Source organism: Cannabis sativa, chromosome 5 (genome assembly GCF_029168945.1).
Source record: "Cannabis sativa cultivar Pink pepper isolate KNU-18-1 chromosome 5, ASM2916894v1, whole genome shotgun sequence".
NCBI lineage: Eukaryota > Viridiplantae > Streptophyta > Magnoliopsida > Rosales > Cannabaceae > Cannabis > Cannabis sativa.
In genome coordinates, this window is record NC_083605.1 from 29,638,333 (window position 1) to 29,710,421 (window position 72,089).

The 72,089-nt window shown below is 34.7% G+C and overlaps 2 protein-coding genes across 3 annotated transcripts; one reads left to right on the plus strand and one right to left on the minus strand.

Annotated features, from left to right (window-relative positions):
* The first annotated feature begins 19,257 nt into the window (after nucleotides 1–19,257).
* On the plus strand, nucleotides 19,258–40,926 carry LOC133038257 (uncharacterized). The gene is made up of 5 exons (XM_061116349.1): nucleotides 19,258–19,349; nucleotides 20,106–20,392; nucleotides 38,363–38,625; nucleotides 38,809–40,464; nucleotides 40,873–40,926. The coding sequence occupies exons 1-5, from the start codon at nucleotides 19,258–19,260 to the stop codon at nucleotides 40,924–40,926; spliced, it is 2,352 nt and encodes a 783-aa protein (XP_060972332.1).
* Nucleotides 40,927–41,302: 376 nt separating this feature from the next.
* LOC115716211 (SCY1-like protein 2 A) lies at nucleotides 41,303–48,671 on the minus strand. Of its 2 annotated transcripts, none has more exons than XM_030644953.2 (14): nucleotides 47,850–48,671; nucleotides 47,472–47,576; nucleotides 46,770–46,880; nucleotides 46,256–46,438; nucleotides 45,595–45,721; nucleotides 45,171–45,232; nucleotides 44,972–45,058; nucleotides 44,394–44,480; nucleotides 44,178–44,291; nucleotides 43,965–44,093; nucleotides 43,795–43,857; nucleotides 42,829–42,990; nucleotides 42,635–42,753; nucleotides 41,303–42,497 (listed from the first exon to the last, which is right to left on the minus strand). In XM_030644953.2, the coding sequence occupies exons 1-14, from the start codon at nucleotides 48,342–48,344 to the stop codon at nucleotides 41,588–41,590; spliced, it is 2,754 nt and encodes a 917-aa protein (XP_030500813.2). In that variant the 5' UTR covers nucleotides 48,345–48,671; the 3' UTR covers nucleotides 41,303–41,587. The 2 variants fall into 2 exon arrangements, with proteins under 2 accessions (XP_030500813.2, XP_060971576.1); XM_061115593.1 differs by having other exon boundaries at nucleotides 47,472–47,589; nucleotides 47,850–47,988.
* Nucleotides 48,672–72,089: the final 23,418 nt, after the last annotated feature.

Here is a 72,089-nt window from a genome sequence, read left to right on the forward strand (position 1 = left end):
TTCTTGCAAGTAAATCAATTACCATGGCTCTGAGGCCAGTTGTTGGAAATTATTTTACCAGGATCTTAGATCTACTCACAAGTATGTTTATTAACATCCTAAATAAGAAATTTCTAAAACGATAAATTAAACACATATAAAGTTTAAGAAACCTTACATTGGGTGCAGCGGAATATAATGACTCCTTCCGTTCAGATATCTAGCCCTTGATTCCTTTCTGTAGCAGATCATTATCAATATCTGAACCTGGATCTCTTTCTCTGAATCTTTGATGCTGAAACCTCCTTCTTGCTAAAAGTCTTTCTTCACGATCTTCCTCACTATGATTGAGGTATCACTTGATGTGTGTGGGCACTACTCATACACTAAGGATTTCGAAATTCAAGAGGGAAGAGAAAGAAGAAGTGGCAGCTAAAGATAGGGAGAGAGAAAGGCTCAGGTTTTTCTCTGAAGGAAAAATAGAAAATTTAAGTGTAAATTTCCTGAAGCCTTCACTGTCTATTTATAGCATTCCACTAGAGTTAGGTTTGAATTATTTGGCATTAAAATAATGAAAAAATCAGTTTAAATTTCCTACAAAAGTGGCTCGCCCTATACAAGTGGATTTGGGCCTCACTTTTTGCAATTTTGCAGTTGTATCTTTTCTGCATCTGATTTTCTCAAAAACGCCAATTTTCTAATTCAACCATTTAAATGTCAATTCTAACTATTTAATAACTATAAATAATTATTAAATAATATTTTCATTTATCATATTTATTAATTGAACCATACAAAGTATCATAATTAACAAATATGCCCCTAAAACTCTTTCTTTACAATTTCGCCCTTACTTAGTGAAAAATTCACAAATAGACATAGTCTAATTTGAGAATTATAATTGATTAATCAAAACCAATTACATGAGTCTTACAAGCAATATTATCTCAACTAGTGGGGCGACCATGGGTCTATATAACCGAGCTTCCAATAAGTAGATCAAGAATTTAGCACTAAAATTCACTAACTTATTAATTCTTCGTTGAATCCACGCATAGAACTTAGAATTGCACTCTCAGTATATAGAATGCTCTATATGTTCCACCATATAGACACATCATTAGTTATCCATTGTTATAATCCTAATGTGATCAATGATCCTCTATATGAATGATCTACACTGTAAAGGGATTAAATTACCGTTACACCCTACAATGTATTTATTCCTTAAAACACTTGACCCCGTATAAATGATATTTCAACTTATGTGAAATGAGATCTCCACCATTTATTTTTGTTTGGTCAAGCTCGAAGGAGATCATCCTTTGCTTAATATTCGCCAGATAGAAGCTATAGATTCCATTTTTATGCTAGCGCTCCCACTCAATTGCACTACCGTGTTCCCAAAATGTACGTATCACCCTGACCTAAAAGTAGGCTTAACTAACAAATCAAAGAACACGAATAGCCTTTCAAGATTGAGCCTAATCATAACAGGATTAAGATCATTTGATCTAGGATCAACTAGGCGATATTGACTTGAATAGATATTACGGTAAGTTTAATAAATCTAAGTCAAAGTTCAATATCGGTCCCTTCCGATGCATACTCCATGCATCCAACCTGAGCTTTACTTTAACCAATGTTCTGGAAAGAACATAGTATTTCTCCAAATACAAGTAAACTCTTGTTGTAGATTATCATATCAGTAAAACCCTGTGTCTGATAAATATAGGAAACTTTATTCACATAGTCATGTTTACTTTCCAATGTGTTGACGACACAATAAACAGGATCAAGTATGTGAAAAGGGTTTCAGATGAATTTATACATTATATAATCATGAAATAAATCATGTGAACCATGCAACATTGAATGTTATTTCTGATCTATATTAATAAGTAAATCTGATTATATTGAAATGAGTTTTATTTAGGGCATAAAACCCAACATCACCGTAGGGGAGAGTCTAATAGAGACAAAAACTCACAAAACACTTATCAAATGAGATCTTACGGTGTTAAAAGTGTTCAACGAATAACCATCCATAGGAGGACGAAGTCTAGCGTCTCGAGGTTATATTGAAAAAATTTAACTTTTGTAAGACCAACAATGGAGACCGGATATCTTTTGATTAAAGCTCATTATTTAAAAACAAAAATATGTATTTTATTTAATCATCAGTTCCATATAATAATAATGAAAAATTACAAATTAAAGTTGGTTTAAATAAAAAAATCAACTTTAATTAAATTTCAATTATTATTTAAATTCGAAAAATAAATTCGAATAAAAATGGAACAAGTTCCATATTATAATAATGAAAAATTACAAATTAAAGTTGGTTTAAATAAAAAATCAACTTTAATTAAATTTCAATTATTATTTAAATTCGAAAAATAAATTCGAATATAATGGAACAAATTTGAAAATATCTTCTTTAAGTTATTTTAGAAGAATCTAAAACATCAACTTAAATATCTTTCAAATTAGACTTAATTAAATTAAAATTAAGTTGTAACCACTTAATTTGAAAATATTCCATTTTAAGTTAATATTTGCTTAACTTAATATTTGCTCCATTCAAAAAAAAAAAAGTTAATATTTGCAAAAATATCAACTTAAAAAATATCTAAAGAATCTTAATAACCAATGCCTAAAATTTCTCAACTTAATTTTGAAATTTTAAATTCAAAAGATATTCAGATTTAAGCTGGTTAGTTATAGATAACTAAATATCAACTTAAATAGGAATATTTAATGAAAAATTTAAATTAAGCTTCAGAAAGAATCTAGATGGTTATAATTCTATATTTAATTAAATACAAGAAAATACATATAGTTTAGCTTAGAATATAAAATTCTTTAAACTATAGTTTTTCTTAAATTAATTTCAAAATAAATGAAATTAATTATGTTGCTAATCAATTTTATTAGGTTAAACTAATTTAATTAACCTAGTACAGTTATTCAATCAGGCAAATGGGCCTTCACAATTGGGGTGGTTCATTGGAGGGGGTGCTGGGTTCAGTATGTCGTACCCACTTCTATGGCTCCCAACTCTGACACAAGGCCCAAAAGAGAGGAATTTAACCTTAAAATGAACAACTGTTATTAATTGAATAGGCCAAAAAACTAAATGGGCCTAAATAAAATCTATCAAGAACTATGATATTTTATTTAGCAACAACAACCTATATGCATCTATAATGAAATTAAACACATAGGCTCACACAGGCACACAATTTGGATGGATCCTATCATGTTGCTAGGTCATACACAGATGAAAGAAGATTGTAAATATACATGTTACAAATTATTTACTTGACCAAGGGAGCCATGAGTTAAAATCAGATCATTGGATCTGTCAACAAGTTAACCATGGCTATTTGCAATCAAGCAATAATAGGTTTTAAAAACAAACAAGCTAAAACATATACTCCTGCAACAACGTTAGCTGGATAGTTGGATGTAGGATTTATTTAATTCTAAATAAATAATTTTGAAAAATTAATTAAATAAAAAAAATTTATTTTCGAAAATTAATATAATAAAATAAAATTTAAAAATTTTGAAATTAATATTATAATATTTAAAATTAAACCTACAATTTTGAAAATTAGGTTTCAACCAACCTAAATATCATTTCAAAATTTGCGAACTACTTTTAAAAATTTAATATTATTTTATAAATAAAAATTAAAAAAAGATAAATAAATATCTTTTTTCAGATTTTATAATTTAATTTAAATAAATAAAACAAAATTTAAAAGTTAGGAAAATATCTTACATCTACTTAAAATTACATGATTATAGTTATCTTATTTTAAATTTAAATTAAGTAAAATTATTTAAAAAAAAAATCAATTTAAAAAAATTTAATATCTGACCTTAAATTTAAAAATAAGATAAGATATAATCAAATTTAAAAATAAGATAGATAATTAAGCAAAATGATAGATATTTACTATTTTTTAAATTCAAATTACACTAATATCATGAATTAAATTTAAAAAATATTAATTAATTTAATTATGATAATTAGAATTGAATTAGGAATAGTAAATGTATAAATACAGAACTACACAAAAATTCGAAAGTTAAATCCATGAAATAGCATGAAAAATCAAAGAAAAACGAAAAAATTGCGAGTTGTACGGACGGTATGCTGTGCATACATGTCCGCGCACGCAGAGGAGTGCACAGCCGAGATTTCTCGGCGCAGGGGGCTCACCAGCATGATTTCCACGCGCGGAAGCTGGTTGCCCGATTCCTGATTTTTTTCGAAACTTCAAAAAATCATAACTAATTCAAATTAAATCGAAATTGAGTTCTGTAAAAAGTAAATTGCTTAATTTTTCCCATACTGTCCAATAAAAATAATTCCAGAAACAGATATTCAATTATTTTTCACGAAAATTCACAAACATCAATCAATGATTATATAACACTCAATACAACATGATACCATCCAAAACATCAAACAATTATTTTAAAGTCCAAATTTCTTGCAAGCAAATCAATTACCATGGCTCTGATACCAGTTGTTGGAAATTATTTTACCAGGATCTTAGATCTACTCATAAGTATGTTGATTAACACCCTAAATATGAACTTTCTAAAACGAAGAAATAAACACATATAAAGTTTAAGAAACCTTACATTGGGTGCAGCGGAATAATATGACTCCTTCCGTTCAGATCTCTAACCCTTGTATCCTTTCTGTCGCAGAGTATTATCAAGATCTGAACCTGGATCTCTTTCTCTGATTCTTTAGTGCTGAAAGTCTTTCTTCACGATCTTCCTCACTATGATTGAGGTATCACTTGCTGTGTGTGGGCACTACTCTAATCACTAAGTGTTTCGAAATCTTAAGGAAGAAGAGAGAGAGAGAGAGAGTGGTCGGCCAAGGTAGAGAGGGAAGGCTCAGGTTTTTCTGAATGAAAAGTGTAATTTTCCTGAAGCCTTCACTATCTATTTATAGCCTTCCACTAGGGTTAGGTTTGAATTACTAGGCAGTAAAATAATGAAAATATCAGAGGATAAATTCTATAAAAGTGGCCGGCCATGGCAGTATGGATTTGGGCGTCACTTTTTTGCAATTTTGCAGTTTTATCACTTTGGCATCTGATTTTCTCAAAAACGCCAATTTTCTAATTCAACCATTTAAATGCCAATTCTAACTATTTAATAACTATAAATAATTATTAAATAATATTGTCATTTATCATATTTATTAATTGAACCATACAAAGTATCATAATTAACAAATATGCCCCTAAAACTCTTTCTTTACAATTTCGCCCTTACTTAGTGAAAAATTCACAAATAGACATAGTCTAATTTGAGAATTATAATTGATTAATCAAAACCAATTACATGAGTCTTACAAGCAATATTATCTCAACTAGTGGGGGGACCATGGGTCTATATAACCGAGCTTCCAATAAGCAGATCAAGAATTTATTACCTAAATTCACTGACTTATTAATTCTTCGTTGAATCCACGCATAGAACTTTGAATTGCACTCTCAGTATATAGAGTGCTCTATATGTTCCACCTTATAGACACATCATTAGTTATCCATTGTTATAATCCTAATTTGATCAATGATCCTCTATATGAATGATCTACACTGTAAAGGGATTAGATTACCGTCACACCGTACTATGTATTTTATCCTTAAAACACTTAACCCCGTATAAATGATATTTCAGCTTATGTGAAATGAGTACTCCACCATTTTATTTTCGTTTGGTCAAGCTGGAAGGAGATCATCTTTTACTTACTATTCGCCAGATAGAAGCTATAGATTCCATGTTTATGTTAGCGCTCCCACTCAATTGCACTACCGTGTTCCCAAAATGTATGTATCACCCTGACCTAAAAGTAGGCTTAACTAACAAATCAAAGAACACGAATAGCCTCCTGAGATTGAGCCTAATCATAATTGGATTAAGATCATTTGATCTAGGATCAACTAGGCGATATGGACTTGAATAGATTTTACGGTAAGTTAAATAAATCTAAGTCAAAGTTCAATATCGGTCCCTTCCGATGCGTACTCCATGCATCCAACCTGAGCTTTACTTTAACCAATGTTCTGGAAAGAACATAGCATTTCTCCAAATGCAAGTAAACTCTTGTTGTAGATTATCATATCAGTAAAATCCTGTGTCTGATAAATCTAGGAAACTTTATTCACATAGTCATGTTTACTTTCCAAAGTGTTGACAACACAATAAACAGGATCAAATATGTGAAAAGGGTTTCAGATGAATTTATAAATCAAATAGACAAGCAATTGATAAAGTGAACCAAAACATACACAAATGAATGAAAAATACTTATGTTTCTTCATTGATGTTGAATAAAATAGATTACATTGAAATGGAGTTTTATTTAGGGCATAAAACCCAACAGTCAATACCATTTCGTTTTCTTAGACATAATTCATGGTACCTTGTCGTAGTGGGAGTGTTTCAAGGAACTTCACTTCTTATGACTTGGAAGACACTAGTGATTAAAATCCAATATGAGTTTAAACAAGTAGTGGATTGTCAAAATAAGAAACTAAGAAGAAAAGTCAATAGAACTATGGTTTGATCCATTCACATGGAATAACCTAAAGTTTTCTATTACAAGGACAAGAAAGGAAATTTTCGTGTAATAAGTCTATTCAATGGACTTAACAAAACTTCTTGTTCCTAGTATTATAGGTTTGAGTTTATATAAACCTATGGCTTATGGTATACCTGGTAATTACTTACTCTAATGCAAGTAACTTACTTTAGTAAGATGCTGAAGCATTTTCTTTCTAATGGCAATCTATAGAAGCTTCTCGACTTCTAGGCATAGATTTTATTTATCTAAGGAAAAGTCTCAACTATTCCAGAAAAGATAAAGCCATGAAAGAATTACTTATATCAACAGTGAGAGGTCTCAGATATGCTTTAGTATGCCTTAGACCAGACACCTACTGTTGAGTGGGAGTAATGAGTAGGTATCAGATTAATCCAGGAGAGGAACAATTGAAGACAATCAAGTAAATCTTAAGATTAAGAAGAGGAACTATATGTTAGTCGATAAGGGTGTGTTTAAAACTCTTAGACTACACCACATCAGATTTCGAGACTTGCCTTTGTGCTAGAAAGTCTACTGATAAGATGGTGATTACTCTGGGGGTGGAGTAATGATTTTGGAGAAGTGTAAAAACCTAGCTGAAGTCTCTAGGTCTACCAGAGAAAGATTGAATGTTAAAGATGCAGGAAAGGTACTAATTCAGTCTAAGGAAAGTTCTATACATTTGTGGCACCGTTCCAACTAATCTTAACTACTAGTGTTACTTCTTGAATAACCAAAAAGTAGTTGCCAAAAGTATAGAATCCAGTATCCCAAGAGAGTAGACATATAGAGAGGAATTTCACAATATCAAGGATTTTGTTATTAAGGAAGAGTAATGGTGGAGAAAAGGTTGTGTTGAATTCAACCTGTCAAATCCTGTTACGAGGAGTATACTACTACTACACTTGATTTGTATATCAAGGTGTTGAGATTATTTGAAATGCACATTTTGTTTTATATAAGTGCAAGTTGGAGTTTGTTGGGTTTTGTGCGCTAAATAAAACTCATTTCAATATAATCAGATTTACTTATTAATAAAGATCAGAAATAACATTTTATGTTGCATGGTTCACATGATTTATTTCATGATTATATACATATAATGTATGAATTCTATTTAAGTCCAGAACATATGAATTTGTTAATGATTATAGTGTTGTCAACACAGTGGAATATTATCTTAATTATATGTTCAAAAGTTTATTCCCTGATTTGTCAGAACACTGGATTTAGACTGGCCTGGTATAATCAGCGATATGTATTCTTACACCTTGGATAAATGTTATGTCCTTTCCAAGGCATTGGCAAAGTTTACCAGTATCGGATGTATGGAGTATACATCGGAAGGGACCGATATTGAACTTTGATTAGATATATTAAAATTTACCGTAATATCTATTCAATTCAATATCACCTGTTGATCCTAGATCAAATGATCTTAATCCTGATATGGTTGGGTTCGATCTCAAGAGTATTATACATGTTCTTTGATTTATTAGTTAAGCCTACTTTTGGGTCAGGGTGATACGTACATTTTGGGAACATGATAGTATAATTGAGTGGGAGCGCTAACATAAATATGGAGTCTATAACTTCTATAGGAATTTAGAAGTGAAACGATGATATCCTCCGAGCTTGGCTAAACAGATGATAAATGGTGGAGATCTCATTTCACTTCGCTGAAATATCATTTATACGGAGCTAAGTGTTTTAAGGATAAAATACATTGAAGGTGTAACAGTAATTTAGTGCCTATTCAATGTAGATCATCTATTAGAGGGTCGTTGATCAAATTAGGATTATAACAATGGATAACTAATAGCGTATCTATATCGTGGAACATATAGAGCGTTCTATATGACTGAGAGTGCAATTCCAAGTTCTAAGTGTGGATTCAATAAGGAATTAATAAGTTAGGGAATTTACTTGGTAAATTCGGTTCGACTTATTGGAAGCTCGGTTATATAGGCCCATGGTCCCCATACTAGTTGAGACCATACTGCTTGTAAGACTCAGTTAATTGATTTTGATTAATCAATTATAATTCTAAAGTTAGACTATGTCTACTTTATGAATTTTCACTAAGCAAGGGCGAAATTGTAAAGAAAAGAGATTCTAGGTTTATTTATTAATTAAGAGACTTTATATGTCTAATTAATAAATATATTAAATGACAATATTATTTAATAATTAATTTTTTAGTTATTAAATAATAGGAATTGGCATTTAAGTGGTTAAATTTAAAAATTGGCATTTTTGAGAAATTGGGATAGAAAAATGACAAAATGGCAAAATTGCAAAGTGGGCCCAATCCAACATCCTATGGTCGGCCACACAAAGCATTTACCATTTACTTTTCTATTATTTTAATGCCAAATAAATATAACCTAAACCTAGGTGGTTACCTATAAATAGGTAGTGATGGCTTCAGGAAAAGATGATGTATCTCATTCCTTCAGAGAAAATCTTCTAGCCGCCACCTTCTCTCTTCTTTTCTTCTTCAATTTCGAAATCCTTGAGTGATAGAGTAGTGCCCACACACATCAATTGGTATCTCAATCATAGTGTGTAAGACTGTAGGAGATTCCAAACAACAAGAAGGAGAATCAACATCAAAGGAAGGAGAGAAAGAGATCCAGGTTCAGATCTTGATTATGCTCTGCTACAGAAAGGAATCAAGGGCTAGAGATCTGAATGGAAGGAGTCATTATATTCCGCTGCACCCAATGTAAGGTTTCCTAAACTTTATATGTGTTTATTTCATTGTTTTAGAATTCATATTATGATGTTAATGAAACATACATGGTAGTAAATCTAGATCCTGGTAAAATATTTCCAACACTGGGAGTGCGTGGTATATCACTCAGGGGTATTCAGGGTATGAATAAACCCTACCGATACTCGTACATTGAGGTACGTAGTGTATGTGGTGTAGTGGCTATACCCTAGTATGGAACGTTCGTACTCATCTGTTAAGCCTTGTAAATAGGTGTATGGGCGCCTAAGTACAAGTCGGAAATTATATTATATGTTATATGCTTTTCTTACTGAGTCTGTTGACTCACAGTTCTACTTCCATGTGTAGGTAAAGGAAAGGCGAAGGCTGAACAAGAGTGAACCTGAGCTAGGGTGAGATTGTGCATGTCGAAGCGGCGCGACCTGGAGTATTCGGTCTCGGGACATCTTGGAGTTATATTTTGTAGTCGCTGAGCGACCTGTAAATTATGTATTTTGGGATATTAAGTTTAAAAAGTTAGGAAACGGGATCCCGACACTTGTAAATATTTTATTATATTATAAAGCTTATTAATTAATACAAAAGTTTTAATTTGACATGTTTTTCAAGAAAATTCTTTGATTAGCAAAGATTGCACCGTAATTGAAAAAGCATTGTAGCGTGCCTTAGCATTACGGCGTTATAGTCCCTTTCTACTGAAATTTCCTTGGCAATTCCATTCCCCTCGTACTGTCAGTACGATTCAACGTGGTGGTCGTGCCAACACACCTCTTTTCCTCCCTTGGGCCCACCGGAGCTCCGCTTCCACCTCCTGACCTCCGTTCATGATGAATATTAAAGGATTGCATCCTACGTGCCATTATCTCCGGACACAGACCTCTTTTATTAGCCACCGTGATATTACGAGTATCAAAGCAGCTTCGCACCGGCGAATTTGCTTTCATCCATACTCCATACAGTGGCACTGCTTCTCCTACAGGCGGGAACCCATATTCTTTTTCTCTTGAACACTCCTTTCCTTCATGAAACAGATATCCACAGTTAAAGCATAACGTCGGGATTTTACAATACTTGAATTGGATCCACTCTTTTCTCCCTATATTAATGCTCAAGTGAAATCTTGCCGGAATGCGTTGAGTGAGGTCGATCTCCACCATTAACTTTAAGAAACCTCTTCTAGCAATGGTCCTCTGGTCCGCTATGTCGAACTTGACATAGGTACCCACCTTGGCCCCAATAACCGGAGCATTCTAAACTGCCAAATAAGGGGTTGGGAGTTCATGAATCTGCACCCACACCCTTGCCATCCTTATATCAACCTTGTGCCAACATCCATCCTCCGGCCATTCCCTTAGGTTATGAACTTGACCTCCTAGAACCCAAGGCCTTCCTTCGAAAACAGTTTCCAAGTCCTTTTTGATGTCGAAGAAGATTCCCCAAACCCAGGATCCAAAGTCTTCATCCACCATTTTCCTTTTAGACTCCAGATTCCTGAAAGTATTTGTTTAACTCTGTTTCTCGGAAGAGGAATTTTTCCGAAACAACAGGCCAACGCTCCTCTTCTTCCCATCTCATCGAAGATATCGAGAGAAGTTTCCAGTTCCATGGAAGACTCCTCCAAAAACTTCTATCTCAGTAGCTACATCTTATCTATCTGACCACCTGATGAGACTACACCATTCTCATTAGCCATAGGATCTAGCAAAGTCTCCAGACAACTGTTGGAAATTTATTTTACCAGGATCTTAGATCTACTCACAAGTATGTTGTTTAACACCCTAAATATGAACTTTCTAAAACGATAAATTAAACACATATAAAGTTAAGAAAACCTTACATTGATGCAGCAGAATTAATGTCTCCTTCCACTCAGATCTCTAACCCTTGTATCCTTTCTGTCGCAGAGTATTATCAAGATGTGAGCCCGAATGTCCTTCTTCTTTGAGTTTGATCCTTCACAGTCTTCCAATCTATGATTGAGTTACTGCTTGTTGTGTGTCGGCACTTACTCTTTCACTAGGGTCGAAATTTATGAAGAGAAAGAGAAGAATGGTTTCGGCTAGGTATAGAAAAGTAGGGAAGGCTCAGTTTTTCTGAAGAGAGAAATTTCTGTCAGAAGATGTTATTCAAAGTTGTGATTTTGACTGAGCCATCACTTTCTATTTATAGGCAACTACTAGGTTTAGGTTAGGAATTATTTGGCATTAAAATAATGAAAAATCAATTTGAAATTCCACAATAGGTGGCCGGCCATGGTGTGATAATGGGCCCCACTTGATTTTGCAGTTTTAACAAATTTTATTTCTATTTTCTCAAAAACGCCAATTTTCCAATTCTAACCATTTAAATGCCAAAATTAATTATTTAGTAACTAAAATAGATTATTAAATAATATTGTCATTTAATTTAATTATTAACTAGACATATAAAGTCCATTAATAAATAAATAAACCTAGAATCTCTTTTCTTTACAATTTCACCCCTGCTTAGTGAAAAATCACAAATTAGGTATAGTCTAACTTTAGAATTATAATTGATCAATCACGAATCAATTAATGAGTCTTACAAGCAGAATGTTCTCAACTAGAATGGGGACCATGGATCTATATGCTGAGCTTCCAATAAGTGAACCAAATTTACCAAGTAAATTCCTACTTATTAATTCTTCGTTGAATCCACTCTTAGAACTTAGAATTGCACTCTCAGACTTATATAGAGCATATTATATGTTCCACGATATCAATATGCTATCTCATTTAACCATTGTTATAATCTTATTGTGATTTAAAGATCCTCTATATAGATGATCTACATCGAGATGGGATTTCTTTTCCGTTCTCACCCCTCAATGTATTTTGCCCCTTAAAACACTTAGCTACCTGTAAATGGTGTTTAGTGATCTAATAATTAGTCAGATAAACAAGAGCTCATCCATTTACTTCTATTTGCTAAGCTCGAAGGGAATCATCACTTGACTTCTATACACCAGTAGAAGCTATAGATTCCATATTTATGTTCAGCACTCCCACTCAATCATACTATCATGTTCCCAAAATATACGTATCACCCTGACCTAAAAGTAGGCTTAACTAATAAATCAAAGAACATGAATAGCACTCCTGAGTTGAGCCTAAGCATATCAGGATTTAGATTCCTTTAATCTTAAGATCAACTACTGATATTGACTTGGAAAGATATATATATAACGGTAAGTTTGTAACATCTTAACTTAGTTGCAATATCGGTCCAGTCCAATGTATACTCCATACATTCAAAACTAGTATACTTTACTAATTTCCTGGAAAGAACATAACACTTAGTCCAAGTGTAAGTACGCATCATCGCTGATTATCACATTAGTGTAAATCCAATAACACTAATGAAACGGGACCAAGTCTTTTGATTCATATGAGCACAATCACATTCCACTGTGTTGACGATACTGTAATTGTGAATAAACATATGATCTGGATTTAATTGATTTTGTGTGTAAATGTAATAAACATATTAAACCATTAGCATGTAAAATTCATGCAAACATCAATCACTTCAAATTCCTTATATTGATAACTAATCAGATTGTAAAGAGTTTTATTTAGGGCATAAAACCCAACAAACTCCCACTTGCACTAACATAAAACAAACTGTGCAAATAGGTCAATCTGATGTCTTGAACTTCAGATCAAGTGTAGTATATTTGAATCCACTCAAACTTCTGGAAACTAGTTCATAAATTCACTTATGAAACATCCTTTACTATATGCTTTACTCATCAAGGGATACTGAAATCTTTACTGTTTTGAAAGTATATCTGAATTAACAGAAGACATATCTCTCACGTTTTAAAATATGTAATTGAGATAATACAGTGTAGACTTTTCTTCAGTAATATAACTTTCTGGTATTTTCGAATTTACAAAGTTATAATTCTTCTCTAGTAGACCTTGAATTATTATAGAATAACTCCTCCACCCCCAAAGTAAGCACCATCTCAAGAATTTCGAATGAGTTGGTGAGATACAAGGATAACTGATACACAGTTCCTTAATATCTAACATATAGATCACTTTCATAAATCTTTCTTGAATATCTTCTAATGTTCCTTATTTGATTACATCTCAGATAGCTCCCACTCAATAGCAGATGTCTGGTTAAATAATACTTTTAACCTCTGATTGTTTGGAGAGTTACCTAGTTGTGACTTTTGTATTAGTCTGAAACTTTAAGTCAAGACTAAGTCATCAACATATGACAGACTAGTATTTGAAGTGAAAAATACATGCCAGAGATAAAGTAATCAAAATTAGGATACCATGGAATTTCATGAGGAGTAAGAATTCTAGGTTCAAGTCATTCGAATAGACTGAACTAGAGTTCTCTATCTTATTCTCATAATTCTGATAAGTTATACCTATCCATGTGTATGGTTAGATTTGCTTTTCAGTAGTGTTCTTAAGTACCTATCACAAGTATCAACCTGATGAAGATGGGTATAGAATTGTAAAATTCTCCCACTCAATTAAGGTAGTGTGAAACTTTAACAAAGAACTTTATAGGTATCAAACTATTACTTACAACAGTAAAAACGAAATGGAACATACAATCAAGATCAAGCATTTATATTGATAATAGCTAACTCATTATATTACTTCCATGTTTAAAGAAAATATGTGTTACATAGGATATTGTGGAATATACTCCACCCCTAAGTATATACTAATAGAGTACTGTGGATAAACTCCACCCCTAAGTATATAGAGATTATGATCCACCCCTAAAGGTTGTAAAGATTATTATTCTCTAAGTGATAGAGTTTATGTGGAGTTGAATACTATCCAGAGTTCATTAGATATAAAAGATCATTGAACTGCATAGTTTTCTTAACTTTTCTCCACCCCTATCAGATCAAAAGATCCTTTTATTAAACAAATTCTTAATAATTGTATTAGAATAAACAATTATTAGTAAACATAGAAATAGTTTCTAGTGTTTATTTAATATAACTTTATGAAGAGTTGTAAATATTATAGAATTTGCATCAATAATAAAAACACTTACACATACAAACATATAAATATAATGTGGTAATAATTGATCAAGATAAATTAAATGAAGCTCAATCTCATAAATTGCAATTGTTGAATTCGAAAATTAGGAAACTTTATAATAATAATAAAAAATGTATTGCAATAATATGAGAGAAACAGGGATAAATATCCCTAACTAAAATTTGAAATCCAAATTGTCTTTAAACTAAAACAATTAATTCAAAATAAATTGAAGAGCTTCATCTTCATCTGGACGATTTCACCCTTGGTCCAGCTTTCCGATCCAACTCATCTGAGTTCAAGTAGCTTGGCCTATAAGAAGAAGAAAACAAATAAACAAAGTTAGTCCAGAATCATAAATCCAATTGGATAATAATTCACTAAAACTCTTAAAGTTTATAAATAGAAATACCTTGTTTCTTTGCAAGAAGTTTAGGACATTGGGGTTTCCAATGACCTTTCTCATTGCAGTAGAAACACTTTCCTTTAAGTGTAGCATCACCAGAAGGAACAGCCTTTTTGTGCTTCATGGCTTTTGTTCGCTTCTTGGTGTTCTTCCACTTCTTCTTCGATTTGGGTTTCGAAGCAGAGGCAACATTTGCTTCAGGTTTGTTTGTCCCATTACCATTCCCAGGATTGTGAGGTTTACTCCCTTTCTTCTTGGGTCCTCCAATCAAATTTTCATAAGTTTGAAGGTCATTGACTAACTCATGAAAGTCTATTTCCTTCTTATTCATGACATAATTTGATGTGTATGGTAGAAATGATGGAGTTAGGCTATTCAAGATAAGACTTACTTGAGTAGCACTATCTATTTCAGCACCATGATCCTGGGCTTCTTGGAAATAACTTGCCATAAGGAGAACATGGTCACGCACGTTTTGATGAGGTTCCATCCGTGCATTAATGTACTTCTTAGTCGCGTCAAAGCGTGACTGAAGTGATGCCTTACCGAATAGCTCATTTAACTTCGTCATAACTTCAGCAGCCTTCTCGGTTTTAGAAAACCGAGTTTTGAGGGTGTCAACCATGCTGGAAAGCATAAAGTATAGAGCTTTGTCATTTGCTTTCTGCCAACGCTCATACTTTTCTTTCACAGCTTTGGATGCATTGTCCCCAGGCACTTCAGGTGACGGCTCAGTTAAAACAAACAAGGCACTTTCTCCTATGAGAGCAATATTAATGTTCTCATTCCATTTAGGAAAGTTAGATCCATTCAGCTTATTTTCAGTCAACAGTGATAACATGGCATTCATTATGATAATACAGGATACTACAAAATAATAGAAATCACCAAATAGAAATTAATAATGGTTTAACACAAAATCAATTCAGAAATTATAAGCACATAGCAAGTAGGAATGATATGAGAAAATACTTAAAAAAAATTCAATCCTAAATAATTTCCAAGGTTTTTCAATAAACTGATATCAGTGTCCCGTTTAGGCGAGAGTCAAAGCTACCATCTATTGAATAGAGTTGTCAGCTCATCTAAAATGTTAAACATTCTAGCAACCTTTTATTCGATCAAGATTGGAATCCAGCGTTGTCCCGTTTAGGCGAGAGTCAAGGCTATTCTATCTTATGAGCTACTACCATTGTTTCGCAATTTGCAAGTCAAATATGGTCGCCACCATTAGGGTGATCTATACCATATAAAACACTTACAAACTACTTATCTTTCGAGATTAAACGGTGCGAAATTGCTAATGAACGTTCCTCCATTAGGGAGGATTACTCACTAAAACAAACGCGATGTAAAACCAACAATGGAGATCGAATATCTTAATAATAATAAAGCTCATTCTTTAAAATGTATTTTCTTTATTATTCTAATAAATATACTCATTAAATTCGAATTTAGAATTAAAAATTCAAAATTAAGAATTTAATATAATATTTATAAAATTATACTTAGATGGTGATTTGAAATAAAGTTAATTATTTCCATCTTAGTAATAATCTTAAATATAAATATTAAGGAAATTAATTTAAGTTGTATTAATTTAAATTAATAAGCAACTTAAAAATTTCCTTGAGAATATATTTATTGTATTCGAAAAATAAACTATAATAACTATACAAATTTCGAAAAATAATAAAACTTAGAAAAGAAATACTTCAAGCAAAAAAATCACCTATCTAGATTTTCTTTTGACTAGTTAATTTAATTTCTAATAATATATTTTAATTAATTTATTTTAAATTAATCAATAGGTGAAAAAATCATTGATTTAAGTTGGCCCAAGAATTAATTAAAATAAATAATTAATTTACAACTCAATCTATTTTTCAAGATAAATTCAAAAATATTGTATAATTAAAATGCAATTTTTGAAATTGATTAATAAAATAAAAAAATATATATATTGAAAATTATTTAAATTTAAGTTGAAAAATTAAATTTCAACCTAAAAATAATTTTCTATTTAATTAAGTGTCATGAAAAATAAATATTTAAGTATCATGATGAAAATCAACTTAGATATTTAAATTTTTCAATTTAATTAAATGTATTAAATTCAAGAAATAAATAATTAAGTGTAGAGAAGGCTTAATTATTAATTTCTAGTTTAATACTAGGAAAAATATACTTAAATAAAATTGTACCAAAATTAATTATTTAAATAATTAATTTCACAATGTATGATATTTTCCTATTTAAATATTAGAAATAATAAGTAGTCTAGAAATAACTATCTATAAAATATCTCATTTAACTAAGTATCTTTTCAACAAAAATTTGAAAAATATCTAATTTAAGTTGTTTAGAAAAACAATCTAAAACTTAAATAATTTCAAATTTAGATTTAATTAAATATCAAAAATTTAGTTGTAACCACTTAATTTGAAAAATATTCCATTTTAAGTTTAAAACTAACTTAAAAAATATCTTAAGAATCTTAATAACTAATGCCTAGAATTCCTCAACTTGATTTAAAATTTAAATAAAACATTCAAATTTAAGTTAGATATGAAAAATCAGTTAAAATAACTAATTTATAACTTAAATAGGAATATTTAATTAAATAAGCTCCAGAAAGAATCTAGTTAGTTAATGTTGACCGAGGTTTTCGGCAACTAATAAAATATTATAAAGTTAGAGAGCTGTAAGAAATTTAGAGAAGGATTTTTTACGTGGTTGGGGCGTTAATGAGCCTTAGTCCACGAGTCTCTGTTATTTATGGATGTCTTTTATACAGAGAATGTATTTGGGGAGTGTTTTACTCTTATAAATACAGAGAATGTTCTTGGTGAGTATTTACTCTACTTGCTCATATGCAGCCCAAGATTCTCGATCCCATTTAATGAGCTTTGAGGGGGTATTTATAGTGTTTTTGGTGGGGTGATCCCCAGAATTATCCTTACAAGTGTATCTGTAAGTATCCATAAAGTTGGGCATTCCCAATGAATATACCATGGGTAATGCATGGTCAAATCCCTAGGTGCTGTAGGGTTTTTATGCGGAATGTCCTTATTGTCTTTTGACTGATGTGACTCTTCACAGAGTAGCCGTCGCTAGACTTAAATGATCATTACTTTGTAGCTGCTGGTTGGAGGTTGTGCCGTCAGACTTTATTGCGTGTAGCAGTTCCAACAGGCTTCCTCACATGCGGCATTAAATGCGACTTGATTGCTCAGGAGAAACCTGACACGTCCCGGAGATGCCTTAACGTTACTTCGAGCTTCCGGGAGCATATGGGGTTCCGTATGCTTTCTCCGGGAGCTACGTCCTGGAAGCTACCTTATAGCATAAAGACTTAGCAAATATTTTGGATTGTACATTGTTTGATCCACGCGTCCTTATTCGGTTGGTCCACGTATATTGGGAAAAATCAGGGGCAACATTTACCCCCAAGCCTTGCTTGTTTGAAAAAATAAGACAAGGCTTGCTCAAGTGCTTCCGGTTAACTCCTCGGTTTCCTGACACGAACTTTGAGCGCGTGAGGGTGTATTTAATGATGGCCTTTAATGCAGCGATTCACTTTTTGCAGAGGTCGATTCGTTTCACGCCCATTGATTGATACGGCGCATTAATGGTGTCAGACGGATACTCAAACATTTCCACCGCCTTAATTGCAAATCGATCTTGTTCGTTGATTTCTGAGAATTCGAATCGTGCACTTCCCCCACCGTTCGATTGGTAGGTGATGACGCCTGTTCCGCATGCAGCTTTGCCTATAAAAGCCACCATCTTTCCTTCATTTCGGTTACTTCCCATTTCTTGCCAACTTTGCTCAAATTTCCCAGAGAAAAATTCTCAGACCCAGAAGAACACCTTTAAGCACTTTGCAGTTTTCTCCAGTTCTTCTTCGTTTGTTACTGTTAGTCCTTCTTGTCTTCATTCGATTCACAGCAGGACCCCCAGTTTCAACACTTCATTGTAAGTTCTTTGCACCCTTTGCTTCATTATTAATATGCATGGCATGCTGTTACTTATCTGTTTGTTTTTTTTTTCTGGGTTTGCATTCGAAGTTTCTGGGAATGCAAGTGTTTAAATCCTTCATATAATTGGGTGGAGTTTACTGCTCTAGTGATAGGATTACTGTTGTCACGCATTTGTTGTTATTATTATTATTTTTTTTTGTAGAAGACCATACGTTCGTCGTATAGTGGTCGCTTAGGGCATAGGATAGACTGTTTTCTTTCCATTTTCTGCCTTTTCTTTTTCTTTAGTGCGCAACGCCGTCTTCTGTGAATTTATTGCACCCAACTTTTGTCCAGGGAATCCTCCTAGGGTTTCCTGTATGACAGGTGTCCGGAGGGTTTAGGGTTTGGTATGGGGACCCCCATTCCCTTTTTCTTGGTTTAGGGTTTGGTATGGGGCCTAACTGCTGGAATCTTAACTCTTTTTACAGAATCGAAAAATGTCTGCTTCTAGCTCAAAATCATCGAAGAAGAGCGGTAAGCGCCTGGCTACCCTCGAGGAGGTCTCCCTGGGTTCTGTTGCCCAGGAGGGGTACAAGTCTTGGGCGACCGGATGGGAGGCGGCCGAGCTTCACTCCACTCTAACATGTCCCCATCAGTTGGAGAACATCGTGGAGGTAGCTGGAATCAAGCCTTCCACATCAGGGACCTACCATCGGCCACCTCGCGACGCGGAGACGCCCAATCATAACTACAGCGGCTTTGGGGCCTGGAGCCAGACGCATTTGATGGCTGGGGCCATGCTTCCTCTTCAAGATTATTTTGTTAATTTCTTAGTTTTTTTCGGCCTTGCGCCATACCAACTCATTCCTTAAGCATACCGTCGGCTTTCAGGCTTATTTATTTTTTACTCCGCCCGAGGATGGGGCTCTCCCCGCCCGGCAGAAATATTGTATTTTTATGAACTTGTTTCCGTCCCCAAGAAGGGGGACAAACTTAAGGACGGTTTTTACGGGTTCCGGGCTCACCCTGCTAATGAAGGGGTGGTCCCGTATAATAGGCAAACTCATGTTAAGGAGTATCGCCATCGTTTTTTCTTCTCCTCCGGGTTCCGGGCAGTGGACCATCCGGAGCTCCTCACTGAGTGGGTCAGGATTCCTCCTTATGAACGGACTGCACCTACTCAGGTTTTTCTTCTGAGAGCCCAGGCCTTTGCCTCTTATGACTGGGCTGATCTTGACGTCGGGGGCCTGGTTACTACGGAAAACTGCAGGAACGCAAAACTCATCCTTCCGCACCAATCTGTGGAGGACTCTAACCTTTCCCGGGTTATCTGTCCCAACGTGAGGGCGCCGGTTGCGGAGAAAACCTTCCGGGATGAGATCATCGCCATTGCCGAGAAGAAGTATCAGGAGTATCTCTACCGGAAGGCTCAGGAGAAGGCATACTCTAAGGCCCACGCGGCTTTCGGGAGGTCACTTCGCGTGGGGAGCCCGGTTGAGAGAAGGAGCCAGGCGATCGCCGGGAAGTCCCTTCACATTAGGGACTCAGCAGAGAGAAGAGCTCCCAAGCCACAGCCTTCGGCTCGAGAGCCGAACACTGGTGCTCCTGGTGCCAGTACTTTCGGCTCCGGTGGTAAGTCTCCTTTAGCAGTTCATCATGTCCCTTCTGTTGGCGAGTATGCCAGTCTTAGGCCCGTAGGGTTCGACGAGCGTCTTTATAGGTTTAGGATGCCCTCGACCCGATGGGGAGACCATTTGAAGGAGTTTTATTTTTCCAACTTAGTAAATTTCCTAGGTCGATCCAGGATGGGTTCTGGTCCTCCGGAGCCCGTTCCTTTAGGCCCTTCAGCTTATATTACATCCAGCTGGTTCCGGCCTTCGGACAGCTATCTCGGAGATGATGCTGCCAGCATCAAAATTCGGAACTTTGCTAGGGCCGAATTAGAGAGTCAGGGTAGGACTAGCTTGCTTGTCATATCTTGTGTTGGTGGTTTCCCACGGATGTTCTAACACTTGCTTTCTTTTCTTGTAGCAGGTGCTTCTATGGACGCCATTTTGGCCGAACTTGCCGGGGTTCACACTCCTGAGGCTCCTCCTCCCTTTACTTCTTCCCCGATGGCCCCTGCTTTAAAGATTTCTTCCAGTGCATCTCCAGACACTATTGATTTAGTGGATGATGAGGAGGTGCTGCCGGGAGAAGGTCAAGAAAAGCAATGGGGCTTTTCTGAGGAAGTTGAAGAAGGTGAAGGACGGCTCCGGGCTCTCCCTGAGGAAGCTGAAGAAGGTGAAGAAGAGCAAGAAATTGCTCTGATCGCAAACGTAAAGGCAAAATGATTGCCCAGGAGGAGCCCAAGCGGCCTCGGAGAGCTGATACTCCGGTCCACGGTCTCGATGGTGGGGTCTCTCCCATGGAAGAACATACTACCCCTCCCAATATTGTGCTGACTCCGGTTCCAGGAGATGAGGCAAGACAGGAGTTCCGGATAGCTAAACACAACTACGCCATGGACGAATACTCCCGGGGGTATGCTGAGGTGGAAGCCCTTAGGAGGGTCTTGCGGGTTGAGATGCAAAACACCATCAACAACCCGAAATACCAGAACCCGTGGGACCTAAATTTGGACCCCCTGTCGGACTGGTTCGGTCGCTTCCTTGGGCCCACCTTAGCTCCCTTTGCCGCGGAGATGACTGGCGAGTTTGCGTCTCAGCTTACTCGGTGTGCACCTAAGCGGTTCGCTGCTTGTGCATCCTTGAACTCCATCTACCAAGTCCAGGATCTCAGCCACTCCCTCACCGTGGTAAGTGTTTTGTAGTTTGCTTTTCCCCTTATTGTTTTCTTTTTTGGAGATTCTCACTTATACTTGCCTTATTTTTTAACTTGCTGCTGAGGCCGGCCGTCTCTCCAAGAACATAATCAATCATGGCTTCGTCCTGTCTGATTTCGGGGACATGGACGAGGTCAAGAAGATTCTTCAGGATCTTACTGCTAAGAGGCGACTTTATCAAGAGGCTGCTGAGCGCCGGGAGGCCGCTTCCAAAGCTAATGAGGAAGAGGCTAAGCGGAGGGAAGCCCAGGCGGAGGCGATGATCCGGGAGGAGGCCCTGCGGAGAGACAGGCTGGAGGCCAGGCACCAGGAGGAGCTGAGGGCGGAAGGCGAGGCCACTGCAAAGGCCAGGCGGGAGCTTCGGGAGGCCAGGGAAGCCTTGGATGAGATGGCTGCCAAGGTGAGATCCTTAGAGGAAACTCACCAGGAAAACTTAGAATCCAGGGCCACTCTGGCCGCAGAGCTGAAGGAGCTCAAGGACTTCAAGGAACAAGCCTCAAAGAAGGCAAAAAGGGCTGAGCTTCTTTCTCCCGTTTCCTGCAGCCGGTGCACCAAGCGTTTTGATGATGGCATCTTCATGGCTTGGTCTACCAATGACCAGAATATCAAGCTTACCTTCTACCCCAAACCTGAGGAGATGATCGCCAATTTCCGGGAGAAGAAGAAAAAGCTTGATGCCATGGTGGAGGCACGCATCGGACCTCGTCTCCCTCCGCACATCGATTAGGCCGCTCCGAGATTAACCCAGTACAACCAGGATTTCACCCACTTCTTTTTTTTTCTTTATATATATTTGTTTATATACAACTATTTTTCTTTTACTTAAGACAATATTTATATAGCTGTTTTTATTTAAAGGGGAGACAATTTTTAAGGCCTGTCCCCGGGCCATTTGTATATATTTTGACCTACCCTTTAGGGCTAGGATATTTATACGTGATCTTTTTTGATGCACATATTTCTCTTTTTGGATCTGTCCTTTGGATCAGGATGTTTATACTTATGCTTTTTTATTTTTGTGCATACTCTTTTTGACATGCCCTTTGGGTCAGGATATTTTACTTAGTTTGTTTTCTGTCTGTCCGTGCGGTATACCCTAGTACCCCCCTGAGTGGCATAGAAACTTTGTTTTTAAGGCACTCAGTTTTATTCAACATGTGGAGGCTGTATACATTTAGACGGTACAAACTCTTTAAACAAAGTCTAAGTTACATTCTTGGCTATTGGTAATATTTTCTGAGGTGATCGGCATTCCAGGCCCTTGGCACAATGGTTCCATCCATTCTTTTTAGCTTGTAAGTGCCTGAGCCGATTTCATCCTCGATTTCATATGGTCCTTCCCAATTTGGCCCAAGTACCCCCACTCCGGGTTCTTGGGTGGCTGGGAAGACTCTTCTTAAGACCATATCCCCAATAGCAAATTTTCTGTTTTTAACTTTAGAGTTAAAATACTTGGTCACCTTCTTTTGATAAGCTACCATCCATATTTGAGACTCCTCCCGGAGTTCTTCAACTTGATCCAAGGCTTCTTGAAGCAAAGCCTGATTCGTGGTTGGATCGTAAGTCGTTCTCCTGTGGGACAGGAATAACGTTTCTACTGGGACCATCGCTTCACAACCGTACGCCATTGAAAAAGGCGAGTGACCGGTCGTGGTTCTGGGGGTCGTCTGGTAGGCCCATAACACTCTTGGCAACTCTTCAGGCCAGTTGTTTTTGCAGGCCAGCAGCTTTTTCTTCAGGGTGACCTTTAGGATTTTGTTGACTGCTTCCACTTGACCGTTTGTTTGAGGTCTGGCCACCGCGGAGAAGCTTTTCACTACTCCGTGTTGGTTGCAGAAGTCAGTAAATTCCTCGCAATCAAATTGCTTCCCATTGTCAGAGACTATTTTGTGAGGCAAGCCATATCGACACACTATGTTTTTGATAACAAAGTCTAGTGCTTTTTTAGCAGTTATGGTCTTCATGGGCTCAGCCTCCGTCCATTTGGTGAAGTAGTCTACCGCTACTATTGCATACTTTACTCCTCCTTTTCCTGTTGGCAGGGACCCGATAAGATCTATTCCCCATACCGCGAAGGGCCAGGGACTAGTCATCAGGGTGATTTCATTTGGAGGAGCTCTCGGTATGTTTGCGAACCTTTGACACGAATCACACTTTTGGACGTAGTCTATACAATCTTTTTTCATCGTTGGCCAGAAGTATCCCTGTCTCAATATTTTCTTTGAGAGACTGGGTCCTCCCGTATGATCTCCACAGAACCCTTCGTGGACCTCTAGCATGATTTGTCTAGCTTCAGGGTCCGATACACACCTTAAATAAGGCATGCTGAGTCCTCTTTGGTAGAGAATTTGGTCTATCATTACATAACGATGAGCCTGATACTGAATCTTTCGAGACAGTGCCCTTTCTTGGGGCAACTCACCTCTGTTTATGTATTTTATGATGGGGACCATCCAGCTGGGTTCTTGCCCAACCGTTATTGTGGTCTCTTTTATATTGATGCTTGGCTCTGCCAAGCGTTCCACTGGTACTACCCCCAACTCTTCGATCTCGCTATCCGAAGCTAACTTAGCCAGACAGTCTGCGTGAGCATTCTTTTCCTGGGGGATCCTTTCTATTTTGTAGTCCGTGAACTCGTGGAGCAGCTCCCGGACTATTGTTACGTACGCGGCCATTCGCTCGCCGCGTGTTTGGTATTCTCCTGATATCTGGTTTACAACCAGTTGGGAATCACTATAGACTTTCACTCTTTTGGCTCCTACAGCATTTGCTAATTTCAGCCCTGCTATTAGGGCTTCATGTTCGGCCTCATTGTTTGAAGCTGCAAAATTGAACCGTAGGGCCGCCTGGAGTCGCAGTCCAGTTGGTGATATCATCGCCACTCCGACTCTTGAACCATTTTCATTGGAGGCTCCGTCCACAAATACTCTCCATGTGCGGATTAGCGGTACCGACATATTCGCGGTTGCCTCGACCTCGTTGCATTCAGTAATGAAGTCCGCCAAGGCTTGGCCTTTTATAGAAATTCGGGGCATGTAGTGCAAGTCAAATTGACTTAGCTCCATTGCCCACTTGAGGAGCCTTCCGGATGCTTCAGGTTTTTGGAGGACCTGACGGAGCGGGTGGTTGGTCAGTATCTTGATCGGATTGCTTGGAAGTATGGCCTCAATTTCCTTGATGCCATCAGGAGGCAAAAGACCAGCTTTTCAATGATTGGGTACCTCGCTTCGGCTCCTATCATGCGCTTACTGACATAGTACACAGGATGCTAAATTTTCTCTTCTTCTCGGACTAGGGCAGCGCTAACCGCGTGTTCGGAGACAGCCAAATATAGAAATAGGTCTACTCCGAGGACGGGTTTTGACAGGATAGGAGGTTTGACCATGTGCTCTTTTAGTTTTTTGAATGCCTCCTCGCACTCCTCCGACCATTCAAACTTTAAACACTTCTTCAATATGTTGAAGAAGGGTATGCACTTGTCCGTGGACCGTGAGATGAAGCGGCTTAGGGCAGCTACCTTTCCGGTCAAGCTCTGCACATCTTTATGCTTTTTGGGGGATGGCATGCTCAGGAGAGCCTGGATTTTTTCCGGATTTGCCTCAATTCCCCTTTGACTAACGATGAAGCCCAGAAACTTTCCTGACTTGACCCCAAAGGTGCATTTCTTTGGGTTGAGCTTCATGCCGTATCTCCAGACCACGTCGAAACATTCCTTTAAGTCGCTTGCATGGTCGTTGCATGCTTTGGACTTGACGTGCATGTCATCTACATAAACCTCCATATTTCATCCCAAGAGGCTTTTGAACATCCGGTTGACCATTCTCTGGTAGGTTGCTCCAGCGTTTTTCAGTCTGAAGGGCATGACTAGGTAACAGTATACCCCCTTATCGGTCCTGAAGCTAGTGCGCTCCTGGTCTGCCGTATGCATCTTTATTTGATTGTACCCAGCATAGGCGTCCATGAAGGACAGTAGTTTGAATCCAGAAGTGGCGTCTACCATCTGGTCGATCCTGGGTAGCGGGAAGCAGTCCTTCGGACAAGCTTTGTTTAGATCAAAGAAATCTATTCAAACTCGCCAAGTTCCGTTCGGCTTGGGCACCAGGACCGGATTGGCTAGCCACTCCGGATAGTATACGTCGCGGATCATGCCGTTACTCAAAAGTTTATCCACCTCTTTCTCCAGAGCCTCGGCTTTCACCGAGTCAAGTGGGCGTCGCTTTTGCTGGACAGGGGGTATGTCCAGATTGACGTTGAGTACGTGGGTGATGACATGAGGGCTTATGCCAGTCATGTCTTCTTGGCACCATGCAAAGATGTCGATGGCGCCCTTCAGTGTTTTTATTATTTTTTCTTTTTCCTCCGGATCTAGGTTCTTCCCCAGCTGGAGTACTTTGGTGGAAACGAGGTCGCACACTGATAATTCCTCGACATCCTCCATCGGTTCCACAATCCTTTCGGCCCCCACACGGGGGTCTAGCTCATCTTCTTCAGCCACTTCTGGCTCAACTGATTCTCGGACCATTAGTACGGGTAGGTGGGTTGCGACATTGTATCATTGTCTTGCTTCCCCCTAGTTTCCTCTCACCGTCCCGATCCCAGCTTCCTAGGTAGGGAACTTCAGGCACAGGTGCCGAATCGATGTGACTGCGCCAAAATCTACCAAGGCCGGTCGGCCGAGGATCGCGTTGTAAGCAGTCGGACAGTCCACCACCACGAAAGTGCAGTTTTTAAATGTGCTCTGGGGGGTGTCCGGGCACAAGGTGACTGGGAGCCTTACTTTTCCCATTGGGATAAGTGTCGTCCCATTAAACCCTGTGAGTTGGGACCCACTGGGCGAGAGGTCTCGGTCCGCCAAGCCGATTGCGGTGAAGGCCTCCTTGAAGAGTAGGTTTACGGAACTTCCATTGTCAATTAAGACTCTGGCCACCACTTTATTTGCGATGGGGGTCTCTATGACCAATGGGTCATGATGAGGGAAGCGCACTGTCTTGGCGTCTTCTTCCGTGAACGTGATGGGTTGGTCCATCAGCCGGGGCCTTTGAGCTGGGAGTTGAGTAACCTCCCAAACCTCATTGTGTTTCACGGCCCCTGCGTATCGTTTGGGCTCCTTGCGAGTAGTTCCTCCGATATGGGGACCTCCGGAGATCATGGCTACCCTCCCGTTAAGTTTGGGCGGCAGACCGGGGATGTGTTGGGCGTCGCCTGCGGGAGCAGTTGGAGCTAACGCTCCTGCTGTACTCCCCGGTGTTCCCTGAGGCACACCCACAGTCGCCTGGCCCGGATTAAGGTGAGGCAACCTATTTTTGATCCACTCGTAGAGGTGACCCAACCGGATTAGGTTTTCGATCTCGTCCTTGAGATTCTTGCATTCATTGGTGCTATGACCAATGTCGTTGTGGTACTCGCATCTTTTGCTCGGATCTCTCCGGGAGCTATCCTTGTACAACGGTTGTGGTCTCCGGTAGTGTGTGTATTTTGCCTAGTGGCAAAGTATACACGCTCTTGGGAGTCTGATAGCTCCGTGTATTGAGTGTACTGGGGGGTGTACCCCCTTTTCTGGCGCTTCTCCCCAATCCGGGTGCTACCCTTTGAGGACCTTTTACTCCTCGAGCCCTGGGAAGGGCCTGCCAGGCTAATAGCCGGAGCAGAGTGCGAAGGAGTTTGTCCATTCATTCTGGACGGGTTGCCGAAATGGGATGATGCTGGGCCGAGGCCTGGCCCTGACTATATCCGGGGGTAGCAGAGAATTGTATGCCACTTGTTTGCGGAGTTGCGGTCGGGGCAGTACCCGAGGGCGATACTCCGGGCATGTACCCTGCTATCCCGGTGGGATAGTATCCTCCATAAGCCACTATTTGGGCTTCTTCGAGGTTGATATATTTTTGGACTCTCTTCTGGAAATCTTGAAGGCTAGCAGCTCCTTCTTGCTGTAGTTCATTCCAGAAAGGAGTCCCCGTACGGATGCCTGCTTGGAGAAGCGCAAGCTGTTGTCCGTCGTCAACTTTCTTGGTTTTCGAGGCTTCCTCTCAGAACCTCTTTATATAATTCTTCAAGGTCTCGGTGGGCAGTTGCTTGATATTAGTTACTAACCTCCAGGTTGACCTTTCTTGCGGCGACAAACTGTCTCCGGAAGTTGGTCTGTAGCTTGTTCCAACAGCCCACGGATCCTGGTTCCAGCTTTTTGAACCATTCCTCTGCGGACCCACATAGAGTAAGTGGGAAGCATAGACATTTGGCGTCATTGCTGACTCTCATGACCGTCATGACACGGGTGAACCGTGATAAGTGGTCGCTAGGATCGGAGTTCCCGGTATAAGCTGCCATTTCGGGCATCTTGAAGTTCTTAGGGAGTTCCGCCTCTAGGATGTGCTTAGCACATGGCTCCCGGTCCTCGCTGTCTGAGTCGGAGTCGTCCCCTTTCTGTCTTCGGGTGACTCTGGCAATGTCTTTTCGAAGTATGGCGAGTTCCGCCATAATTCCTTCATTTAACGTACCCGTGGAGACCGTGGGTCCGTATCTTTTTTGGTCAAGGTGATCCCGGAGATCACCTTGGTTCCCATTGATTTGATTTGGTTCCCATCTAGGATCGGAGTTCCCGGTATAAGCTGCCATTTCGGGCATCTTGAAGTTCTTAGGGAGTTCCGCCTCTAGGATGTGCTTAGCACATGGCTCCCGGTCCTCGCTGTCTGAGTCGGAGTCGTCCCCTTTCTGTCTTCGGGAGACTCGGGCAATGTCTTTTCGAAGTATGGCGAGTTCCGCCATAATTCCTTCATTTAACGTACCCGTGGAGACCGTGGGTCCGTATCTTTTTTGGTCAAGGTGATCCCGGAGATCACCTTGGTTCCCATTGATTTGATTTCTCAGATCAACGGGAGGACACTTCTGTCCTCTTCTTCCTCTACCCCCGGGTTCTTGGTGCACGGAAACGCTTTTTCGGTCCTCTCGATCCTGAGGGCCAAAGCTCCCTTTTTGGGGCTTTCCCCTCTGCGGACCTTTCCCTTTAGGGAAATCTGAGCGGACCTTTCGCGGATCCTGCATCTTTTTCTTTCGCCCCGGGGTAGAGGTAGGGTTTTTTGTGTGGTTCCCTTCAGCAGGGTACCTTATAGGGCTAGGCTCCCTAGACTTCTGTCGTTGGGAACTAGGCGATGACATCTCTGGCTCCTCGCCAAGTCCAGCGGTCACTGCCTTGGGGTGCACGTGAATGCCAGCCGCCTCCATGGCTTTTTGCATGGCCAGCATCACTTCTTGCATTTTCTGGTTTTGTGCTTTCTGAGCTTCGATCTCGGCTTCGTGATCGATAGCTTTTTGTCTGAGAAGCACCAACTCCGAGTAACTACCTTCGTCGTAGGCATACTCATCGAGGTTTCCCTCGTAGTCATCATCTGGAATTCCTTCTTCTTCCTCGGAACCCTCAGCTGCTCTTGAGGCTACATCTTCTTCATTTGGGTCTTGAGCATCTTCTAGAGGGCGAGGCTGACGAGTATTTCTAGTCTCCACCATGTTTGTGAAGCCAAGTGTTCGTTTACAGTAGCTTTCTTCAGCTCTCAATGAAAGCACCAAAATGTTGACCGAGGTTTTTGGCAACTAATAAAATATTATAAAGTTAGAGAGCTGTAAGAAATTTAGAGAAGGATTTTTTACGTGGTTGGGGCGTTAATGAGCCTTAGTCCACGAGTCTCTGTTATTTATGGATGTCTTTAATACAGAGAATGTATTTGGAGAGTGTTTTACTCTTATAAATACAGAGAATGTTCTTGGTGAGTATTTACTCTACTTGCTCATATGCAGCCCAAGATTCTCGATCCCATTTAATGAGCTTTGAGGGGGTATTTATAGTGTTTTTGGTGGGGTGATCCCCAGAATTATCCTTACAAGTGTATCTGTAAGTATCCATAAAGTTAGGCATTCCCAATGAATATACCATGGGTAATGATGGTCAAATCCCTAGGTGTTGTAGGGTTTTTATGCGGAATGTCCTTATTGTCTTTTGACTGATGTGACTCTTCACAGAGTAGCCGTCGCTAGACTTAAATGATCATTACTTTGTAACTGCTGGTTGGAGGTTGTGCCGTCAGACTTTATTGCGTGTAGCAGTCCCAACACGCTTCCTCCCATGCGGCATTAAATGCGACTTGATTGCTCAGGAGAAACCTGACACGTCCCGGAGATGCCTTAACGTTACTTCGAGCTTCCGGGAGCATATGGGGTTCCGTATGCTTTCTCCAGGAGCTACGTCCTGGAAGCTACCTTATAGCATAAAGACTTAGCAAATATTTTGGATTGTACATTGTTTGATCCACGCGTCCTTATTCGGTTGGTCCACGTATATTGGGAAAAATCAGGGGCAACAGTTAAAATTCTTTATTTAATTAAATACAAGAAAAATACAAATAGTTTGTCTAGAAATAATATCTAAAACTAAAAGTGTTTTTCTTAAAATTAACTTTAAAATATTAAAATGAAAATAAATTTCATATATTTTAAAAGTTATTTATGTTGCTAATTCAATTTTATTAGGTCAAACTAATATAATTAACCTAGTACAGTTATTCAAATCAGGCAAATGGGCCTTCACAATTGGGGTAGTTCATGTGAGGGGGTACTGGGTTCAGTATGTCGTACCCACTTCTATGGCTGCCAACTCTCACACAAGGCCCAAAAGAGAGGAATTTAATCTAAAATAAATAACTGTTATTAATTGAATAGGTCCAATAACTAAATGGACCTAAATAAAATCTATCATGGTGTGACATTTTATTTAGCAACAACCTATATGCATCTATATAATAAAATAAACATATAGGCTCACACAGGTACACACTTGGATGGATCCTATCATGTTGCTAGGTCATACACAGATGAAAGAAGATTGTAAAATTTTACCTGTTACAAATTATTAACTTGACCAAGGGAGCCATCAGATCAATAGATCTGGCAAAAAGGTAACCATGGCTATTTGCAATCAAGTAATAATAGGTTTTGAAAACTTACACACAAGCTAAAACCACATACTCCTGCAACAAGGTTAGCTGGATAGTTGGAAGTAGGATTTATTTAATTTTAAATAAATAAATTTCGAAAATAATTAAATTAAATAAATAAATAAAATAAATATTTAACTTTTCGAAAAATAATAAAATAAATATTTATTTGTCGAAAAATAAAATAAAATAAAATAAAAAATAATTTAATTTTGAAATTATTTAAAAAATATTTAAAATTAAACCTACAATTTTAAAAAATTAGGTTTCAACTAACCTAAATATCATTTCAAAATTTGCTAACTACTTTTAAAAATTAAATGTTATTTTATAAATAAAAATTAAATAAAAATTAAAAAAGATAAATTAAATATCTTTTTCAGATTTTAAACTTAATTTAAATAAATAAAATAACAAAATTTAAAAGTTAGCAAAATATCTTACATCTATTTAAAGTTACATGATTATAGTTATCTTATTTTAAATTTAAATAAGGTCAAATTATTTAAAAAAAATTAATTTAAAAATTTAATATCTGACCTTAAATTTAAAAATAAGATAAGATATAATCAAATTTAAAAATAAGATAGATAATTAAACAAAAATATAGATATTTACTAATTTCAAATTCAAATTACACTAATATCATTAATTAAATTAAAAAAAATATTAAATAAATTAATTATGATAATTAGAATTGAATAAGGAATAGTAAATATATAAATACAAAACTACACAAAAAATCGAAACTTAAATCCATGAAAAAGCATGAAAAAACGAAGAAAAACGAAAAATTTGTGAGCTGTACGGACAGTATGCCAAGCATACTGTCCGCGCGCACAATGGAGGCTGCATGGGCGAGATTGTGCGGCGCAGAAGGCTGCAAGCAGCCATGTCCGCGCGCGGAGCCCAGAAATTCAGACAACCAGGCTGTCTGCGCGCGTGCTGTCCGAGGGACAAGCCTCGTGCGCGCTCGCGTGCCTAAATGCACGACTCCGATTTTTTTCGAAACTTCAAAAAATCATAACTAATTCAAATTAAATCGAAATTGAGTTCTGTAAAAAAGTAACTTGCTTAATTTTTTCCATACTATCCAATAAAAGTAATTCCAGAAACAAAATTTCAATTATTTTTCACGAAAATTCACAAACATCAATCAATCATCATATAACACTCAATAGAACATGAAACCATCCAAATAACAAATAATCGTTTTAAAATCCAAATTTCTTGCAGGAAAATCAATTACCATGGCTCTGAGGCCAGTTGTTGGAAATTTATTTTACCAGGATCTTAGATCTACTCACAAGTATGTTGTTTAACACCCTAAATATAAACTTTCTAAAACGATAAATTAAACACATATAAAGTTAAGAAAACCTTACATTGATGCAGCGGAATTAATGTCTCCTTCCACTCAGATCTCTAACCCTTGTATCCTTTCTGTCGCAGAGTATTATCAAGATCTGAGCCCGAATGTCCTTCTTCTTTGAGTTTGATCCTTCACAGTCTTCCAATCTATGATTGAGTTACTGCTTGTTGTGTGTCGGCACTTACTCTTTCACTAGGGTCGAAATTTATGAAGAGAAAAGAGAAGAATGGTTTCGGCCAGGTATAGAAAAGTAGGGAAGGCTAAGTTTTTCTGAAGAGAGAAATTTCTGTCAAAAGATGTTATTCAAAGTTGTGATTTTGACTGAGCCATCACTTTCTATTTATAGCCAACTACTAGGTTTAGTTTAGGACTTATTTGGCATTAAAATAATAAAAAAATCAATTTGAAATTCCACAATAGATGGCCGGCCATGGTGTGATAATGGGCCCCACTTGATTTTGCAGTTTTAACAAATTTTATTTCTATTTTCTCAAAAAAGCCAATTTTCCAATTCTAACCATTTAAATGCCAAAACTAATTATTTAATAACTAAAATAGATTATTAAATAATATTATCATTTAATTTAATTATTAACTAGACATATAAAGTCCATTAATAAATAAATAAACCTAGAATCTCTTTTCTTTACAATTTCACCCCTGCTTAGTGAAAATTCACAAATTAGACATAGTCTAACTTTAGAATTATAATTGATCAATCACGAATCAATTAATGAGTCTTACAAGCAGAATGTTCTCAACTAGAATGGGGACCATGGATCTATATGCTGAGCTTCCAATAAGTGAACTAAATTTACCAAGTAAATTCCTACTTATTAATTCTTCGTTGAATCCACTCTTAGAACTTAGAATTGCACTCTCAGACTTATATAGAGCATATTATATGTTCCACGATATCAATATGCTATCTCATTTAACCATTGTTATAATCTTATTGTGATTTAAAGATCCTCTATATAGATGATCTACATCGAAATGGGATTTCTTTACCGTTCTCACCCCTCAATGTATTTTTTCCCTTAAAACACTTAGCTACCTGTAAATGGTGTTTAGTGATCTAATAATTAGTCAGTTAAACAAGAGCTCATCCATTTACTTCTATTTGCTAAGCTCGAAGGGAATCATCACTTGACTTCTATACACTAGTAGAAGCTATAGATTTCATATTTATATTCAGCACTCCCACTCAATCATACTATCATGTTCCCAAAATATACGTATCACCCTGACCTAAAAGTAGGCTTAACTAATAAATCAAAGAACATGAATAGCACTCCTGAGTTGAGCCTAAGCATATCAGGATTTAGATTCTTTTAATCTTAAGATCAACTACTGATATTGACTTGGAAAGATATATATAACGGTAAGTTTGTAATATCTTAACTTAGTTGCAATATCAGTCCAGTCCAATGTATACTCCATACATTCGAAACTAGTATACTTTACTAATGTCCTAGAAAGAACATAACACTTACTCCAAGTGTAAGTACGTATCATCGCTGATTATCACATTAGTGTAAATCCAATAACACTGATGAAACAGGGACCAAGTCTTTTGATTCATATGATCACAATCACATTCCACTGTGTTGACGATACGATACTGTAATTGTGAATAAATATATGATCTGGATTTAACTGATTCTGTGTGTAAATGTAATAAACATATTAAAATTCATGCAAACATCAATCACTTGAAATTCCTTATATTGATAACTAATCAGATTGTAAAGAGTTTTATTTAGGGCATAAAACCCAACAACTACCCACAGGGGGTGGAGGCCCAGACGATTCTCCAGAAACCTTCGTGGTCTGAACCATTTCCACTAAACCCTCCCCCTCTTCAATGGTTTCATTCACCAACAAACCCTTTCCTTTATCCCCCATCACGCAAAACCCCAAGGAGTGAAACTACCGAAGTAACAGCAGACAGCGAGAGAAAGAATCAAACAGATTCAAAGACACAGTGTCGATATTGGACGAGCCAACTTCTCATAGAGAGAAAAGAAAATACCAATATTAGTTATGTTGTCTTTTTTTCTCTTTTCTCTCATAAGGAGTAGTAGTAAAATTATAAACTATATTGTGTAGCAAGTAACTGTGGCGTGTACCTTTGTATTACTATTATGAAGATCAATCACTTATCAATACCACCACTCTTAAAAGTTATCATAAGAATTCAATTTTATATATAAGTGAATACATTTTTTTTCATAAAAATTATTTATTTCAATTTTAATTTATTCAAATACTTTTAATAAATATTTTATTATAATAATTATAATTTAAAAGCTAGATAGAAAATTTTGGAGTAATTTAAAATTACTTTAATTCCTTAAATATTCACTTCATGACTTTAATTGTGTGATTCATTGAAAAATATATATAATTAATCGAACAAATATTAGTTATTTTTTAATTATTTAACTATTCATAGTTTACATATTTGAAAATTTTAACCATTAGATATTTAGTTTTTTTTTTTTTTTTTGAGAAAATGTGTTAATGTTGATTTTTAAAATTGAAAAAATAATATAATTAATCAATAAATACTTTTAATTATAGATATTTTAATTCTAAACTGATATTAATAATATATTATTTGCCAAATAAGAACATGATGCTCTAACCAATTAAATATTTTGGGTTTTTTTTTCTTTTTGCTGTATTAGTTTTGTTTTAGTTCTTAATTTATTTATTTGATATACCTTTAAACATTAAAAAAATAACAGATCAATAGAATTACTTTTAAATTCTTTAACGATTCACTTGATGGTTTTTATTAGTATGATGCTTTTAAAAAAATAAAAAATAATACAATTAAAAATAAAATAATACAAAATATTTTATTAAAGATAATAATAATATATATCTTTTAATAAAATAAATACAAGATATTTTATACATAATATAATTTGTTTACATATAGAATTAAAAATTTAAATTTAATAATTATCTTTTTTATGCATATATATACACCTAACATTCTTATTTACTTTACAATTACTTTTATTAAATTTTTTCTCTCTTTCTTTCTTTTTCTTACGAAATCTTTAAAGAACATTCATGAAAGTAGAATAAAACATCAACAAAATATGCATTCTTCAGGTACTAAAAAATATTATACAAATAATTTTAGTATTTACATGTATTTTTCTTTTAATTGTTCTTGAAAATAATTTTATTAATATGTATACTTTAATATTATGTTCAAGTTAATAATGACTTAATAAGATCACATACACACATATACTAAATCTATTTAAATTATCATTTAGGTGACATTTGATTAAAGAACACATAAGAAATTTTTTTGTTATATTTTTATTTTCATAAAAAATATATCCTTCGTACATATAAATTGAATCTCTGTCTCTATTTATTCAAGTTTTCACTATTTTGTATTCTTCTATTTTTTTTATTAAGACAGAATCTATTACATGGAATTAATTTCTACAATCATCAAAGATTTTGGAGACTCAAGAAATATTTCTGAAGAAGTTTTTTTGTTAAAATATCAACTTTCATCTTTAGCTCGGCACGAAAGGATTCTAAAGTTAAAATTGAAGAGATTCGTCTTACATGATGACTTACCTATCATTCAAAAGACTATATGCAAACATGGAAGATTGAAACGAAAAATTCATATTATCCAAAATAAGTACAAATATGATTTAGACAAGAAAATCAACCTGATCCTTGGAGTTGTTAAATCTTTCAATGATTTTCTAAAGTTAAGCTACAATACAAGTGATAATAAAAAAAGACGCCTTAGTCTCACAGGTACATTTTACATTTGCTGAATTTTATTACTTATTGTTGATGCTTCTAATATTCTAAATTAATAATAATTTTTTTGGTCTTTTAACTATAAACTATGCAGATGAACATGGACCAGTAAAAAAAATTTGCTACTCTTTTGATGAAAACATACCTGAGTCTACATTCTCTTCAGCAAATGGTGCAACTCCGAATAATGGTACCTCTTAAAATTAAACTACATGTGCAATTAATAATAATAATAATAATAATAATAATAATAATAATAATAATAATATAAAACATTTATATTTATATACTATTGCATCATTTATCAATATAAGATATCATTCACCTCAATGATAAAGATGCAAATAAAGCAATTAAAATTTCCCGACAACAAACTACTACTCATAGTATTAACACCATACAGTTTGAGAATAGAAAATATATTATAATATTCTTTTCTTTCTAATTGAATAAACTCAAATGCTTTATTTATTAAAATATTTTTCTTTGTTTGATTAATAGTTCATTATACAACACCTTGGAATTTTGGGCCTCCTTCATACACATGCCAATATTGCGGTGCCATTTTATGGTATGGGGAACGAACTACAAAAACAATAAAGGTCAAGCATCCCAAATTCTCATTTTGTTGTATGGAAGGACGCGTACAAATACCATTATTGAAAGAAGAACCTCCATTACTCAAATTTCTCCTCGAAGCAGAATCTGGATAAAAGGGCTTTAAATTTCGAAAAAAAATATAAGGGCTTATAACTCTATGTTTGCATTCACATCAATGGGAGGCTGAGTTGATACAACAATCAACCAATCAAAAGGACCTTATGTTTTTCGAATGAGTGGTCAAAATTATCATCTTATTGGTTCTTTGTTGCCAAAAGTTGGGAAAATACCACAATTTGCTCAGCTATACGTTTATGATACTGAAAATGAAACAGGGAACAGAGTTGACACATTGGAGGAACATTGAAATTGAAAACAAAATCGTTGATGAATTATCTAAAATGTTGGATCAACATAATAATTTGGTCAAATCCTTTCGAATGGCAAGGGATAGATTCAAAGCACAACCAGAATCTACTTTTTGTTTACGACTCTGAAGTAGCAGGACAAGAGATGGTCGTCAATACAATATGCTAACAGTATCTGAAGTAGTAGGCATAATAGTTGGTGATTTTAATGAAGAGAACTCTGAACGTGATGTTATTGTAGAGCATCGAACCAAAGGACTCTAGAAAATCACAAATTTCCATCCAAGTTTCATGTCTATGACATACCCATTAATACACCCTTATGGTGAAGATGGATATAGACTTTGCATTCCTTTTAGAAATGCAAATGAGAGTGATTCTAAGAAAAAAATGCTGACAATGAGACAATATTATTCCTTCAGGCTACAACAAAGATTAAATGAGGGTCACACTCTTCTTCGAGCTGGTCGACTACTGCAACAATATATAGTAGATTGTTATATGGAAATTGAGGAAGAAAGATTTAGATGGATACGAAATCACCAAGAAAAACTCAGGACAGACCTTTACTCTAGTTTAATGGATGCTGCTCATTAGGTGATTCAAATTGCTCAAAAGTGGGAAAACTATTATTTTGCCTTCGTCACACACTGGGGGACCCCGATATAGAGTACAAAATTATCAAGATGCTATGGCCATTTGTAAATGGGCTGGATATCCTGATTTATTTCTTACTTTCACTTGCAACCCAAAGTGGCCAGAAATAAATGACATGATTAATTTAATTGGTCAAAAAGACGATGAGAATAGGGTTGATATCATATGCAGAGTTTTTGAAATAAAGTTGAACCAGCTAATGCACGATCTGAAAAAAGAACATCCATTTAGAAAAATAATCGCATGTAAGTTCTTATATTATTAAATTCACAACAAAATTAAATTATTTTAAAATGATACTTTATGAAAATATTTCACAATTTTTCCAACAATTTTAAAGGTAAATTTTAATATTTTCTCAATGTTATTGTAGGTATATACACAATTGAGTGCCAAAAAAGAGGATTGCCTCATGCACACATACTACTTTTCTTGCTTCATCATTGAAAAATCCTTCAGCAGAACATATAGACAAAATAATAAGTGCAGAAATCCCAGACTCAAATATTGATCCTGATGGTTATAATGCCGTTAACAAATTTATGATTCATGGACCTTGTGGAAAACTTAATTCAAACTCTCCATGTATGATGCAAGGTAGGTGCACAAAACATTTCTCAAAAAAATTTAATGATCGGACGACAATAAACGCAGATGGCTTTCCAGTTTACAAAAGAAGAAATAAAGGTATACACATTGAAAAGAAAGGTGTCATTTTAGATAATCGATATGTCGTCCCTTATAATAGAAATTTGATTGTCAAGTTTGATGCACATATCAATATCGAGATTTGCAATTACTCTAGATCAGTCAAATATCTATTCAAATATGTTCATAAAAGTTCTGATAGAGCAACTGCAAGAATAGAATCTATTGATACTTCCGAAGAAATAGATGAAATCAAAACATATTTAGACTGTAGGTATATATCAGCAACTGAAGCTTGCTGGAGAATCTTTCAATTTGACATACATTATAGACAACCATCAGTTGAAAGATTGCCATTCCATTTGCCTGGAGATCATACAGTAATATTCGGAGAAAAAGATTATGTTGATGATGTTCTTTCCAAGCCTGGAATAAGACAAACAAAGTTCACTGAATGGTTGGAGACAAATAAGAAAAATAATGATGCACGAGAACTTATTCTAATTTTCCTTCATATTGGGTTTGGAATTCAAAAGAAAAAATATGGACAAGGAGAAAAAATGGTGTGGCTATTGGAAGAATTTACTTCGCACATCCTTCAACTGGTGAATGCTTCTATATGAGAATGTTGCTTAATTTTGTCAAAGGATGCACTTCGTACGAAAATATTAGAACAATAAATGGGATCAAATATCCTACTTTTAAAGTCGCGTGCTATGCTTTAGGATTATTAGATGATGATAAGGAATGGATTGACTGCTTGACTGAAGCTACACTATGGGCAACAGGAAAAGGAATTAAGACACCTTTTTGTCACAATACTCATTCATTGTCAAGTTTCAGATGCATTACAAGTTTGGAAATCTAACTATACTACACTATCAGAAGATATAATTTCATTGCAAAGGAAAAGATTTAGAAACAAAGATCTTCAATTAACTGAACAACAAGTTGAATCATACACTCTATACGAAATTGAAATGATAATGTTGAAGATGGGAAAAAGTTTGAAAGACATAGATGGAATGTCGTTTCCTAATTCTTCATTAATAAGAGATTTAGGTAATAGACTAATCAACGAAGAACTTGATTATGACAGAGAACAATTAAATATATTGCATGAGAAATCATTTGCTTCTCTAAATCCTTGCCTAAAGTCAACTTATGAAGCAATAATGCATTCTGTAGAAAATGAACAAGGAAATTTATTTTTTATCAATGGACATGGTGGCACTGGTAAAACATTTTTATGGAATACAATTATTGCAAAGCTTAGGTCTCAATCCAGAATAGTCTTGCCTGTAGCAACTTCAGAAATAGCTGCTTTGTTATTGCCTAATGGTAGGACAGCACATTCAAGATTTCATATTCCTTTAGATGTTACAGCAGAGTCAACTTGTGAAATTCGTCAAGGTACCCTATTAGCTGGACTTCTAATGAAAACTTCATTGATCATTTGGGATGAAACCCCTATGGCAAATAAATTCTGTTTTGAAGCTTTAGATAAGACCTTAAGAGATATTCTAAGAACAAGGTTTGAAAGTAGCTTTAAAAAACCTTTTGGAGGACTTACAATAGAATGCGGTGGTGATTTTCGACAAATATTACCAGTTGTTCCAAAAGGTACAAGAGCTGACATCGTTGGTGCTTCTCTCAACTCATCATACTTGTGGCCATTTTTTAAAATATATGAGCTCAACCAAAATATGAGGCTCTATAATGGAAGTTTAAGTGGATCTGAGGCTGCTAAAATAGCTACTTTTGATAAATGGATGTTCCAGATAGGAGATGGTTCATTATATGATGACATTGATAGAGAATTAATTAAACTTCCTTCTGATATATGCAAAAATTCATCTCAAGATCCAGTGAAATCCATAGTTGAAGCTATCTACCCATCGCTTTTACAAAACTACAACGATCCTGCATATTTGAAAGAAAGAGCAATATTAACACCAAAAAATGAAATGGTCCATGAATTGAATGAAATAATTATGAATATTATACCAGGTGAAGGCAGAATATATTATATCTCAGACACTATATGTAAAGCAAGTGTAAGGACAAGTGATGATGATCTTTTGTATTCACCTGAATTTTTGCATAGTTTGAAATTTAATGGCATACCAAATCACGACATTCGACTTAAGGAAGGTGTTCCAGTAATGCTCCTTAGAAATCTAAATCAAACAGAAGGCTTATGCAATGGCACACGATTGATTGTTACACATCTTGGAAAATGGTCCATTAGAGCTGACATTATTTCTGGAACAAATATCGGTCAAAACGTCACAATCCCAAGAATTATCATGTCTCCCAACGAATCAAAATGGCCATTCAAGCTTAATAGACGACATCTTCCTTTAGCACCATGCTTTGCTATGACAATAAATAAAAGTCAAGGACAATCTCTTAAACATGTTGGATTATATCTCCCTAAGCAAGTATTTACCCATGGTCAATTATATGTTGATGTCTCTCGAGTCACTACAAGAGAAGGATTAATCATACTAAATGATGATGATGAGATGGAAGATAGAACTTTTATAAAAAAATATAGTTTACAAAACAGTATTTCAAATATTATTTAAATTATATTTTATCATAACATTCCTTCATATTATTAATAACAATTGTCTATAACGCGAAAGGCGGTCACGCAACCTAGTTTATATATAACTCAAATTAGAATCTTAAAAGTCGAGTACAGTAGAATTATAGAAAAAAGAAGAGAGAATTTACAGATTTGCTGACTAGTCTTGGAGGAGCAAGGTTAACTGCATTTGGTCTTTTGATGGTTTTTGATAAATCATGGTTGAGGATGTAATTTGCATCGTATTTTGTTAAAACAGAAAGGAAGGGACAACATCCTTCTAGTAAGGTTTTGTTCCCATGATGATGGATGAGTAATTATTCTACATTTAAATAAGTAATGTAATTTGTCAGATACAGATAGTAGACTTTTTCATTAAAATCCACCCTGATGAAAGAAGAATTGAATCGTGGTGAAATGCTAGCCAAATCGTCTTACACTGCAAATTTGCAATCCTTAAGAGTACATGAGAAAAGAATTTGAAATATATATATATATAAAAAAAAATTTATAGAATAAAACGCTGTTCTTCCCAGACGCAAAACTTTCCACTGCAAAAGCAAATCCAAGGATGGGGACTGAGGAGCGCTTAGCAAACCCCAGCTTCCAACTTTTTATTATATCTGGTGTAACCATTTGCCGTAGCACCTGGAACTTTTTCAAAGAATACACTATTCGGCAAGAATGTCTCAAGCAACAAAACGGTTCTAAGTTAAACATAACAGGTAGAAAATTAAATGCAAAATTGTATGTGACCAATCACAATAAGGTACAAGAGAGAGCACAACAAACCATTCACATTTCCAACCCCGAGAGCTGCTGCAGTATCCCAGGCTAGAATGTCCCCAAAATATACTTTACAAATAAGTTTCTAGGTGGTATGAAACAGTTGGCTAGCAAGGGTAGACCCACAATTCTGTTACTCATGCTTTCTTTATCTCTTTACAAATTGAAAAAATGGTACTACCAACCTATTATAGTAGATCCAAGAGGGAGGGCTGCTCTGGTTGTGATTTGACTTGAGTAGGCCGAAAGGCTGAACTGATCCCCCTTCCTCTTCCTCTTCCTCTACCCACAGCAGTTGACGGGGGAGGAGCAAGCCTTAGAGCAGTATGCTCATTTTTGCTGGAAGTAAATATCGATCCAAGATCTGTTGCTTTCTTCTCAGTATAAGTATTTGATGCAGCAATGCCCTGATTCTGTTTAATAAAACCAAGGGAACTCTGAGAGTTAAGACTTCCTAAACTGCTAGTCACAGAATTGCCCTGACTTTGAGCATTAAAGGGCCAGTCACTGTTGTTGTTCTGGAAATTCATGGTGTTCGATAGATTTGAGATAGTACTAGAACCATAAGTGGTCGATGATGGTGCTAAAATGCTGTTAGAAGTTCCAACACCAGTCACTGAGCCACTAGGTCGTGGGGGCCAGTTAGCAAAAGGATCCATATCATCAATACTTGAATCGGATGATGTGCCTATGTTCAACTGCTTCTCAGTATTGCCAAATTGGGGATTAACTTTAGAAGATGAGCGTGGAGGCCACTCTATATCAACAGGAGGGCAAGATGTGGCTGTTTGATGATTGGAAACTGTGGGAAACGGCAAGGATTGCGATTGTGACGAAGTTGCAAGGATTGGTTCATGTCCAACAGGCTTTGTGGAGGAGCTGTTAATGCTGTTTGCAGTACTTTGGACAGAAGAGGCAGATTTGTTTGTAGTTGGACCCCAATCTTCATCCCACGCAGGACTTTTCTTAGCTGTAGAATTAACAGTTTCAGTTGTTCTGCTTGATGCTTTAGGCTGGAGTCCATTGGCATGACCAGCTGGCTTTGCCTCTGGGATTCCAGAGTCTGTCACAGTAACTCCTCTCTTTTCTTCAATTTTCCTGTCATCACGCCAGACATATAATATAATTATGGAAACTAACAGTCCCATAAATCTATGAGTTGAAAATTGCAAGTGCATGAATGGAAAACACAAAAGATCATAACCATTCACAGGTTGAACACTTTATATTGATACCTGAGGATATCTTTAACAAAGAGCATATACTTGGCAAACTGCTGAACATTTAGTTGTTGGGCAGTGAGAAGAGGTGTAAGTAGTGGTAGAACATGCTCCGCAGTAAATTCCACTCCGTACTGTATGAGATTTCCAACTATAATAACCACTAGACAAGATCTAATTAAAAGGTTCTGTTACCATTAGAAACCTACCTGCTTAAGAATTGAGCTTGCAACCCCAAGTGTGCACATAAGGGTAGGAGCAGAACGATCAACAGCTGTACAACGATGAATAGTTTGCAAGACCTCCAGAACAGCATGTTTATCAAGCGTAGTAACCAAATCCCCCAAGCACAGCAAAGCATTAACTCTGACCTGGCAGCAGAAGGTAGCTCCAATTAAAATCTTACATCAGGTGAAACCACCAATGGAATTATGCAAGAAAATCATCTATAGTTCTTCAAGAAAATTTTGAGTGAGTCATTAAATTTTGTGCAATAAGCTGATCTAACTGTGCAGCCCATACCAGTCTTGCATAATAAGCTACACATTATAGTTGTAAATTTGTGTTCATACGTAAGAAAAAAAAACAATTGCCACTACAGCCAATCAGATACAACATTTTAAACCAAGCAAACTCAGGAGTGATACTTTACTATCATTAATAAGCTTAAAAAACATAGCAAAATTTAACCAAGGGTGAAAGAAGAAAGAATACAAAGATAGCACAGAATTAAATATAGTTTATAGAGATTAAAAAGATTTGAAAGAATTTAGAAAGAGAACATTCATCATTAACTAATTATTCTTGACAAATCAAGCGAATAATAAAAGATAACTAAGCCTAACTATGTATGCATATAAAAATAGGAAACTAAACACAGTCATGAAATTAGATACAACTGAAAAACTAGAAGAATTTTTTACTTTAAAACTCTAGTTACCTAATATATGTGACACCTGTAATATTACTAAATAAAAAAAAATTATTACCACCATCTGCATGTATAGCACTAGATAAGTTTCCACTAAATCTCAATAAAAAAAACCAATTCTTCAATAACATGTAACATGCCATTTTGGTGAAACAGATGTCTACCACGCAATCACTAGTGATGATTATAACAAGATAAACAAGTAAATAAATGAAAACAGGAAAAGTTTATTAAACAAACATACCGCTGCTACTGTTGTCTTAAGAGCCAAGCCATGGACACGAGGCAAAAGTGCTTGCTTTACTAGCTAGAGAGGAGAGAAATAAAAATATCAGAAAAGAAAAATATGAGGCCTCTCATTATGCTGGTAAGTCAGAAAAGGAACACTTCCAGTAAAATGTAAATCGCAGTTACCTGAACATCAAGTTGCTTGGCAAGAAAAGCAGATTTTTTTAAAACTTCCTCCTGAATGCGAGCATCATTATCATCATAAGCCCGAACAATCATGGGCAGGACATGTGATACCAAGTGCTCCTGACTAGTCTACATAATTGATAACGGAAAATAAGTGTCGATAAAATACAAGAACAGTCAATGAACATAAAACCAGCTTATTGCTTGCTTTACCTTGTTTACTATAAGATCTGCATGCTTAACAAGCAGCAACAGTGTCTCACCCACTGCAGTACTCAGGACAGGAACAAGAGCTGGCAGTGTTGATAGCTCAAAATCATTTTTTTCCTACAGTGAGTTTAAGACATAATATGATATGTAATGTATAAAATAAATGCATAACACGGAATTCCTAGTTCTTGTGTTAATCAGTACTGAAGGAATTAATACCTGAGCCTCCGCTATAGTGAGAACCATTGGCAGAATCATTGGTTGCATTACCATATTCCTAAGCTCTGCACAAAGAGGCGGAAGTACCTACACAACAAAACATAGGAAATGTTAAATAAAATCATTCAATCATCAAACTTTGACAAAAGAAACGATCATTGTGTATTTGGCTCAACAAATAACAATTAAGAAAAAAAAAACCATAAAGACTAAAAATACTATCAGATATTCCAGCAAACAATAAAAGTAAAAACAAGGTAATTTGTGCATTTGGCTCAACAAATAACAATTTTAAGAAAATAAAACCATAAAAACTAAATATACTATCAGATATTCCAGCAAATAATAAAAGTAAAAATAAGGTACTGTCAGATATTCCAGCAACTAATAATAACTTAAAAAAAAAAAAAGGTATTATCAGATAACCAGGTTCTTTGTTGCAATTTGCTTTCTTTATCAATGAAAATCTATTTTTCTTTGTATTTTCTACACACTTTCATGTCCATCAAAAAGTTTTTAGAAGCACAGACTATATGGAACATGAAAAAAGCATTGAAAATTTGATAAAAGAACTCCACCTTATACCGCAATACACGAGAATCAAAATCTTTCCACATATCAGACAACGCTTTCAAGAACTCTGACTTCTGCATGTTATCTCTTTCCTGCACGTAAAGTAGAAGATATATCGGCAACCCAAATAATTATCACTATCATTATGCTCTAGGGCTTGACACCCAAAAGCATGTATAATACTAGAGCTAAAAAAATTCATACAAGCATGTGGTCGAGGAAGCGAAGAGCACGCAACCTAGTATCATTCCGGAAAAATGGAGAACCTACAAGATCCATCAAAGAAAGAATCAATTAAATACAAATCTGATATCAATAAGACATGTTCCATCACATGCTTTCCAAAACAAATTGTGTTCCATCACATCAAATCCCGAAAATGAGCAAGCTTTTAAGTTTTGATACTTGAGACGACTCCATTATCAATTAAGGTGTGTGTGTGTGTGACAGAGAGCATCGATGATAATTTAAATATATTATATTTATATACGACATGTTCCATCCACCATACTAATTCCAAGTCCACCCTACTAGTACCCATTTAGCATGATGAAAAAACTGAGAAATAAGCAGGCTTTAGAGTATATTGATACTTCAGAATGACCCCATTATAAGATTGACCTTTTACCTGTAAAATCCATTGCAGATGGCCTGGAGGACTCATTTGCAGAAAGCATCCTTTGCAAGTCAGGAACCAACTCTGATGGAATTGAGGAGAATGCTTCGCTGGATAAGTAAGTCAAGGTGTTTATGTACTGCATAAGATGGAGCAAAAGAATTTACAATTAACATTGAATCACCAATACATAGTAAAATAAATCTGCAAGAGCACTTCCACCATTTACAAATTAACAATAACAAGAGGAAGAGGAGAGCGCTGCTAGTTGCTAAGCTTAACAGAAGTATAATGACACTAAATAGCAATACCATATTGAATTGAACATACGGAATAATATTAAGGATCATCATACAGTCTTTAACAAGAGGACAATTTAAGAAAACCAAGTGGGGTCAAACTAGTTAGACTATTGACATGACATCATATGAACAAAATAAGGAGCATTGCCGCATAGGTATAGCTACAAGAGTTATATTTGTAGAAGACTGAAAATTTAACCAAAAATTGTTTGCAGTAACTAGACAGAAAACTAAATTAATTTTAATATTTTAGTGCGCGGTCAAATAGAGATTTGTGAGTAAGTGAAAGCAAGGAATGTAAAGCTGATAATACAGTTGAACATTCAATATTTTGACAGTAAATAGAAAGAAAGTAAAGTGGATAAATTTACCATTTTAACATTATTGTGACAATCAAATAAAGATCTGTGAGTAATCAAGTGGTAGGCAAGGCATGCAAAACTGAATATATCAGACGACCATCGAACTATAGACGATTTGCTTCTAACAAGTTCTGGAGCAGTGTAATTTAGTGATGGATGAAGTGGCAGTAAAGAGTCTTCAACATCATATTCCTGTAAAATTTGTGTCAGATCAATTCAAGAGAGCCACAAAAGCCTCGTTCTTATAATGAAGTCTTGAATTAAAATACTGCTCACAAAACTGAAACTTGACATTAGATCAAAAAATGGACCTTGTCTAAAAAAAAGCACACAATCCCATAGCCTTAAAACCTTTGAAGTTATTGTGAAAAAGAACTGTTTGACAGGCTAGAGGAATAATTAAAACAAACACAAGCATTGAAAAATAAGAAAGAATAATATAACCATAACAAAAGCTTTACAAATTCTAAAAAACAAAATAAAAATCCTACATTCCATAAATTTCAATGAAGGTTTCACTTACAGCATAATGGAAAGCCTGAGAACTAGCTGCATCGCTTGTGGCCTGATCTGTGGAGATTGCAAAACCAAATCCAGCCAGCTTCCAAGCTCCACTTGATGTAATAAGAACATTCTAAAACACATATACAGCATCATGAACTAAAGTTATCACTATATTGTGCTTTCAAAAAAAAAAAGTAATCAGTATTTTGTGATCTTTAGAAAAACCTACAAAGAGAGTGAGCAGCCAACCAGCAATCCTATACACAAGGAATTAGTTCACAATCTAATATTTCAACACTTTTCACTTAGTAATAAGATAGCATCAGCCACTTGAAGCTAACTCAAGTGGTCAGAACGAAGAAACAGTGTGTTTCCGTTTTCAAGTGGTCAGAAGAATCAATGTGTTTCCGTTTTCAAGTCCTCAGAAAAGTATCTTATTGGTAAAAAAAAAATAGCAAAGGAAATATAGTAGCAGAACTGCAGAAAAATAACTTGATTGTTATTTGCTGTAGAATGTGCAACCCGTGCATAGATAGCACAAAATAGAAATAAGGTACAAATAATCCTGATGTACAATGTATCAGAGTGAATCTATGCATTCCTTGCGTGTATCTTGATAGGATTTTTTTTTCATGAGGGTGTTTTTGTTTTTTTGGGTTAGTGTTTCAATAATCCAAAAATATTAGAAAAATGGTATAAAACAAAGGGAACAAGTTCTAACCTCGGGTGATATTGCTCGATGTATAAGCCGTGCATTACTATGTAAGAACTCCAAGGATTCTGCTATCTGGAGCAACCCATGCTTCACCTCCAAAAGCCCCATAACCTGAAACCAAACTCTTAAAAAATTCAAACATATCAAAGGGACACCCTACATATAAGATTATAAATATTGAGCATAATGCATAGACTATTGACAGTTTAGGAACAATAATAATTTTGAAAACATATAAAAAACACAAGGTTAGCACAATTCTGGTTCAGATCCCTAACCAAAAATCCTTTGTCTCTAATCAGCATTACCATTCAGTAACAAAGAAGCTAAATTTAACACCAGCTAGCTCTCACTGAAGAGAAATTGAGATAGTCCGGCACCTACCATTCCCTTAAGCTCCTTAGGCACCTTGGTCACATTCTCCACATTGCCAAGCGCATTAGCAACAGATGCGAACAATGGCTCAGTCACCATTGCCATGGCATTCTTATTCTCATCCAGGGCCTGCACCACATGGACCACCCCAGGGTGCCTAAGCCTTACAAGGCGAGCGGCATCGGCCCGAATGATCTCCAGAAACGCATCCTCGGCCGCCTTGGAGAGACCAGCGCGGACGCGTGCCTCAGAGAGAGCTTTCTTGTCAAGTACCCATACGCACACAGTGGGATACTGTTGTGGACGATTAGAGTCGCGCGCCGCCTTGGCCGAGTAGAGCTTCCATGCGAGGGCTGGCCCGGCAGAACCGATCTGATCGAGGAGTTCGTAGTCCTGGAGTGGCTTGGGTCCGGTGACCTCTTGGACGGTGGTCTGAACGGTCTTCTCAATGACGGCAGCGGTCTTGGCTAGGGCTTGTTGTATGGATTTCATGTTCAAAGACATATTGATTTCAATTTTGAAATATCAATGGCGATCGGAATCACAATTATGTAATATATAAATTCTTGAATTGAAGAAGGAGAATGGCGAAGGAGAAGGCGAAGACGAATACGAAGAAGATGGAGGTAATTGAAGTTTTTTCTTTTTCTCAGATCAAACCACCTCGCTTCTGTTGTTTCCCACCTCACCTAGGCACACCTCTCTCTCTCTCTCTCTCTCTCTCTCTCTCTCTCTCAGACAACTTCTTATTTTAATTGCTGTTTTTATTTTGAGCAAGTTGCGTATAAATTCATCATACTCTTAACTCCTATGATATATTTGTTTTGTTCCATTTCACCTTCTCTTTGTTTTCCCATCTTTTTATTATTATTGCTAAATTTTTGGCACGTGCCTCAAATAATTATATTTACACCGGCAAGTTATAGTAATACTCTTTTACTAATGGCTTGTTCGGTAACTATTTTATTTTTTGTTTTTCTTTATTCACCTTAACAAAATTTTATAATTTATTCTTAGTTTCTGATTATTTACCTATTCAAATTCTATCCCAATCAATTAAAAAATCAAAACTCTTTATCTCCCTCCCTTTTCTCTATCTTTCTCTGCTCCAAGCCATCACCAAAAGCCTCCTTTCAACCTCTATTGTATCGAAACCCCAAAATCCCCATTTACCAACAAAACCTAGAGTCTCCAAATACCCTTGGACGCATTCAAGCCATTCGACAAAACCTAGAGACACAGGTCCTCCGTCTACGAGAGTGGCAACGAAACCCAGCCAGATGCCCCCAAAGATCACCTGCGAGCATCGTCCAAACAGATAAGGCCATCCCCATAGAAGACCCACCCTCAAAGCCCCATAATCGGTTGGCAAAAAAGGTTAGTTGATTTTTTCTTATTTTCTTTTTATTTTTTGTTAGATGAAGAATTTTTTTAGTTGATTTAGTTTGATTGATCATTGTATGTATTGTAATGAACTGCATTTATTGGATTTCTACGAGTTTTTTTTCTTTTTTTTTTGTTTGAGACCAGAGATGATGGTGGTATGGTATTTTTTGGTCAAATTGTGATTATCGTTAGGCTATCGATATATTCTCGATGGTTTTGTCTTGTTTATAATGTTCTTACCAAATTTGGTAGTTATCGATAGATTATCGATAAATTCTTGATGGTTTCATCTTTTTTACAGTGTTCTCACCAAATTTGTTAGTTATCAACAAGTTGTCGATAGGTTTTTAATGGTTTATTTTGGGTAAGTATTTGATAGTTATCAATAAAATATCAACACTTTGTCAATAGTTTCTCGAAGATTGCTTACATGTTATTTTGTATCATTTTTCGTGATTATCAATAGTTTATTTTGTTAGTTGTTGATAGTTTCTCGACAGTTTTGCAATTGTTTTTTTATGCTTCTTTATGTTTTTTTTTTTTTGTCAATATGAGTCTTTATCAATAGTTTTTCGACAATTTCTCAATGTTTTATCGATGGTTTATTGTTTTGGTTTTATTTGTCAAATCTTTTTTAATATTGATAGTTTGTCGAGCGATAGTTTTTCGATTATTTTTCGCGTGAACTGTGGGTTTTTTTAGCATTTACAAATGTTTCCAAAGCTTATAGTTTCATCCTCCGAGCATTTTACAAGTCATGTGACATATAGAGGCAATAGAGTATTTAATAAAATTAAAATGCAGTTTGATGCATATGATTTGATTGATAGGGCAAAGGAAAGCCCTTTCAGCCAGTTTTGGAGGGCTAGTACTCTATTCGTTTCTTCAGTGTTATTTCACCAATTGATGTTGCATAAAATGTTGAGAAGGCAGAAGAAATGCAGATTTACATTGGAAGGAACAAGATCAAATTTGGGGTGGTCGAGTTTTGCACTAATTATAGGCCTTAATTGAACATAGGAAGCCAACAGATGAGGAAAAGAGTGCCCACTTGAGGGAAAACTGGTTGATAAACCTGTATTTCAATTGGTCCAATAGTTGAAGACGAAACGACTTCAGAATCAGTTCTTATACGGTAAGACTCTAGAAGACGTGTACAAGTTAGGGTTGTGTTTATTTGTTGAGGCAATGTTACTGGGTCGTGAGTGTAATGCTCACATTTCGTCTGTGTTAACCCAAAAACTTTCTCTGGTGACATGGACATTAATGTTTAACACGTGGCATGAAAGATGATGTCACGAAGTTGAGTACACCCGAGTCATACCAGTCGACCTGGGAGGGGACCCTAGCCCTATGCCAAGGTTGACTTCAAGATCCCAGGATGGAAGTTTGAACTTCAATAAATTGAATCCAACCCACTGTTGGGTTTTATGCCCTAAATAAAACTCATTTCAATATAATCAGATTTACTTATTAATATAGATCAGAAATAACATTTAATGTTGCATGGTTCACATGATCTATTTCATGATTATATGTACATAATGTATAAATTCATCTGAAACCCTTTTCACATACTTGATCCTGTTTATTGTGTTGTCAACACATTGGAAAGTAAACATGACTATGTGAATAAAGTTTCCTAGATTTATCAGACATAGGGTTTTACTGATATGATAATCTACAACAGAGTTTACTTGCATTTGGAGAAGTGTTATGTTCTTTCCAGAGCATTGGTTAAAGTAAAGCTCAGGTTGGATGCATGGAGTATGCATCGGAAGGGACCGATATTGAACTTTGACTTAGATTTAATTAAACTTACCGTAGAATTTATTCAAGTCAATATCGCCTAGTTGATCCTAGATCAAATGATCTTAATCCTGTTATGATTAGGCTCAATCTTGAAAGGCTATTCGTGTTCCTTGAATTGTTAGTTAAGCCTACTTTTAGGTCAGAGTGATACGTACTTTTTGGGAACACGGTAGTGCAATTGAGTGGGAGCGCTAGCATAAACATGGAATCTATAGCTTCTATCTGGCGAATAGTAAGCAAAGGATGATCTCCTTCGAGCTTGACCAAACGAAAATAAATGGTGGAGATCTCATTTCACATAAGCTGAAATATCATTTATACGGGGTCAAGTGTTTTAAGGATAAAATACATAGTAGGGTGTTACGGTAATCTAATCCCTTTACTGTGTAGATCATTCATATAGAAGATCATTGATCAAATTAGGATTATAATAATGGATAACTAATGATGTGTCTATATGGTAGAACATATAGAGCATTCTATATACTGAGAGTGCAATTCTAAGTTCTATGCGTGGATTCAACGAAGAATTAATAAGTTAGTGAATTTTAGTGCTAAATTCTTGATCTACTTATTGGAAGCTCGGTTATATAGACCCATGGTCCCCCCACTAGTTGAGATAATATTGCTTGTAAGACTCATGTAATTGGTTTTGATTAATCAATTATAATTCACAAATTAGACTATGTCTATTTGTGAAATTTTCACTAAGTAAGGGCGAAATTGTAAAGAAAGAGTTTATAGGGGCATATTTGTTAATTATGATACTTTGTATGGTTCAATTAATAAATATGATAAATGACAATATTATTTAATAATTATTTATAGTTATTAAATAGTTAGAATTGGCATTTAAATGGTTGAATTAGGAAATTGGCATTTTTGAGAAAATTAGATACAAAAGGTGTTAAAATTGCAAAATTGCAAAAAGCAAGGCCCAATCCACTAAGTGTATGGCCGGCCACCTATTGTAGTATTTTAAGTTGATTTTTCATTATTTTAATGTCATATAATTCAAATCTAACCCTAGTGGAATGCTATAAATAGATAGTGAAGGCTTCAGGAAAATTAGACTTTTCTTCAGACTTTCTGAATCAGAAAAAACTGAGCCTTCTCTCTCCCTATCTTTAGCTGACCACTCTCTCTCTTCTTCTTCTATATTTCGAAATCCTTAGTGATTAGAGTAGTGCCCACACACATCAAGCAATACCTCAATCATAGTGAGGAAGATCGTGAAGAAAGATCATCAGCAAAGGAGTTTCAGCATCAAAGATTCAGAGAAAGAGATCCAGGTTCAGATATTGATAATGCTCTGCTACAGAAAGGAATCAAGGGCTAGATATCTGAACGGAAGGAGTCATTATATTCCGCTGCACCCAATGTAAGGTTTCTTAAACTTTATATGTGTTTATTTTATCGTTTTAGAAAGTTCATATTTAGGATGTTAATAAACATACTTGTGAGTAGATCTAAGATCCTGGTAAAATAATTTCCAACAACTGGCCTCAGAGCCATGGTAATTGATTTACTTGTAAGAAATTTAGACTTTAAAACGATTGTTTGTATGTTTTTTGGATGGTATCATGTTGTATTGAGTGTTATTTGATGATTGATTGATATTTGTAAATTTTCGTGAAAAATAATTGCGATTCTGTTTCTGGAATTATTTTTATTGGATATTATGGAAAAAATTAAGCGAGTTAGCCTTTTACAGAACTCAATTTTGATTTTATTTGAATTAGTTATGATTTTTTGAAAATTCGAAAAAAATCGGAGCTGTGCTGAAATTTTCCTGCGATCGCGAAAACTGTCCGTACAGCTCACAATTTTTTCGTTTTTCTTCGATTTTTCATGCTTTTTCATGGAATTAACTTTCGATTTTTTGTATAGTTTTGTATATATACTATTACTATTCCTAATTCAATTCTAATTATCATTTTGAATTAATTTAATATTTTTTAAATTTAATTCAAGATATTAGTGTAATTTGAATTTGAATAGAATTAGTATCTATCTTCTTGCTTAAAAATCTATCTTATTTTTAAATTTGATTATATCTTATCTTATTTTTAAATTTAAGGTCAGATTTTATATATATTTTTAAATTAAATCTTTTTTAGATATTTTGACCTTATTTAAATTTAAAATAAGATAATTATAATCATGTAATTTTAAATAGATGTAAGATATTTTGTTAACTTTTAAATTTTGTTATTTTATTTATTTAAATTAAATTTAAAATCTGAAAAAGATATTTAACTTATCTTTTCTAATTTTTATTTATAAAATAACATTTAAATTTTAAAAGTAGTTAGCAAATTTTGAAATGATATTTAGGTTGGTTGAAACCTAATTTTTCAAAATTGTAGGTTTAATTTTAAATTTAAACTTTTTTTAAAAATTTCGAATGATTCAAATTTTTTTTTTAAATTTTCGAAAAATTATTATATTTTAATTAATTAATTATTTCGAAATTAATTATTTAATTTAAAATTAAATAAATCCTACATCCAACTATCCAGCTAACCTTGTTGCAGGAGTATGTATTTTAGCTTGTTTGTAAGTTTTCAAAACCTATTATTACTTGATTGCAAATAGTCATGGTTACTTTTTGCCAGATCTAATGATCTGATGGCTCCCTTGGTCAAGTTAATAATTTGTAACAGGTATATTTACAATCTTCTTTCATCTGTGTATGACCTAGCAACATGATAGGACCCATCCAAAGTGTGCCTGTGTGAGCCTATGTGTTTAATTTTATTATAGATGCACATAGGTTGCTGTTGCTAAAATAAATTATCATAGTTCTTGATAGAATTTATTTAGGCCCATTTAGTTTTTGGGCCTATTCAATTAATAACAATTGTTCTTATTAAGGTTAAATTCCTCTCTTTTGGGCCTTGTGTGAGAGTTGGGAGCCATAGTAGTGGGTACGACATACTGAACCCAGCACCCCCTCACATGAACTACCCCTATTGTGAAGGCCCATTTGCCTGATTTGAACAACTGTACTAGGTTAATTACACTAGTTTAACCTAATAAAATTGATTAGCAACATAATTAATTTCATTTATTTTGAAATTAATTTAAGAAAATTATAGTTTAAAGAATTCTTTATTCTAAGCTAAACTATATGTATTTTCTTGTATTTAATTAAATATAGAATTATAACCATATAGATTCTTTATGGAGCTTAATTTAAATTTTTCATTAAATATTCCTATTTAAGTTGATATTTAGTTATCTACAACTAACCAACTTAAATCTGAATATCTTTTGAATTTCAAATTTCAAAATTAAGTTGAGGAATTTTAGGCATTGGTTATTAAGATTCTTTAGATATTTTTTAAGTTAATATCTTTTCGAATATTAACTTAAAATGGAATATTTTAGATATTTTTAAGTTAATATCTTTTCAAATATTAACTTAAAATGGAATATTTTCAAATTAAGTGGTTACAACTTAATTTTTGATATTTAATTAAATTTAAATTTGAAAATATTTAAGTTCTAGATTTTTTCTAATACAACTTAAATTAGATATTTTTTCAAATTTTGTGGAAAAGATACTTAGTCAAATAAGATATTTTCTAGATAGTTATTTCTAGACTACTTATTATTTCTAAAATTAAATAGGAAATATTATACATTGTGAAATTAATTATTTATTAATTAATTTTGGTACAATTTATTTTAAGTATATTTTTCCTAGTATTAAACTAGAGATTAATAATTAAGCCTTCTCTACACTTAATTATTTATTTCTTGAATTTAATACATTTAATTAATTTGAAATTAAATATCTAAGTTGATTTTTATCATCATACTTAAATATTTCTTTTTCATGACATTTAATTAAATAGAAAATTATTTTTAGTTGAAATTTATTTTTTCAACTAAATTTAAATAATTTTCAAAATATTTTTTTATTTTATTAATCAAATTTCGAAATTGCATTTCTTAAATGCTGGAATTTCGAATTTTATTTGAAAAATAGATTAAGTTGTAAATTAATTATTTATTTTAATTAATTCTTGGATCAACTTAAATCAATGATTTTTTTCATTTATTGATTAATTTAAAATAAATTGAATTAAAATATATTATTAGAAATTTAATTAATTAGTCAAAGGAAAATCTAGATAGATGATATTTTTGCTTGAAGTATTTTTCTAGTGTATTTAATTAAATAGAAAATTAATATTTAAGTTGATTTTCATCATCATACTTAAATATTTGAAATTTTTCTTATATATATTTAATTAAATAGGAAAATTATATTTTTTGTTGTAAATTAATTTTATTAATTAATTTTGGGCCAACATTAAATTAGAATAATTTTTTCAGGATTATTTTTTATTTTAATATGCATTTTTTGAAAATTGTATTTTTAAATACTTTAATTTTTCGAAATGCAATATATATTTATAGAAAATTAAATTTGAGTTGTAAATTAATTTAAATTAATTTTGTAACAACTTAAATTGAATATTTTTCTAAAATATTTATTGGAAATTATTACTAAGATGGAAATAATTCATGTTATTTTCATATCCATCTAAGTAAAATTTATAAATATTAAATTAAAATTTATATTTAGAATTTTTCATTCTAAATTGGAAATTTTAATTAAATAAATATATATTTAAACTAAATAGAATAAATAAAGAGAATCAAAGAAAATACAACTCTCTTTAAATAATGAGCTTTATTATTAAGATATTCGATCTCCATTGTGGGTTTTACACCGCGTTTGTTTTAGTGAGTAATCCTCCCTAATGGAGGAACGTTCATTAGCAATTTCGCACCGTTTAACCTCGCATGATAAGTAGTTTGTAAGTGTTTTGTATGGTATGGATCACCCTAATGGTGGCGACCATACTTGACTTGCAAATTATGAAACAATGGTGGAAGATCATAAGATAGAATTGCCTTGACTCTCGCCTAAACGGGACAACGCTGAATTCCAATCTTGATCGAATAAAAGGTTGCTAGAATGTTTAACATTTTAGACGAGCTGACAACTCTATTCAATGAATGGTAGCTTTGACTCTCGCCTAAACGGGACACTGATATCAGTTTGTTGAAAACCTTGGAAATTATTTAGGATTGTAAGTTTTAGTATTTTCACTTGTCATTCTTACTTGCTATATGTTTATAATTTCTGAATTGTGTATGAATTTATATTGAACCATGTTATTTTCTGTTATTAAGTTGTAGTTTAATTTCGAATCTTCATTGTTGATCTAACTTGGCTTGTTTATCTAATGAGATAAATCCCTGGTGGATTTTCACCATTAGACATACATAATAGTGTTAGATCTCGAAAGATAAATATTGTATATGCGACATCTAGTTGTTCATCAATTGATGACACCTTAGACTAGTATTTTTACGATATGAAACAAGAAGATTGTATAAATAAGATTACTTTGACATTCGCTAATCGAAGCATTGTTGGATTCTTATTTATAAACGAAATTATCCTAATTCCTCTTAGCTTATTCATTGCGAATTAGCTCAATAACATATCATTGGATGAATGGTCTATAAATCATTTCATGTCATTTTATATGACGCATATGATTATAATCCCGAAATTCTATTCCCAATTGATATAAATCTTCAATCTTAGAAATCTCCTACTTGTATGGGCAAATCTGACTTATAGTTTGTATTAGTAGTGCTGGTCCAAGATAGAATTACTCATTATATTTGGTATAAATTTAAGTCTTTGACTTTAATTTTAGATTCCAAATAGAAATTTTCTTATATTTCTAATTCCAGAATACAACACAGTTAAACTTTCTCAAGTGTTTAATATCCATCTTCTATTAATGGATTAAAACTGTATGGAATATGAGTTAGGTATTCTGTGACCAGGATCCACTTGTTGTATTCTAAGAACTCTTTGATGTAACTAAACCTATGTCATCAATAGACACTACCACATTTTTTTTAATCTATGGCATTTGTATCTTGTTCATAGTGGATTTGACAAGATCAATCTCTGCAAAGAGTTAATATGCCTATATCCACTGAAAGTAGTTCATCTCATTCGCAGATGGATGTACATTCAGGGGTGGATATGAGTTTTTCGTTGTATTCTTAAAACAATAACTCTAGATTATACCTTTTAGCAAAGAAATTTGAAATGTTTGAAAAATTTCATTAATTTCTAGCAATGGTTAAAACCATTAAGGTAAGTGGTTAAAGATCTTGCGAACAGATAGGGGTGGAGAAATAGTTAGTAGATATGCAGTTCAAAGATCATTAAATTGATTTTTGAATTATATCCAAACTTACCTCCCCAGAAATTTCGAGTTGCATGTTGATGATTAGTTACTAGTCGTTGCCTAATTCCTTCTATGGTAATACAATTTCAGAATGATGTAATGGTTGTAAATCATTACTAGATTCATGGATGACCTAATCAAAATCTTAAGAAAAGCTAGAACTGTTAACCATGGTTTCTTAGCTATTCTAAGTGATTAGGGGTGGACCATCCCATTGTCAATATATAAGAAAGTGTTTGTTCAAACAAATACTACTTTTCTAAGATAATGACTAAGTCTGAAAACAAGTAGCAAATAAAGGAGTTATTTTTCTTGATTCCAAAAGTGTTCTATCATCTTATATAACATATGATGATCCCACTGCCTCTGTTGTCTTGTCACAACCGAAGAGGTTAATACCATTTAGTTTTCTTAGACATAATTCACGGTACCTTGTCGTAGTGGGAGAGTTTCTAGGAACTCACCTTCTTATGACTTGGGAGACACTAGTGATTAAAATCCATTGTGAGTTTAAACAAGTAATGGATTGTCAAGATAAGAAACTAAGAAGAAAGCCAATAGAACTATGGTTTAATCCATTCACATGGAGTAACCTAAAGTTTTCTATTACAAGGACATAAAAGGAAATTTTAGTTAATAAGTCTATTCTATGGACTTAACAAACTTCCTGTTCCTAGTATTATAGGTTTGAGTTTATCTAAACCTATGGCTTGTGGTATACCTGGTAATTACTTACTCTAATGCAAGCAACTTACTTTAGTAAGATGCTGAAGCATTTTCTTTCTAATGGCAATCTATAGAAGCTTCACAACTTCTTAGGTATAGATTTTATTTATCTAAGGAAAAGTCTTAACTATTCCAGAAAAGATAAAGCCATGAAAGAATTTCTTATATCAACAGTGAGAGGTCTTAGATATGCTTTTGTATGCCTTAGACCAGACACCTGCTGTTGAGTGGGAGTAATGAGTAGGTATCAGATTAATCCAGGAGAAGAACATTGGAAGACAATCAAGTAAATCTTAAGATAAAGAAGAGGAACTATATGTTAGTCTATAAGGGTGTGTTTAAAACTCTTAGACTACACCATATCAGATTTCGATATTTGCCTTTGTGCTAGTAAATCTTTCTGATAAGATGGTGGTTACTCTGGGGGTGGAATAGTGATTTTGGAGAAGTGTAAAAACCTATCTAAAGTCTCTAGGTCTACCAGAAAGGGACTGAATGTTAAAGCTGCAGGAAAGGTACTTATTCAGTCTAAGGAAAGTTCTATACATCTTTGGCACCATTCCAAATTGCCTTAAACTACTAGTGTTAATTTCCTGATTAACCAAAAGTAGTTGCCAAAGGTATAGAATCCAGTATCCCAAGAGAGTAGACATATAGAGAGGAATTTCACATTATCAATAATTTTGTGATTAAGGAAGAGTAATGGTGGAGAAAAGGTTGTGTTTAATTCAACCTTTCAGATCCTATTACGAGGAGTTTACTACTACTACACTTGATTTGTATATCGAGGTGTTGAGATTATTTGAAACGCACTTTTTGTTTTATATTAGTGCAAGTGGGAGTTTGTTGGGTTTTATGCCCTAAATAAAACTCATTTCAATATAATCAGATTTACTTATTAATATAGATCAGAAATAACATTTAATGTTGCATGGTTCACATGATTTATTTCATGATTATATGTACATAATGTATAAATTCATCTGAAACCCTTTTCACATACTTGATCCTGTTTATTGTGCTGTCAACACATTGGAAAGTAAACATGACTATGTGAATAAAGTTTCCTAGATTTATCAGACATAGGGTTTTACTAATATGATAATCTACAACAGAGTTTACTTGCATTTGGAGAAGTGCTATGTTCTTTCCAGAGCATTGGTTAAAGTAAAGCTCAGGTTGGATGCATGGAGTATGCATCGGAAGGGACCGATATTGAACTTTGACTTAGATTTAATTAAACTTACCGTAGAATCTATTCAAGTCAATATCGCCTAGTTGATCCTAGATCAAATGATCTTAATCCTGTTATGATTAGGCTCAATCTTGAAAGGCTATTCGTGTTCCTTGAATTGTTAGTTAAGCCTACTTTTAGGTCAGGGTGATACGTACTTTTTGGGAACACGGTAGTGCAATTGAGTGGGAGCGCTAGCATAAACATGGAATCTATAGCTTCTATCTGGCGAATTAGTAAGCAAAGGATGATCTCCTTCGAGCTTGACCAAACGAAAATAAATGGTGGAGATCTCATTTCACATAAGCTGAAATATCATTTATACGGGGTCAAGTGTTTTAAGGATAAAATACATAGTAGGGTGTTACGGTAATCTAATCCCTTTACTGTGTAGATCATTCATATAGAGGATCATTGATCAAATTAGGATTATAACAATGGATAACTAATGATGTGTCTATATGGTGGAACATATAGAGCATTCTATATACTGAGAGTGCAATTCTAAGTTCTATGCGTGGATTCAACGAAGAATTAATAAGTTAGTGAATTTTAGTGCTAAATTCTTGATCTACTTATTGGAAGCTCGGTTATATAGACCCATGGTCCCCCCACTAGTTGAGATAATATTGCTTGTAAGACTCATGTAATTGGTTTTGATTAATCAATTATAATTCACAAATTAGACTATGTCTATTTGTGAAATTTTCACTAAGTAAGGGCGAAATTGTAAAGAAAGAGTTTATAGGGGCATATTTGTTAATTATGATACTTTGTATGGTTCAATTAATAAATATGATAAATGACAATATTATTTAATAATTATTTATAGTTATTAAATAGTTAGAATTGGCATTTAAATGGTTGAATTAGGAAATTGGCATTTTTGAGAAAATCAGATACAAAAGGTGTTAAAATTGCAAAATTGCAAAAAGCAAGGCCCAATCCACTAAGTGTATGGCCGGCCACCTATTGTAGTATTTTAAGTTGATTTTTCATTATTTTAATGCCATATAATTCAAATCTAACCCTATTGGAATGCTATAAATAGATAGTGAAGGCTTCAGGAAAATTAGACTTTTCTTCAGACTTTCTGAATCAGAAAAAACTGAGCCTTCTCTCTCCCTATCTTTAGCTGACCACTCTCTCTCTTCTTCTTCTATATTTCGAAATCCTTAGTGATTAGAGTAGTGCCCACACACATCAAGCAATACCTCAATCATAGTGAGGAAGATCGTGAAGAAAGATCATCAGCAAATGAGTTTCAGCATCAAAGATTCAGAGAAAGAGATCCAGGTTCAGATATTGATAATGCTCTGCTACAGAAAGGAATCAAGGGCTAGATATCTGAACGGAAGGAGTCATTATATTCCGCTGCACCCAATGTAAGATTTCTTAAGCTTTATATGTGTTTATTTCATCGTTTTAGAAAGTTCATATTTAGGATGTTAATAAACATACTTGTGAGTAGATCTAAGATCCTGGTAAAATAATTTCCAATACCCACTATCTTTCAGTATTATGTACCATGAAGAGATGGAGTAACCTAATCTAAGGCTCGGGAGTTGAAATTACATAAATCTGCAACCCGGAAGCCAACTTGGGCACCTAAGGTTTCACTTGGTGCCCAAGTTGACATCCTCAACTAGGGTTTCAGTTTTTGGGGCCGTCTTAGTGCCGAGGGGTCAAAACTTACATTGAGACATCAACTAGACATACCACAAGCATATTTGAGGCATCAGAATCAAAATCGGAGCAAGATGATTTTGTTGGGATTTAATGTCCTAAATAAAACTCATTTCAATATAATCTTATTTATTATCAATAGAAGATTAGAAGTCATTTAATGTAACATGTGATTTTCATGATTATGGTTTAATATACAATTTCTGATAAATCCATAACATATTGTTATTCACAATTACAGTGATGTCATCACAGTAGAAGGTAATTGTGATTATATGTTTCAAAGCTTAAGTCCCATGATTCATCAATGCATTGCATTTACACTGATGTGATAATCAATGATTAAGTTTACTTACACCTTGGAAAAGTGTTATGTCCTTTCCAGGGCATTGGTAATGTATGCTAGTATCGGATGATGGAGTATACATTGGACTAGACCGATATTGAACTTGTTAAAGATATCATAAACTTACCGTTATATCTTTCTAAGTCAATATCACCTAGTTGATCTTAGATCAAAAGATCTTAATCCTGAAATGTTTAGGTTCAATCTCAAGAGTGTTATTTGTGTTCTTAGAGTTGTTCGTTAAAGCTGACCAATTGGATCGGTCCAATACTTACATCTTGGGAACATGGTAGTACAATTGAGTGGGAGCGCTAATCATAGATACAGAATCTATAGCTTTTATCTAGACATAATAGTGAAATTGTAATTTCCTTCGAGCTTGGTTTAATAGAGATAATGGAAGAGCTCTTACTTCAGTAATTATATTAGTTTACTCAAATATCATTTATAGGAAGCTAAGTGTTTTAAGGATAAAATACATTGAGGAGTAGAAAGGTAAATTTGTACCTACTCGATGTAAATCATCTATAGAGGATCTTTGATTATTTGGATTATATATTGGATATTAATAGCGTATCTATATCTTGGAATGTATAGAGCGTTCTATATAATTAAGAGTATAATTCTGAATCTATAGTGGAGTTAGGAGGAATTAATAAGTTAGAGAATTTACTTGGTAAATTCTAGAACTGCTTATTGGAAGCTTGATTATATAGGCTCATGGTTCCCACACTAGTTGAGATAATACTGGTTGTAGAGTCAGTTAATTAGTTTTAATTAATCAATTATAATTCTAAAATTAGATTATGTCTTATTTATAAATTTTCACTAAGCAATGGCTTAATTGTGAAGAAAAGAGGTTGTGGGGTTTGTTTGTTAATTGAGAAACTTTGTAAGGTCTAATTAATTAATAAGTGAAATAGTAATTTTATTTGATAATTAATTATAATTATTAAATAAATAGTTTTGACATTTAAAGGATTAAAATTAAAAAATATATAGTATTAGTGAAAGAAAAGATAAATTGTTAAATAAAATGCCAAAATTGTAACTAGTGGGGCCTATTGTATGGCCGACCACTTAAGTGTATTTTTAGCCCTTTTTTTGTCTTTTTTAATTCCACATAATTTAAATCTAACCCAAGAGAAATCCTATATAAGGAATAAGATGGCTCTTGTTGACCTCAAAAAGTGATCAACCGACAGCGGGATCGTATAGATCTGATGCTTGCCACGTGTTTGCACAAATGAATAAAAATCAATAAACAAAAAGATTTGTTATAGAGGTTCGACCCCCTTGTGATAGCGGGTAATGACCCACTCCACTTTTAGTTGTATTTATACCGAGAGAAATACGATCCAAATCACTATAGGTGGGATCTACTATAGCACCCTTAGGATTACAAGGTATGAATCAATACTGGCAAAACTCAAGTATTGAGATGTGCTAGGGTAGGCGTGTAAGAGAGAGGAAGTGAGGAAGAGAGAGAGAGTTTATCAAACACTTAGAGTTTAGAAGCAGGTTTACCAAACACTTAGGTGGCGTTTGGTTGGAGGTAATGAAATGGAATGGAATGGAAAGGAAACAATTTTCATTCTATTCCTTTGTTTGGTTGCATTTTAAAGTATTGGAATGGCATTCCAATGGAATGCTCTTTCTACCATTTTGGTGGAATGGCTATTCCATTTTAAAAAGGAAGGAATGACCATTCCAATGTAATAAGAAAAAAAATTTAAATATTTTTTTATCAATTTTTTTTTATGCATTTTAAATTTTATTCCATTCCATTCCTATTCCCATTCCCATTCCCATTCCTATTCCTATATTTTCATTCCTCCCAACCAAACGCCTCCTTAGGGTTTAGGCTTAGAGGCAACTTAGGTTTCTAGCCTAAGGTTAAGGCATTTATATAGGAGGCCTAAAACCCTAGGTTTACAATTCAAATCCCTTAATACTTGCATAGTTTGTTAAATATTTACAAAAGACCAAAATGCCCATGATTATAGATATTATTCAACCATCCTGTTGGGATTTTAAGGCTCAATTCGCAGCCCATAAGTTGTTGTTCATGTGTAAAAGTGTCCAGGAAAGCATGTAGTGCACCTCTTGGTCGGCCAGGCCCCTGTGGAGGCCAAGCTGGCTGGCCATGGTATAGTCCCAAGGCTGGTCGGCCAGCTCTTGAGTGGGAGCTAGTCTGTCGCTTGATGCCCGTTTGGGTGTTGGGATCTCTGTTTGTTCAGGTGCTAACTTAGCCTTCCTATTGGTGAGTTGTACTGCCATGTGGCACTTATTTTGTCCATGTAAGCATGCAACGTTATAAGGACAAAAATTGGGATAACATTTTTCCCCCAAGTCCCTGTACAAACGTCTGTACGGATAGGGACTTTACCAGCTATATTGATGTTGTCAGGACTGTTGTAGCTTTTGCTAAATAAAAGTTGATGCGCTTTTAAAAAACTTTATCTTGACTGTCTGATCTCATTGCAGTAGAGAAATAACTGCTTTAGTTTCCTTTATGATGTGTAGGTGAGGTAAGTGAGGAAAAGGGGCCCACATGTACTACATAAGTGACTTTTGGGGGAAACCCTTTTTTCACTTCTGATTTTTATTTTTCTCACTAGAAATTTGCTCTAGAAAAAGCTCCTCCTTCTCTCCAGGTGGCCGAACCCACAAGCACCATTCTTCTTGGGATTATTGCGCTATTTCAACGATCCAAGCTTCCCACCTTTTTCTCCATTGAAATCTTGTAGTGGGTAAGCTTTCTATTCTCGCTATTTCCCTTGGTTTGATTGATTTCGCCATGAATGCATGAACATTATTTCTTTTTTTTAACATGCTTTGATTCTTACATTAGAATATAGTCCCTTCGGTATTTTTATTTGCACGATAGCCTTAGGATAGATAATGTGTGATTTCTAGACAAAAAAAGAACTGAGTTTGACCTTTGTTGTGATTCTTGGCTCTTTGAGTAACGAAGAACATGTTTGAGTTCTTGTAAAATCATGTGTTCTAATCCATGCAAATGCTGGTCGGCCATAGGTGGCCTTCATGGGGTCTAGCCGGCCATGGAGACTGTGTCCTTAGGCTAGCCGGCCTATGCCTGGAACTAGGGTTCTTGGCCAACCACTAGACTGGGTCTTGGGGTCTGCCCGGCCACTAGGACTTGGGACCCTGGCCGGCCAAGGCCAAGGCTCCAAGTGGGCAAGCAATTTTTCTCCCTCTTTTCACCTCGGTTAGGGTCTCGTGACAGCCTTGGAGGCATATACAAATGTAGCCTTATGCTTGGTCTTTCTTGGAAACATTGTATAAGGCTAGGTAATGAGTCCATTATAGTCAATTGGATAACTTAGGACTTACTGTATGTCTTAGTAAGTGTGCTTAAGACGGTTTTTGGTCGTTGATCGACCTTGTACACTTTGTTTTACCTGGAAGGTACCCTTGGGTACCGTTGACTTGAATATGTTTGTAGCTTTGTCAGGTTGCTCACCTCCTCTTATTTCTTCCATGCAGGTAGTGCTAGGCGTTGAATAGGGGAGGTGATAGCCATGTGGGTCTCTTTCTTACCTTGTAGTTATGGCTGGTATGAAATAGAGTAATGGCAGAGTGACCCCGTGCGACCCTCATACAGCTAGATTGGCTATACGGGGTCACATCAATGTTGTAGAAGGGGTTACCCTGCCTCATGCCAATGTTAGCTTCGAAAATGACCATGAGGATGAGAGTCCCGAGGTTGAGTTCGATCATGAGAAAGTTGTACCGGTTAGAAGGAAGAGACACATGCCTTGTGTCACCCTGTCCAATTGTCCTTTAGGTCGTTATGACGGCGATGGTAATCCACTAAACAGGCTTGGTGAGCCTTCGGCAATTGGCTTGGATCATGTCTCGGATCAATCCCCTGAGCCTGAGATTCTCGATGCAAGTTCACAAGGAGACAGGTGGATTTCCCTTATTTGGTCTCTCTCAAAGGACAGTTTTGAGAGAATACGGGCTAATGGGCTAGTGGGCGGTATCCATCGTAAGATACCTCCTTTGGACCAACTAGCGCATAGATTGGCTCTTAACTGAATGGCGTGGTCAGAGTACCACATTGATCAAGGAGCTGCACTACCTCTTCATTTGTACTTTTCTGATATTGCCGCTTATTTCAGGATGTGTCCAACAAAAATCACCCCGGAAGGTATCAGGTACCTTTCAGCAATGTTTGTTCTGTACAAGGAGCTAGGCTGGCCTCACCCACTCCTTATGGGATCAGATACTACTTCGACTTGGAGTCTATTTTGTAGCAACATCAGTCTGGATACTTCTATTTTAGCCAAGTTGGCCACCAGTGGCTAGATGATTTTAACAACTCATCCCTGCCTAAGGTTGACGAGCATGCTAACAAGTACTTCATTTCTTGGGATGTTAAAGAGGTCCGCCATCGACGCTTTCAAAGAATATCATTCTTCAAGTGTTCCATCCCCACATTACAAATAAGTAATAGGGAAAATCATATCCTGTCTTTATTGGCTAAGCAGAGAAATATTATTTGGCAAACCAGTATTGACAATTTCCGAAAGTATGGCTTATATCCCCCTGCTCCAGAGCAACAAGAGTGCCAGCTAAAGAAGAGGCCTACCCTGGAGATGGACAAGGCCCTGGCTTGGATGATGATAAAGTACATGTTGGGATTTTATGCCCTAAATAAAACCCATTACAATACAATCTGATTTGCCATCAATAGAAGATTAGAAGTCATTTATGTTTACATGTAGTTTTCATGTTTATGGTATAATGTGTACAAAATCTGTTAAATTCAGAACATATAGTTATTCACAATTACAGTGTTGTCAACACAGTGGAAGGTAATTGTGATTATATGCTTGAAAAGATAATGTCCCTTGATTCATCAGTGCACTGGATTTATACTGATGTGATAGTCAGCGATAAAGTATACTTACACCTTGGATAAGTGTTATGTTCTTTCCAGAACATAGGCAAAGTATGCTAGTATCGGATGTATGGAGTATACATTGGACTGGGACCGATATTGATCTTGGTAAAGATATTATAATCTTACCATTGTATCTTTCTAAGTCAATATCACTGGTTAATCTTAGATCAAAATATCTCAATCCTGACATGGTTAGGTTCAATCTCAAGAGTGTTATTTGTGTTCTTTGATTTGTTAGTTAAGCCTACCTTTTGGTCCGGGTAAAACATACATTTTGGGAACATGCTAGTACAATTGAGTGGGAGCGCTAAACATAGATATGGAATTTATAGCTTCTATCTGGACATAAAAGTGAAGTGATGATTTCCTTCGAGCTTGGCTTAATAGAGATAAATAGAAGAGCTCTTATTTCAGTGATTATATTAGTTTACTGAAATATCATTTATAGGAAGCTAAGTGTTTTAAGGATAAAATATATTGAGGGGTGAAACGGTAAATTTGTCCCTACTTGGTGTAAATCATCTATAGAGGATCTTTGATTATTGGGATTAGAACGATGGTTAAATTTATAGCATAGCTATATCGTGGAACATATAGAGCGTTCTATATAACTAAGAGTGAAATTCTAAGTTCTGTAGTGGTTCAATGATGAATTAATAAGTTAAAAAATTTACTTGGTAAATTCTAGATCTGCTTATTGGAAGCTCGGTTACATAGGCTCATGGTCCCCATACTAGTTGAGACAAACTGCTTGTAAGACTCAATTGATTGATTTTAGTTAATCAATTATAATTCTGAAAATCAGACTATGTCTAGTTTGTGAATTTTCACTAAGATATGACTTAATTGTGAAGAAATATGATTTTAGGGTTTATTTGTTAATTAAGAGACTTTATTAAGTCTAATTAATAAATATGTTAAATGGTAATTTTATTTGATAATTAATTTTGATTATTAAATAAATAATTTTGGCATTTATAGGGTTGAAAGTGTAAAAAGTGGTATTTGTGAAAAATACGTAAAATAGTTGAGAAAAATGGCAAAAATCTAACTAGTGTAGGGCCCATTACATGGCCGACCACTAGTGCTATTTTTACTCTATTTTTATCAATTTTTTATTCCAAATAAATCAACCCTAACCCTAGGTGAAATTAGTATAAAAGGAAAGCTATAGTCTCACTATTTTACTAATGCTTCTAAAGCTAAAAATCTAGTTTTCTCTATTTGGCAACTAGGTTTATGAGACTTCATCTTCTTCTTTCTTCTTCTAATTTCGAAATCATATAGCCATCTTCACAAACCAAATTCAAGTCTTAGTGATTGAGTGCATGCCCACACATAACATGTGAGTCCTCAATCATAGTGTGTAAGATTGTGAAGAATCCAATTCAACTGAAGGAGAATCAGGCTCAGATCTTGGTAATACTCTGCTACAGAGAGGATACAAGAGTTAGAGATGTGAGCGGAAGGAGTCATTTAATTCTGCTGCAACCAATGTAAGGTTTCTTAAACTTTATATGTGTTTAAATTACATTGTTTTAGAAATTTATATTTAGGATGTTAAATAACATACATTGTAGTAAATCTAGATCCTGGTAATTACCAACAATTGGCCTCAGAGCTATGGTAATAATTTACTTTCATGAAATATAGATTTAAAATGATGTTTGTGTTGATTTGGATGGTTTCATGTTGGTTTATGTGCATATTTGATGATTGTATGATAATCGCAATGTATGTTGTAAAATATTTTTTCTTTCATTCTGAAAATATTTTTACTGGAAAGTAGATGAAAAATTAATAAGTTTAGGCTTTTATAGAACTCAATTTGGATTTTTTATGAATTAGTTATGATTTTTTTAAATTTAGATGAAAATATCTGAAACCGAGCAACACACGTGCACGCGGACAAGGGCTTGACGCGGGTTCAGACAACGCCATGCCCGAATTTACTCGGACAAGGGCTATCCTAAGTAGAGATGGAAATTTATACCGCGGGGACCCGCCCCTAATGGGGTGGGGATTCCCTGTCTTAGTGGTTAATGGGGCGGTGGTGGGGGACAATTTCAATACCCGAAGCGGGGATAGGGCGGGGGCGGGAATAATACTATCCGCACCATATCCGACCCCGATATAGATATATATAATTTCCTTTTTATTCTTAACATGTATGTAGTATATATATGAATTATTTTGATTATCATCCATAATCAAAATTATATATCATATGGTTAAATCATGAAGATCTAATAACGATAATGAACTGATGATCATTGTAGATTACATGTATAAAGATATTTTCTTCTCGATTCTTAATTTCATCTTTGTTTACTTTTTTAATTTGTTGGGAGGCTTGAGAGGTATGAGACTATGATCTTATACCTGGGTTATGATTTTTTTTGTTTTTTTTTTCAAACTTTTAGACATATTTAGTTTTTATTTTCTACTAGATTATGCTTTTTCTAGGTAGGTTTATCATTTATCTTCTATGAATTATGAATGTATAATAAATATTTGTGAGAATATTAGTTTAATTTATTTTTTTCAATTATTTTAAATTATTTTTTATTTTCATTTTACCTTAATGGATACCCGATGGGTTCCCCATAACCAGTTGGTTATTAAACGGGGATGGAGCGGGGATGAGGGTATGAATAAGTAGCGGAGATGGGGGCGGGGATTGCATTCCCCTCCTAACCAAGGTTTTGCCCAGGCTGCTTGCAGCCCTTCCCTCGCCCAAATGCAGCCTTATGTGCGCACGGGAGTATGTAAATGCATAATCCCTAGTGCAATCTTGTTTTTATGATAACTTTTGATTCAAAAATCATCTTTCATTGAAACAAAATTTAAATTTTGGTAGAATTTTGTGTACAATCTGAATTTTCAATTAAAAATCTAATTATTAGAATAAAATTAATTTTTAATTAATTAAAATTAGTTTTAGATATTAGTAGCCTTTGAATTTGAAATTTTGATTTTTCCACAAACTAACCTTATGGTTAATTTTGAAATTTTTGATTATTTTATCTATTTTATTTATTTTAATTATAAGATCAGATATTACTTATTTTATTATTAAAATTTAAAATGATCTTATTTTTATATTAAAATATTAATAAAATTTAGAAATAATCTAGTTAAAGTTTCAAATTTGCTAACCATATCATATTTTTAAAATTTTTTATTTTTAAAATGTATTTTATTAAATTAAATTATAAGATTAGAAAAATGTTCATTTTAATATTTTATCTTATTAGATATTTATTTTAATTAAAATTAATTTTTTGCAAAATAACATGAAATTTTGAAAAGTTTGTTAATTTTGGTTTGAATAGAAATTTTAGGGTTTCTAACTATAAAATTTTCAAACTTAAGATATTTTATTTTATTTAATTATTAAATAAAATTGATAATATCCTATCATCAAATATCTTATTTTTCAAATTGTTTATTTTTGTTATATTTAATTCATTAAATTATAAGATTAGAAATATCTAAATTTTAAATTAAGACATTATATTATATTATCTTATTAGATATTTAATAAATTTAAATTATTTAAATAAACTAAAAATTTGAAAATTAGTTAGATATTTAAATTTCAATTAGAGTTTAAGATATTTAGGAGATTTATTAGATTTTAAATATTTTTGAATATTCTCTAACAACCTAAATTTTAAATTCTAGTTAAGATATATTTTAAATATTTTAATTTTAAAATAGAAATATCTTAACCTACTTTTCATTATCTGTTACATGTTTGTAATGTTTGTTTATTTATTTATTCAAATTATTTTTACAAACCTATTATTTATTTGATCTGAATTGCTATGATTAACTTGTTGACAGATTCAATGATCTGATTTTAATCATAGTCCAATTGTCAATATATCTTATAAATAATTTGTAACAGGTAAACTTTGTAATTTCTTTTATCTGTGTAAACCTAGAAACATGATATGGCCCATCCAAATCATTTAACCTGGGTGAGCCTATATGTTTGCTTTTGGGCTTAGATGCATATAGGAAGTGTTGGAATTAATTTTACCAAGATCTTAGATCTACTCACAAGTATGTTGATTTAACAACCTAAATATGAACTTCTAAAACGATAAACAAAACACATAAAAAGTTAAGAGACCTTACAGTGATGGCAGTGGAATAATGTGTCTCCTTCCACTCAGATCTCTAACCCTTGATTCATGTCTGTCGCAGAGTATAATCAAGATCTGAGCCCGAATGTCCTTCAGATGGATGTGATCCTTCACAGTCTTCCAATCTATGATTGAGGTACTGTTTGCTGTGTGTGGGCACTTCTCTCTCACAAAGAATTTCGAATTCTCTCTCTTTTTCTCTCTTGATTTCGTGTATGAGTGATGCTTTCAAAGAGAAGAGAGGGGCGACTATATATAGTGAAAGGGAGAGCTCAACTTTCCAAAATAAACAGCTTCCTCTTTTACTGAGTAATTGATTAATGCCTTATTTGGTGTGATCTACCACTTTCCTATTATTGCTAGGTTTAGGTTAGCAATTACTTGGCAATTCAAATTGAAAATAATAATTGGGAAACACACATCATGTGGCCCGCCATAGGTGTGAATGGGCCTTACATGGATTTTGCAGTTTCCACAATTTTATTTCTATTTTCCCAAAAATGCCATTTTTCCAATTCTAACCATTTAAATGCCAAACTAATTATTTAATAACTAAAATAGATTATTAAATAATATTGTCATTTAATATAATTATTAATTAGACATACAAAGTCTCTTAATTAATAAATAAACCTAGAAATCATTTTCTTTACAATTTCATCCTTACTTAGTGAGAATTCTCAAATTAGACATAGTCTAACTTTTAGAATTATAATTGATTAATCATAAATCAATTACAGAGTCTTACAAACAGTATGGTCTCAACTAGAATGGGGACCATGGATCTATATTGCTGAGCTTCCAATAAGTTAAACCGAATTTACCAAGTAAATTCCTAACTTATTAATTCCTTGTTGAATCCACTCTTAGAACTTGGAATTGCACTCTCAGACTTATATAGAGCATACTATATGTTCCACGATATAGATATGCTATCTCATTTAACCATTGTTATAATCTTAATGTGATTAAAGATCCTCTATATAGATGATTTACATCGAGATGGGATAAATTTACCGTTTCCACCCCTCAATGTATTTTGCCCCTTAAAACACTTAGCTACCTATAAATGATGTTTTAGTGATCTGATATATAGTCACTGAAACAAGAGTTCATCCTTTTACTTCTATTTAACTAAGCTCGAAGGGAATCATCACTTGACTTCTATACACAGTAGAAGCTATAGATTCCATATTTATGTTCAGCGCTCCCACTCAATCATGCTATCATGTTTCCAAAATATATGTATCACCCTGACCCAAAAGTAGGTCTAACTAATAAATCAAAGAACATGAATAGCACTCCTGAGATTGAGCCTAAGCATATAAGGATTTAGATTCTTTTAATCTAAGATCAACTTTTGATATTGACTTGAAAAGATACAACGGTAAGTTTATAATATCTTTGACCAAGTTCAATATCGGTCCAGTCCAATGTATACTCCATACATTCGAAACTAGTATACTTTACCAATGTCCTAGAAAGAACATAACACTTACTCCAAGTGTAAGTATACTTCATCGCTGATTATCACATCAATGTAAATCCAAAACACTGATGAACAAGGACTTGGTCTTTTGAATCATATAATCACAATCACATTCCACTGTATTGACAATACCGTAATTGTGAATAAATATATGTTCTGGACTTAACTGATTTTATGCATATATTAA

What these genes read in the sequence shown, in the direction of transcription:
- LOC133038257 (XM_061116349.1), top strand. Translation starts at nt 19,258, where the DNA reads ATGTCTGCTTCTAGCTCAAAATCATCGAAGAAGAGCGGTAAGCGCCTG. An exon ending in CAGTACTTTCGGCTCCGGTG is followed by an intron (nt 20,393 to 38,362) that starts GTAAGTCTCCTT and finishes GACAACCATCAG; the next exon opens with TTGAAAGATTGCCATTCCAT. An exon ending in GATTATATCTCCCTAAGCAA is followed by an intron (nt 40,465 to 40,872) that starts GTATTTACCCAT and finishes TTGTTAAAACAG; the next exon opens with AAAGGAAGGGACAACATCCT.
- LOC115716211 (XM_030644953.2), bottom strand. Translation starts at nt 48,344, where the DNA reads ATGTCTTTGAACATGAAATCCATACAACAAGCCCTAGCCAAGACCGCT. An exon ending in CTAAGGAGCTTAAGGGAATG is followed by an intron (nt 47,577 to 47,849) that starts GTAGGTGCCGGA and finishes GTTTGGTTTCAG; the next exon opens with GTTATGGGGCTTTTGGAGGT. An exon ending in ATCGAGCAATATCACCCGAG is followed by an intron (nt 46,881 to 47,471) that starts GTTAGAACTTGT and finishes TATGTGTTTTAG; the next exon opens with AATGTTCTTATTACATCAAG.